Here is a 72,089-nt window from a genome sequence, read left to right as displayed (position 1 = left end):
TTGAGACATGTACCTCAGTCACAATTTCATTCTCACTTTCTAGTTTCAATATCAGCACAATACCACCATGTGTGCGACATGGAGTCCGTTCACGGCCCGATCGGCTAGGCCGTCTTACCAAAACGTTTTTCCTTTTCCATCAATCATCTCATTTCAATCTTTATTTCACATATATCAGTTCATCGGTACTTGGGGGCACAATTATCACATCATACTTGGCACTAGGCCACATTTCATAACTCAAACTCTTTTCCCCCACATTTCACATCATTTCCACTTTCAACATTAATCTTGCAATGTAAGATAATAGGCGCATACAAAAGCAATTCAAGTTGTAAGCATAGAGAGGATTTCACATAGTTTGGCATAACAATCTCAATTTAAACTTAAGTTGAAATCTAGGCATTATAGCACATGGTTCATATTCTTCACACATCTTTAATCTGCCAAAAATAGCATATTGAAAATATTGAGACACACATTTCACATATATTCTTGCAACACCAATTCATTTGAAATAGCAAGCACTACGCCAATCAAATTTCGAAACTTACAACATTTGCATGGACACTAAGGGAGCTCAATTTCTAAGAAGAGGGGTTTTTAGCCATACATACCTGAAATTCGCCCCTTAATAAAACTACGACATCCACCGTACTAAAAAACTTCAATCTACATTAATGCAATACATTTGTAACTATATTAGTAAGATTTCTATACTTTAAGTCATTTAGATGTTTTATCAAACATCTAATGTGCATATCTTTCCACAACCTCCTTCAATAGTGTTTCTTCACCTAACAACCACCTTCCATACCAATGATTCACCTCACCATTATTTCTAGGCCATCCATAACTTCCATTAGTATATGCATGCCCAACAATTCACACACAAACCATCAATCTCCTTAATTAACCCATTTGACAATCTCTACAACACCAGCACATCCTAGGTTAGGCACTTATGGCTTTCAATCACCATCCCATAAGTCCTAACATATATTTCATACATAAATAATCACCATAGAGTAGTTAGAGATAATAGACATACCTCTTGTAGTAAAAATCTTGAGAATACCCACTTGTAGTGTTCTTAACCAATTTAGGGATTTGAATGGAAATCTATGGATTTTCAAGATTGATACTTGTTAATATAAGTGTTTAGGAGTAGTAATCAACTCAAAATACTCCAAAAATATTACCTTGGTTCATGGGAGGGATGTATGGAACGGATTCCCCTTGATAGAGTAAGCCCTAGCTCAAAAAATGACTTAGAGACTCTCCATACCCGGTCTTGGGGGTATTTATAGGTCTTCTATATGTGCGGACGCGCTCAAGCAGTGCTCGAGAGGCAGAAACTTTCAAATATGCGCGGTCGCACACCGGTCACGCATATGACACAGGTCCAATAAAATGGCCATAACTTTCTGTATACATATCCAAATGAGGAACAGTTTGATACGTTGGAAACTAGACTCAAAGGGCTTTAATTTGATAGGTTGTGCACCACAAAAATCTTTATATATATATATGTATATATTCTTGTTCAAATTTTGGTCTTGTGCGTACTCATTTGGAATTTTAGTCTATCATGTAATTTTCCAACTTGGCTTAGACTTAGGCCTCTTATTAGACCCCAAATCACTTATAATATGACTTATACACTTATTACCATATCTAATTGATATCCATTATATCATTAATCCTTATTTGCACAAAATATAAAATAATTAGCATACCTTGGCACCACGAAATCTTAATTTACTTAGCAAAATTTTTCGGGGCTTTACACTGGCTATATAATATGCATGCATGAAAAACTGTGTGATTTACAAGCAAGAATTAATTGCATTTGTATAAGTAGGTTTTCCTTTGAACTTTTCATAGTGAACTTATGTCGGATATACTCGGTCAATCGGTCAATCGGTAGATTTGATATCTTTGAACCGTCAAACTTTGGTGTATATCTAGACATCCATAAGTCACACAATCAACCCTTTAACCACCTTTGGTTCTCATTGTTGTGTTCGTTTCAGCCATGAACACCACCTGGTTCATAAGTACGTACAAAACTGGCCTTACAGAATTCTCCTTGAAGTGGCTTAGATTTCACACTTATATAGGTGATTCCTAAACGTGTTATCCCATATATACACCATTTGATATACTCCATATCAAATTTAGAAACCATTAAAAAGACTTAACGATTTATCCTTAGTACTGAATGTTGTCTCATCACAAGAATAGACCAAGATTTTATTTGACAATGTTGAATCGTCACTAATGACTTTGTTTGATCTCCTTGAACCTAGATCTTGGGATCTCCAGTCTTTTAGGTAGAGTTACCGCCATAGTGACTTGTCCTCGGCCATAGTCTTATTCCCTTCGATGATTTATCAATCGCCTCTCTATTTAGGCCTTTTGTAAGTGGATCCGATTCATTATCTTTTGACCTTACGTAGTTAATTATGATAATTTCATTAGAGAGTAGTTGTCTAATGGTATTATGTCTTCGTCGTATGTGACAAGATTTTCCGTTATGTTCCAGCCCTTCTTATTGCCGCTTGACTATCGCAATGTATGCATATAGGAGCCACTGCTTTGGGCCAAAATGGAATATCTTCCAAGAAATGCTGAAGCTATTCAACTTCTTCTCCATCCTTATCTAAAGCTATAAACTCAGACTCTATTGTAGAGCGAGTGATGCATGTCTGTTTGGTTTATTTCCAAGACACTGCTCCTCCACCAATAGTAAACACATATCCACTTGTCGACTTTGTTTCTGATGACCCTGTGATCCAATTTGCATCACTATATCCTTCAATTACCGCATGATAGTTATTGTAGTGCAAAGCATAATCTTGGGTATGTTTTAGATACTCCAAAATTCGTTTCATTGCCATTCAATGAGTTTGGTCGGGATTACCTATGTAACGACTCAGTTTACTTATTGCACAAGCTATATCAGGTCGTGTACAATTCATGATATACATTAAACTTCCTAACACTCAAGCATAATCCAGTTGAGATTTGCTTTGACCTAGATTCTTTATAAGAGCAACATTTACATCCACCGGGGTCTTTACGACTTTGAAATCTTAATACTTTAATTTTTCAAGTACCATTTTAATGTAATGAGATTGAGACAATGCCAGTATTTGAGTAGTCCTATGGATTTTAATTCTTAGAATTAAATCAGAAACTCCTAAGTCTTTCAAGTCAAACTTGCTAGCTAGCATACACTTAGTAGCATTTATATCCACAATGTCTTTGCTCATTATTAACATATCATCAACACATAAACATGCAATGACTATATGATTTGGAGTGTTTTTAATGTAAAAATATTTATCACATTCATTAATCTTAAAACCATTTGCCAATATTGTTAGGTCAAACTTCACATATCATTGTTTGGGTGCTTGTTTCAATCTGTAAAGTGATTTAACAAGTCGGCGCACCTTCTGTTCTTTTTCGGGAACCACGAACCCTTCAGGTTGTTCCATATAAATTTCTTCCTCCAAATCTCCACTTAAGAAGGCTGCCTTCATATCCATTTGATGGATTTCAAAACCATACATGGCGACTAACGCTATTAACACCCGAATAGATGTAATCCTCGTTACCGGTGAGTATGTATCAAAATAATCAAGACCTTATCGTTGTCTAAACTCTTTGATAACTAATCTTGCCTTATATTTGTCAATTGTACCATTCGCTTTCATTTTCTCTTGAAAATCCACTTGGAATCCAAAAGGTTTATTTCTTGGAGGAAGATCAACCAATTCCCAAGTATGATTACTTAATATGGATTCTATCTCACTATTGACTGTCTCTTTCCAATATTGTGCTTCTGAGAAAGACATTGCTTCCTTAAATATTTGAGGCTCATTTTCCAACAAAAATGTAAAAAAATTTGGTCCAAAGGAAGTAGTTGTTCTTTGACGTTTACTATGTTTTGGAATTCCTTATTAAACGTACTTTAATTTGCTTCTTCTCGAGGTCGCTTAGATTTTTCGCGAGACGACTCACATTTATTTTTATACGGATAAATATTCTCAAAGAATTCAGCATTATCGGATTCGATTATCATATTAATATTAATGTCGGGATTTTCTGATTTATGAACCAGAAAATAATATGCCTTACTATTTCTTGCATATCCTATGAAAATGCAATCAACCGTTTTCGGTCCAGTCTTCACTCTTTTGGGTTTAAGAACTTATACTTTAGCTAAACATCCCCACACTTTAAAATATTTTAAGTTGGGTTTTCTACCTTTCCATTTTTCATATGGAATGGATTGCATTTTGTTATGGGGAACTCGATTGAGTATTTGATTAGCTGTAAGAATAGCTTCTCCCCATAAGTCCTAGGGTAAACCCGAACTTATCAACAAGGCATTCATCATCTCCTTTAATGTTCTATTTTGTCTTTCCGCAATTCCATTAGATTGCATTGAGTCATGGGCAGTTGTTTGGTGAGTAATGCCATCTTCCAAACATATTTCTTCAAAAGGAGATTTATATTCGTCACCCCTATCATTTCTTATTATTTTGATCTTTTTGTTTAGTTGCGTTTCAATTTCATTTTTGTATTTCTTGAATGCCTCAATTGCTTCATCTTTACTATTAAGTAAGTAAATATAGCAATATCTAGTACAATTTTCAATAAAAGTTATGAAATACTTTTTCCCACCGCGTGTCGCAAATATCTGTGTGAATTAAGTCTAAAGGATTTGAATTCATTTCAATTGACTTATAAGGATGTTTAACATACTTAGATTCCATACATATTTGACATTTGAATTATCGCATTCAAATTTAGGCAATACTTTCAAGTTAACCATTTTTCGTATAATTTTGAAGTTGACGTGATCTAGATGTGCATGCCATAAATTATTTGACTCAAGTAATTAAGAAGAAGCTTGAACTTTATTGATATCAATAGCTATTACATTCAACTTGAAAAGACCCTCAGTTAGGTAACATTTTCTTACTTATACATCATTCTTACTTATTACAACTTTTTCAGAAACGAACACACACTTAAATCAATTCTTGAGAAGTCCAGCATAGACCAAATTCTTGCGAATTTCAGGAACATGGAGAATATTGTTTAGAGTCACAACTTTGCCTGAAGTCATCTTCAAAGATATCTTTCCAACTCCTTCAATTTTCGTTGTTGTAGAGTTTTCTATAAAGATAATCTTGTCGGACCATGGGGGAACATAAGAGGCAAATAACTCTTTGCTAGCACAATCATGGCAAGTGGCTCCAGAATCAATCCACACTCTTTGGGATTTTCTACCAAGCTGCATTTAGATAGCATGGCACATAAGTCCTCTATTTTATTATTCTTTTCAACCATGTTTGCTGGACTCTTCTTCTTGTCCTTCTTCGGTGCACGACAGTCCACATCCTTATGTCCAACCTTTACACAGTTGTCCTCTTCAATCCGTAGACGAACAATAAGGTCTTCAAGCATAATCTCCTTGTGCATATGTTTCAAGTAATTCTTAAAGTCCTTCCACAACGGAGGCATCTTTTCAATAAAATGCTGCAAACTTGAAACACTTCATTTATGACCATAACTTCAATCATAAACTTATAATTTAGTAAAATAATTAATATATTGAACAAAAATATTGACTCGATTTATACCTTCAACAAGGAGGTCAGAACAATCATTTGCAGTTCTTGGACTTGCGTTATGACAGATTTGCCGTCACTATTTTGAAATCCAGAAATTTGGCGGTCACAAACTTCTTAAGTCCAGCATCTTCAGTCTAGTACTTCTTTTCAAGAGCATTCCACAACTCTCGTGATGTTTCCATGACGCTATAAATATTGTACAAGTCGTCTTCCAAGCAACTTAAAATATAACTTTTGCATAAGAAGTCAGAATGCTTCCATGCCTCCGTGACTACAAATCGCTCATTATCAGGAGTTTCTTCTCCTAGAACTGGAATGTCCTCGCTGATGAAGCACTGTAAAATGAGTGTGGTCAGGTAGAAGAACATTTTCTGCTGCCAACGCTTAAAATCCACATCGGAAAACTTTTCGGGCTTTTCTGCCGGTGCCATCGCCAGTGCAGGAGTTGTGCGACTTGAAGATGCAGTAGCCATTGCAGCGGTAGTAGTCCTAACATAACCATTCTGTTGTTTCGTACTTATTGTTATTTTTCTGTAAAAGAAATTGACACAACCAGAATTAGTAAGTCGGTGAAATTTTTATATCTTCAAACCAAATACAAACAACCGAGTATAAAATTACAAGGATTTTAATCTCGTATTGAGTAGAAAGTCAGAAAGACTTTAATCTCAAACTGGAGTAGAAAATTCGAAGATTTTAATTTCCAAAACGGGAGTAGAAAATCACTAGAATTTTAATCTCCCAAAGGAGAAAGTAAGATGAACACAAAATCTAAAAAATTAAATTCCTTAAGCTTGTTATTATCTGTATTCGAAAATATAATTTTTGCAAAAATAAAATGCAACCAAAAACAGAAGACAAAAACAGAATCAAATGAATAACGTTCCGAGCCTAACAGAAAACTCTGTTTCCTTAAGGAATTTAATCCAATAACTGTTGCCCAAGGTTGTCGGACTAATTCTTCCCAAGATAGAATGGAACAACTATTCTATAATACCGGAAATGAAAATAACAGAACTTTGTTGAACTCAACAAACGGCAATAAATCACACTGATGCTTACGTTTTTGCTTTTGGAAAACAATGCAGAAATGCAGAAAAGAGAGGGGAGAGTAAGTAGATTTTGGGTCCTAAAAAATAATGCAAAACCTTTGAATTTATAGCCAAACAGTATGGGTTGAATATGTGTGAAGGTACCTGTTCATATGAAGTACCATTTCGGCAGAAGTCTAGTCGCGAATTTTAAACTCAAAATGACCATTGGAAACCGCAAATTTTAAATTAAAATTCCATGAAAAAATATTAGAAAAGAAATTATACAACGGAAAATGGGAAATAAATTTGGTCCAAAAAATTATCAATCAATCATATCAATTGACCAACTGAAGCCTTAGTCGAAGCCGAAGCCAAGCGACGATGATGGTGCGAGGCAATACTTCTTCTTAACTCTTTAAGAGCTAGAAGATGTACTTCTCTATATAATCACAAAGATTTTCTCTCCATTTCCAGATGAGAAACAAAGTGTATTAGTAAAGGAAATAACTTCAAACTTTTCGTTTCCCTCCAAATCTTTTCTCTCAGTTTCTCATTTACACCTCTTATCTAATTAGATAAAAAACCCAACAATTGTTTGGTTTAAAATAATACAAAATAGATTACAAATGTCAAGAGGATCTTGGCCTTTAAATACTTGAAAACACATGTGGCATCTTCCTACAAGCTAGTGTATTGAGAAAAACTGGACCAAAGAATATTGGTATGAATCCCAATTCGAAGATCACAAATATATAAACTATTTTTTTTTGGTAAATAATTTTTTTTTACCAATCGAAAATATGTACACGAGAAAAAAAGAAACAAACTGGTTGTTGGACATGATGCCCCAACATCAGGATCTACAAAGCCAACCATATCATCTCACAACTACACCATGGCTAACTACTACAACCACAAAGTTAAGGATAGAAATTTAATTGATCAAGTTTACTAGCTAATCTTGCATGCATTGTTCCTCTACAACATATCTCTTGGATAATCTGTTTCATAATATGCTTCGGATCTGACTGCATACCTTGGAATACCCGTTGGTTTCTTTCTTTCCAAATGTAGTACACACTCGCTGCAAGTGCCATTCTGTATATCTCTGCCTCGACTCTTCTTCCTCTTGCATAAACTACCCAGGATGCTTGTTTTGGTGCAACCTCCCATACTTGCCTTTCCTTTATATAATAGTTATGTACCCACTTGACCCATAAGCTATCCTTCTTGCTACATAAATTCCATAATAGTTTGCATATGACAACTTTGTTCCAGCTGCAAATATCAAGGATATTCATACCTCCTGCTACCTGTGGATAGCAAACTCTATCCCATGCAAGCAAAGTCCTCTTTGATAGTTCAACTCCTCCGGTCCATAAGAATTTTCTACATGTTGCCTCAATTAGCTTAACTACCTTTGCAGGTAATACAAATATCTGTGACCAAAATACTTGGACCGGAAAGAGAACATTCTTTATCAGCTGGACTCTTCCTGCATAAGAGAGGAATTTCGCTGTCCAACTTTGGATTCTTCCCATTATCTTTTCCAGCAAAGGTTGGCATTGAAGCACTGAGAGCCTCTTGGTGCTCAGGGGAATACCAAGATATCTTATTGGTAACTCTCCTTTAGTGAACCCAGTTAACTCCATGATTTGCTGTTAAACTGTTACATCTACACCTCCAAAATAAATGGAGCTTTTGTCTCTATTAACACTTAGTCCAGAAGTTGTTGAGAACTCCTAGAAACAATTAAATAGCATTTGAATAGACTTCACATCGCCCCTGCAAAATAGTAGTAAGTCATCAACAAATTCCAGTTGTATAACGTTCATCTTCTCACACTTTGGATGATAGTTAAAGTCAGGTTCATTCTCCAGACTCTTTAGCACTCTACTGAAATATTCCATCACTAGAACAAATAGAAACGAGGACATTGGGTCCTCCTACCTTAACCCTTTCTTTGCGTTAAAAGACTCTGTTGGTTACCCATTGATAAGAATAGAGTAGGATACAGTTTTCAAGCATTCCATGATCCACTAAATAAATTTAGTAGGAAAGTTCAGTCCAACCAAAACTTGTTCTATGAATATCCACTCTACAGAGTCATATGCCTTTTGCATGTCCACTTTCAGCATACATCTTGCAGATATACCCTTCCTACCATATCCTTTCACCAGTTCATGGCTAAGGATTATGTTATCATTGATTAGTCTCCCAGGAGCAAAAACTGACCGACTTCTGTCCACCAAAATATCCATCACCACTTGCATTCTCTTTGTAAGAATTTTCGACACAATCTTATATATCACCGAACAACAGGAGATTGGCCTGTATTGCTTTACTGAAGAAGGGTTCTTGACTTTTGGTATTAAAGTAACAGAAGTACAATTAACTGGTTTGTATATAACTCCAGTCTCAAAAAAATTAAATATAATATCTACTACCTCATTACCAATCACAGGCCAAGCTTTTTTGAAAAAATATGCATTGAAACCATCCACTCCTGGTGCTTTCATATCATTAATGTCCTTAACAGTCATGTAAACTTCATCTCTTGTAATAGGATTAATCAGTTGGAGTTGTTGGCTTCTATTCAGTTTAGGACCATTTGAAAAAACTGAGAGTTTTACTGCAGGCAATTGGGGTGCTGCTGTGCCAAGAAGCTGTTTGTAAAATTTCAGGACCTCCTCCTTGATATCATCTTCTGCTTGTAACATTACTTCCTCTACTGTTACTAATGTTTTGATCTGATTAATAGCACTTCTGTTTTTCATACAAGCAAAAAAATAGGCACTATTAGAGTCTCCAAGCTTTAATCATTTCACCCTTGACTTCTGCCGAGCTATCATCTCGTCAATTTTCACCCATTTCTCTAAATCCATCTTTAGTGATTTTTCCTTATCAAACAAAGCAGGGTCATGCCCAGGAACTCTCATTTGTTCTTGAGCCTCTTGTAAGTTGCTTCTGATGGTATTGATCCTCATATCTGCTGCACTATACTCTTCTTTACTAAGAAGTTTCATTTCAGTCTTCACATTCTTTATCTTTTGCCATGTGCTTTTTAGAAAATCCCTGCTCACTGGTTCCCTCTAACCTTTTGCTACCTTATCCAGAAATTCTTGATGTTCAGTTAAATGGTTCAAAAATTTAAAAGGTCTAGCTCTTATTCCTGGATGATTATCAAAGGTAATACTTAAGGGAGAGTGGTCTGAGAACCCAGGATCAAGTACTGTCACTTCTAGATGAGGTAGCCTTATCACCTAATCCCCATTTACCACTGCTCTATCAATTTTGCTGTATATGTGGTTGTTGGTCCATGTGTATTTTCTTCCCACCGTCTTCAGTTCAGTCAATCCTGTTTCAAATAAAAAATCAGTAAAATCTCTAGTTTCCTGTTCTTGAATCTCTGCACCGTTTAGTCTGTCATCCACATGAATTACTGCATTATAATCACCCATTAAAAGCCACGGTCCTTCCTGTGAATTTTCTAGTTCTTTCAGATCTATCCACAAATTCCTTCTGTCACCCACACTATGCAGTCCATAGATTGCAGTTAAGTAGAAGTCAATAGTCTGATATTTAACTTGTCCATGGATATATTGATTTGCCACTTTGATATGGGTATAATCTATAGCATTATGATCCTATAGAATCCAGATCCTCCCTCTATCTGAATTATAATTGGCATGCCAACTCCAACTAGGAACTATCTTCTTTATTATTTTCTCCGCATTCTGCTCTATCACTCTATGCTCCACTATAGCTATTATTTTTACTCTATTACTATGTATAAACACTTTAATCTCCTTTTGTTTGTACAACTTATTCAAGCCCCTGACATTTCAAGTAATCAAACTCATTTAGAAATAGGAGGTGGTGTAGGACTCTTCACTCCTCCACTCTGGCTACTTTGTCCTCTATCCTTTGTGTTTCCAAGATCATTTTGCATATGACACTCTTTTTCCGTTAATGTACTAAATCCATGAGTAACCTTAAGCAGCTCTTTCCCAATATTTGGACTTTGACCATGCTTTGTTGTATTCTTGCCCACTGCCATCTGCCAATTATTTTCTTGCTCTATTGTCTTCACTGTAAGTAATGCTTCTTTATCTTTTTGTGTCACCTTTGTTGGATTGTCAACAACCCTTTGAGGTACAATCTAATTGTTAGCTTTAGCATGCCACACTTGTATCTGTTTCTTAGGTTTTCTCCCTCTCCTGCTGTGTGTGCATTTTCTGAATGGTTTCATTGGGACATACATGTCCAATTTATAAACATTTATTGCAGTAATCAGGTTGCCAATCGTACCAAATTTCCTGATGAAATACTTCCCCACTTGGATCCTTCACTTTGATGGAGAGGCTTGGTCACATCCATCTCAATCAAAACTCTAGCAAAAGAAATTCTCTCTATCTTAGAAGTACACTCGTCAGCATATATAGGATTTCCCAATACACTACTGATTCGACTAAGCGACTCCATGCACCAACAGTTTAGAGGTAAGTTTGGTAACTTGACCCACAATGGTATTGTACTCAAAAGTTCATCATTAAAATCAAAATTAGCCTCCCAAGCCTTGATTATTATTGGTATGTTGTTTAAAGTGTGTGGTCCAGAAAAAATTACCTCATTCCTATCTTCCATTGTGTTGAATTTGATAACAAAGTAGCCCTCGTTGTGGTAGTAGATCTTAGGTTTTGCCACAAAATTCCATTGAGCTTTGATGAATCTTTCTAAAGCTCCTATAGTAGGAGAGTCTCCCACCACATAAAGGATCACTGATGTCTTCCACTTCTCCGTCTCCTTATCCACATCTTCCTTCCTCAATTGTACAATCTTTTCACCATCCTCAATAAGAGGAGCTATATATTTTAAATTCATACCCATAGCAGCCAACCTATTGCTGGCGAATAGATTTGCCCACTTCTACTCCTTTTCCTCTGTAGTTTGCATAACCAATTTTCGATTAGCACCTGTATTCTCATTCAATTGATGGGCCTCCTGTTCCTTCTCATTGCTCTTCCTTAGATTCATAGAACTAGTAGTTGTAGAATTAGGGACTGAAATTTGCTTATCCAAACTCTGCATATCGCCCTCCATCCGGTCCACCCCCTGACTCTTCACATTTGTCTTCCCAACATTCATTGATGTATTGTTCTTAGTATTTGTCACTGAAACCTACTTCTCCAAACAAAGATTGGTGCTAATTGGTGGCGTCCTCATCGTATCTGGGCTCGAAATTTTCATATTAGGAACCCTAGTTTCCTCGGGCTCAACTTCGTCAATTTCCTCTGATGTAGGCCTTCGATTGATCTTCTTCGTTTTCCAATTTGATAGTTGAATTTTGTTTACTGCCTTCCGCTGCTTTCCCCTAGCCATTTCCGGCAGGAAGCGCACGTTAGAAGCACTCTATCGTGCGCCTAGGAGAGAGAGAGAGAGAGAGAAGTATATGTTAAATTGGTTCTTTTCAAACAGAAAACAACAACTATTGTTGGCGATTATAAACTGTTGGTGCATATATAAACTATTATATATGCATCAATTTTGTTATGTCATTAATAGTACAGTCCATGTTTTGACTATTTTTAAAAAATTATTTACTCATTAATACGAGAATACACACAAAGTGCATATTCTAAGACTAGTATCTTAAAATACATTTACCTTTAATATAAGAGATTATTTACTACAATGGTGGGATATCCTATGGGACTAGTTATCCTACCTTCTATATGAGATAATTAATCTCACCATTTTAGTGTAAAATATATTCCCGAATTAGCTAATATCCCAAACCAAACATAGGATAATTTCAAATCTTATCCCGAAATTATTATCTTTATCTCATGTACCGAATGATCCTAACTAAAAAAACAACTTATCATAATCAAAAGTCAAACATCTCTTTCAGTAAGTTGTGGTTCCATACAAATAATAATAATAATAAAAAAAAAAACTAAAAATAAGAAGGAGAAGACCAAAGAAATTTTGGGCAAAGAGAAAAGGCGACAAATAAAATATCTAAAACACCCTTATTGACGTGTCAACCAATTACTCTTCTGTTTAACGCAGAATATAGAAACTTCAGCCCACCAACTTACAGATATTTTAGTTGCCCTTTTTCAATTTGTGTGTCAAAAGAGAAAATTTTGTAGCCAAAGTATAATTTCTATTTTGTCTAGCCAAACTAGAGCACAATTATTAGTGCATGGAGTACAACAAAATTTAATGCGTACAACAAATTTAATGCGTACAACAGTATGTCAGGAACAAATTTTGTCTGGCAATATCACCAATCAACATGCATTTGATAACAATAGTAACTTCGATCTTAACAAAAGAAGGAAAAAAAAATTAACAAAAAAAAGAAAGTAAAAAAGGTTCAAATTTTATTTGGAAAAAATTATGTGTACTAATTATGTAATAAATTTTAAAATTTTAATAGATATACACAAATTTAAGAATGCAGAAATACAAATTTATTTCTTGAAAACAATGGAACTGCAATTGAATTTATCCAATTATTTGCATAATTTCTCTTAACTATGAGAATTATCAAAAAAAAACCAAATAATTCTTTTCATCTCCTTACTTCTTGTTATAGATTATAGAGTAATCTAATATACCGAAGTAGTTGGAGATGTGAAAAATATGTCTAAGCTGTCGGAACATCAAATAGTAATAAGAATTATAAATTAAAATAAAACAAACATAAGATTAATTATTATTAACAGATAATAACACTTAATTGATAAAACTGATATGATACATTAATTTTATTTTGCAAATTCACAATATTTTCTTTTTTCGTGTTATTTTTTTTTTCTTCTCATAATAGGATTTTGGTCCGGTCGGAGGAGCTCTTTCTCCCTTTCCATACCATAAAAACCGTTTGCGGACACCGCTAAGCGATTCCTTTTACTTTCTCTCTCTACACGAACCAACCCAGGAAAAACAAAAAATAGTTGGATATTAAATTCTCTAAATTACCTTGAAATTGCTATTTCATACCATTTTCAACCTCTTTCTCTATTGGTTTTTTCCCCTCCGGGTTAGTCGCCTTTGTCTTCTTTTCCCTACATGATCTCTGGTTTTAAGTTGGACTTTCTTAAAATTTTTATTGTGTGAATGGTGCGTGCTATTTTTGTACTTGTTATGTATCGGCATTGGCGTTGCAGCTTTGGAATTAGGGTTTTGATGGGTTGGGTAATGTTAGCTGCTCAGGTTTTCATTTTTTGGTGCAAAAGAGACGAATTTTATGTCTCTCTGCGTTCACACACACACACACACGCGAAATATAGAGCTGAATGTAGTTAGAGATAATCTTTTCTTTATTAGGTTCGCATTTTGTCTATATCTTATGCAATTTAAATTGGCTATTTGGTGTTTTTCTTTTTTGTTTTTATCCTAATTATGTACTATTGAATTGGTTAAGCTTCTTTAAGTATATAGATGCTCGTGTTTCCTTTTTTTGGTTTACCCTTTTTTTTTTTTACTAAGGTTGATTATAATGGCTTGTAGAAAGAGGGATTTGTGCTCTTTTAGTTAATTTGTTAGTAAAGAAGATTATTTTTCGGGTTGTGCTGTTGAACTGCTAAATATTCTGTAAGTGTGTTTAGGCAATGGTTTAGAAGTGGGTTGAAAGAGCTGCTTTGTCCTGTTTTATCTTAATTAGAGAAGAGAATTTTGGATCATGCTTTTTTGAATTGCGTAACGTGTAGATTGGTAATTTGAGTATTCATCTCTATGCGATTGACTATCTTTGATCGGGTGGGCGTTAGTGCCTTTTTGCATGTCTGGTTTCTGAAAAACTTGTTGTTGCCTATATTGATTTCTTAACTGCTATTTGCACTCACAGATTACTGCAGTGAATTTTTGTGTGTGGGTATAAGGACAAATGATTGTTGAGATCTCTACTTTCTCTGAGTGTTGCTAGGTAAAACTGTTGATATGCTCGCTCAGTCATCAAAGTTCACCTGTCATGTATCCCAATTGCACCACTAACTCATCTTTCTCTTTGCAATCACCCTGATCCTTGTAGGATCAAAGATGATGATGTTTCTCAGAGAATGGTTGCATGTGATATTTCAGGAACTGATGTCGCCACTGCTACTTTTGGCTCAATCAGCATAGCCGAGGTGTCTTTACAAAAGAAGAATGATAAAAGTAAAAAAGACTATAAAAGTTGTTGATGCTTTAGAAAGTAAATATCCAACAACAAGTGTATCGCCTGTCGGAGGAGGAGTGGATGCTAAGCTAAGTTAAGCCAGAATCAGGCTACAACAAGAAGTGGCAGGAGAAGAACAGTTAAGAAAGCATCTCCAGATTTCAATTTCTTGCAAATTACAAGAAAATTAAGCTATTGCAGTAAGCACGCCCGTTCATCAATTTGAATTTTGGGGTTTGCTGGGAAATATGGTGCAAGCTGTTGAGCACAACAGCGCACTCGAGATAGCTCAAAGTGAGCACATAAAATCAAAAACAACAAAGAATGGTCAGGAAAAGGAGAAGCAGGGTAAGAATCACACTGGTCAAAACTCGCGGAAATCAAAGGGAAAAATCTCCATTCCTACAGGCCCCATCACCTTGAAAGTTAAATTTGGTTCACGTTGCCTGATGGATATTGTTCCTCTTATTGATGATCACACTGACAAACAGTGCACTATGGGAAAAGAGCTCAATGGATCGTCAAATGTTGCCAGGAATTTTGATGATCAGCTGAAGGGAGAGTTGCCCAGTCGGCAGTTCGGCAGGTGCAATGGGAATTTGGATAATGTGTATGTTTCTGTATCAGACATATGCCAATCAGGAAAGAAGATCAATCAAAATCCAGCGGACAAACTCTTGGACTTTCACAATGACTCATTTTCTGAGGAGGGGACATCAATTGATAACAGGTGCTCAGATGCTGGAACTTCACCTGACTCAGAAGTTATCAACCTGGTTCCGGATGCTCAAATAAATGAGAGAGGCCGAGAAGAGTTGAATGATTTAATTATGCCTAAGCCATCTGTTGCTCCTGGTGATGTTCTGAGTTTGCGTGTGTATGGCAGGAGCAAGAAAGGAAGGAAAAAAGATAGTCTCCCAAAGTTAGCCAGTTCTGGTGTGAAGGATCTGCTTAGTCCAGATAGTATGAGCAGTTCTCAAATATTTGGGCAACTCATCCAAGGAGAAAAAGTACAAGGGGGATCTTGTTGTTCTGATACTTCTGCTCTGACACCAGGGCGGATTGGCTTAGGCAACATATCGAGCACTGAGATTGTTTCAGGAGAACTGTTACCTTGTTCAGGAGTGTCAGACTTAACTATCTCCTGTGCTACTTCAAAGTCTGAAAGTGGCATAGATGGTAATATTTGCTCTAGCCTTGGTACCGTGTCACCAGAGACTGAGTTGTCTGAGAAAAAAGTATCCTCTCATGATGGACAAAATGTTCCCAAAGGTGAAAGATCAGATGTATCTGGCAAAGGCCTGTCACAAGTCCCGAACCCGAAGTCATCCAAAAGTAGAGGAAGTGCTTCTAAAAAGAAGGGAAACAAAGAAAAACAAGATAATAAGCTTGAAGTGAAACATGAGAGTGACCATGTCACGAGTTTATGTGAGGTGAAACACCACCAAGAAACAGGTATGGTTAAGATAATGGAAATATGATATTAATTTTATGAGTTCAATATCGTAGGGCTGACCTTCATGCAAAAGTAGTATTAAATGACCACATTAAATTAATGTCTTAGAAAACGAAGCACCATACGGGTTTGGAGAAGTTGGATCGAGATATAAAACCTTAAATGGAGGCATTTCAGACTTGGACATTACACGGGGTGTGGTGAGTCAGCCTCGTTTACAACCAAGAAATGCCTGGGTGCAGTGTGATGATTGCCTGAAGTGGAGACGTATAGCTTCCGAACTTGCTGATCAAATTGATGAAACAAACTGCAAATGGTATGTGGTTACTCGTCCTCCTCGTTATGAATGTGCTGATATTCCGCTTTTCCTATTAGTTTTCTGCTATGTCTCTTTGAAGTTTGGTGCTGTAAGAAGACTTTTTTCCTGTTACTTTGAGAACTAACTAAGCAATTTTTTTATTGGTAAATTGCACTAGCTCACACTTGCATCCCTGAATATGGTGTTGCTTGGGTTAGAAAGCTAATAAAACATGATCCTTGACCCTTAAGTTATCGAGAAAGAAAAGAAGAAGACGAGAAAGTGATTTTATAAGTTTTTCCCTTCTTGGAGTCCATAATTTAATCATCAGCTTCTGTTTATCATGACCAGCATGCAGACCTTTGATGCTTATTGCTATGGGTGATTCTATATTGAATTATTGAGTGAAATTTAATTACATGCTTCCTTTCCTACCCGATCCAATTGAAAATAAGCCCTTTTTCTGTAGGTATTTGTGTCTAATCACTGATCTATTTAGTTAAACTTTGCAAAAGAAGAGTCACATTATGACTTGGGGATCCTAAGTTAGATCCCAGCGTCAAAAGTTGGTTTGAGCCCATTTCCTCTAGCCTTAGTTGGCAGGATTACCTTGGCAACTTGTGCTTTGGCCGGAATGCTGATTGGTTAAGGTGCATGTAAGCTAGCTGGACACCATTAATGTGAAAAAAAGCAAAAAAAAGAGGAATAAGAAGGGGTTGCATTCATTTACCAACTATATTTACTACCTTATCAAAAAAATCATCTACCAACTTTATTGACAAACATATTACTCCCTTTTTCTCAATTTATGTGCCATTCTTTCCTTCTATTTTGTCCCGAAACAATGTCATACTTCCTTATTTGGAAACAATTTTTACTTTAAACTCCCCATTTTACCCTTAATGAAATAATTTATAGCCACACAAATGTCTATGACTTGATGCAGACCACCAGTTTCAAAAGTCTATCTTTCTTAAACTTTGTGCCTAGTCAAACACCGCCACATAAATTGGGACAGAGGGAGTAATACTTCTCTTTCAAGATTTTTAGCTACTACCCGATATAGTATTATCATATTATAGCAGAAAAATTATATATTGTTTTTGCGTATAGATCGTCTCGTGCAAACTGAAGTTCACCTATTGAAAGAATACATACTAGATAGCTATCAGGTCTACAATTGTCGTTTTATGGAATATAATGGTCTTCTGCGACTAATCTGTTCTTACTGCAAGTTTCTTAATAGTATTTGAATGTTGAAATATTTGAGGTTTGCTAATGGATCCACAAACTATTGTGGTTATGCAAATGTGATGTTTGTTTTTTCCCAAGAGTTTGTTGCTTATATGTATCCCCTGTAACATTAAAGGACTTGTAAGGATAACTTGGATAGAAACTTTGCTGATTGCTCGATTGCACAAGAAAAATCAAATTCAGAAATTAATGCTGAGCTGGAAATATCGGATGCCTCTGGTGAGGAAGATGCCCTCAGTAGACGCTTGAATTCAAATCAATCAGGACAGAAGAAGGCACTTGGTATTTAATGATTGTAGTATTGCAATGGCGCTGGTGTTGACTATGAGTAAATTTTCATTGAAGACATTTGTGCTAATTTTCTTATCTTCCTTGCATGTCTGCGTTGCAGTTGCCCATCAATCATCTTGGACTCTGATCAGGAGAAACTTATTCCTGCATCGTAGCCGCAAAAGTCAAACTATTGATGAGGTGAATGTTTGATCCACTCTGCATTATTACCTCATACACTCTGGGCCTGCATCTTGAATAAAAAACAACAGGAAAATAAAGGCCCATGTTGCAGTGGTCTTGGAGCAGACTAGTCTCTAAATATAAAAATTCATCAGGAAAGAGTAAATGTAAAGCTGGCTTTACCCTAACATGCACCAAATAATTAACCTACCATTTTTTCTCCGAGGGAGGCTTGTCTTAAAAACAAAAGCTATTTTCAGCAGAGTTGCTTCACTCTTAGTAGAGTTGCTTCACTCTTAGTAGAGTTGCTTCATTGTCACTGTTGTTGTCCATTTAACAAATTAGAAACATTTCCCTCTTCTCCAGGCGTGGCAAGATGGTTAGATGTTGAAATAAGAATAATAATTCGGGGAGTCATGTTTTTGAAAACATATAGTTATGTGTATTAGGAAGGGAGGCCTTGGCTTAACTAGTAAAGTTGCTGCCATGTGACCAGGAGGTCACAGGTTTAAGCCGTGGAAACAGCCTCTTGCAGAAATGCAGGGTAAGGCTGCGTATAATAGACCCTTGTGGTCCGGCCCTTCCCCTTATTGTTAACTTGCTTGATTTATAACTTTCTGCTTGCTTTGGAATTCTCCGGCCTTTGGAGTTGGCTATTCCTTGAGATTTGCTGTGGAATGTTGCTTCCTACATTACATAACTCTTATCAATCTTCTCCTTTAGCATTGTCGAAGTTTTCTTGAAAAATATTTGGTCAAATGTAACTCTAAATTACCAAAATCGTTTCTATTTTGTTTCTTATATGCTCCTTTACGCATTCTCTATCTGTCTTTCCTTGATGTTGTCTTAGCTTTAAGCATACTTTTGGCTTGAAAAGCTGTTTTAGGTACTTAATTTGAAAGAATATTGTTTGTGCCTACTCTATGGTTCCCTAAAATAATGACCTGATTAGTGGGGTGCCACAATGTTTATGAAATCTTTCAAGCCGGCAAATTTAACCCTGGATGTAGACATTACTTGTATGAACTAGTTCACTTTAAGAATATTGCATGTTGACAAGGGGACTGGTGCTTCTGGGTGTCCCTTCAATGATGTCATCCAAAGGCAGTCTTCGATATTATCAGTATCCTTAAGTTGAATGCTAAAATGCATTAAAAATAATAGAGCAGTAATTTACTTCTAAACGAAAGCAAATTCGATTCACACTCAGGATGTAAGAGTTATATAGTAGGTGCCCAAAAGAAAAGGACCGCAATCCCTGAGTTAATTTCTCCTTAGCAACACTCTTTTCTGGGTTGAGCTTTCCAACAAAAGGTGTTTTGTATTCTTTCAGTATTAACTGTGGTTTCCTTGCATTTTCAAACTTATTATCTAGTAGGAGGGAAGCAGGACTTCTGAGCATTGTGTTAGCAAGTTCGAGTTTGTAAAGATAGAAGTTTTAAGGGTTTGTAAAGATTCTTTAGTGATTTCTGCAGCACCAAATCATTTGTTTATACTATTGTAGCTGAAAAATAAGAATTTTTAGTTGTCAATACAGAGGCGAAATATTTGACCGACATTTTATAGGCCTTTCGTGACCATTTTTAATCTGAATCAAAAGTATATGATGCACGACATTGTCATAGTTTGTCCTGCTCCTGAGGTAACGTATTTGTACACGTCATAAGGAATCTTTAGCTTCTAACATCCCTACCTATCTGTATTTCTTTGCATACAGACAAATTTATGAATATGTTCGGAGTTGCTTCCTTCTCTATCTTCTATATCTTCCCCTGTTATCCTTTTCTATTAGATCATGGTCTGCCATTGCAACCCTCCTTCACATGGCCGAATGGGCTGCGGAGATGGATGCCTGAATCGGATGCTCAACGTTGAGTGTGTTCGAGGGTCTTGTCCATGTGGAGAGCGCTGTTCGAATCAGCAGGTTCTTAAATTTGCATGGCATTCAAGTTTACTGTATATTGCTTATATTATGCAGGTTGTGTAACCTCCATTTATGTCTGCTTACAGTTTCAGAAGCGTAAGTATGCTAAATTGAAGTGCTTCAAATGTGGAAAGAAGGGTTATGGCCTGCAGCTGCTTGAGGATGTCTCCGAAGGGCAGTTTCTTATAGAATATGTTGGGGAGGTGAGTCTGCATTCACAATATTTGACCATCTGTGCGGGTTAAAGATGGAAAAGGAGATATAAGACATTTGTTTTTACCCACACTAGTCTTAATGAGGTTATCCTGTAATCACTTCTTTTATCTCTATAATTTTGTCCTTAAGTCTTGGTTTTGCGACGGTTCTCTTCCTGTCATGTTTTATTATCCTACAATATAATTATTTTGTCAATTTCTCTAACCTTTTCGTCTGTTCAGTTAGTCTCTTCTAGATACACGATATTATCTCTTCCACTTTAGAGTATCTACTAATGTTCACTTTCCTGTGAACGAGCATATATATTCCAACTACCTATCTGAGTTCCAACTCTATCGGACTAGCTTCTTTACCCTCTTACCCTCATCCATCCATGATGCGGAAGCCTTTTATGTCTTATAGCAATTTGCAAATCCGAGTGTCAATGTGGTCGGATTGACTTCTCACTCTCACTGTCTCCGTGATCGTGATGTGGAGACCATCAACTCATACTCCCGCACACCCAGATGTTGTAATGGAACCCTATGCCCATTTTGCAGCACACCATGGTATTGCTGTAGTGTGCACTCCTAGGACAGGGCATCCTGACACATTCATTATTATGGCAATTCCTCATAACTTGCTTTTTTAAAGTTGGCAATCGACCAACCGCACCTTTATATGGTGTTGCCTCTTGGTGCTAGAGATGCAAAGCTAATAGGTTGTGAATTTTACATAGCAAAATTTATTCGTAATATAGTAATAAAAAGTAGGATTGGAAGAGGATACCAACCTGTTGGCTACCATCCATCTATGTTTTGGCAGGATAGCAATTTGATAATTCTTTTGACTTCTATATGTTGCCTGTTCATCTGTTTGTGTGAGATAGCGCAGTTTCCCATTGCATATTTTATATATAACAGGTGTAATTATAACTTTTCTAGGTCCTGGATCTGCATGCGCACGAGGCAAGACAAAAGGAGTATGCCCTGAAGAGTCATAAGCATTTTTACTTTATGACACTTAATGGCAGTGAGGTATTACTGTTTGCCTTGGTTCTTTTTTGTGTGTGTGTGTGGGGGTGGGTGGGGGTGGGGGGTGGTCAGATGAAGTTATGAATAGTCTTAATTGGGTACATATCCTGTTATCCAGTCGTCTATACTTTGTGACATTCTCTGTATGTACTAACTTAATCTTGCTATCACTTTCCAGTGACTAGTGTAGATTTGTGAAGACTGATAATTGTGGCATTATAATTGTTCAATTTTCTCTCACCTAAATCACCTTATTGTGTAATGTTCTTTTCACGCCTCATATTTCAGGTTATAGATGCGTGTGCTAAAGGGAATTTGGGTCGTTTCATTAACCATAGCTGTGATCCTAATTGCCGTACAGAAAAGGTGATTGCTTTACACTTTGTCCAAAATCTTGCTTTCATGTTCTATTCAGTTTTCGTAAAGTACGGCAATCTCTTCTAAAAAGGTTTTGTGCGAAAACCAGAAATTCCTTCCCCTCTATTGGCCCTTCTGCTGCCTCATTTTGTGTATAGTTGCCTTGATTGGACATGTATTGTTTATGTAGGAGATTAATATTGTTTGTAAAGCTGAATGGTGCTTTTCTTTTATTTTTCATTGGGAAAAAAGTGTTGAAATATGCAAAAAAGGAAAAAAAGTTTTGTGCTAATGCATTTGGATTACATGATTTCAACTGGGTCTATCTCGTGACGTGTGCACTTTCAAGGCACATATTTTTACTTATATGAGATGCATTTTAGAATGAAATTGTCATTTATATGGTAGCAAATGTTCCCATGTATCATTTGGTTTGATTCAGTTTTAAATTACACCACCCGTAGAGTTCTGTCATTGGGATACAATTCTCTTTGACTTCTTCTGTGGGTAATGCAATATTTGGCATTTTGCCTGAAGTTACTACAGTCACGAGCCAGACCTTTTCTAATACCTGTTGCTGCTGAATTATATCCTCATTGTGGAATCATCCTTTGCTACTTACTGTCAGAGACCTGTAATGCCACTTTCTTATAGCTTTAGTGAAACCTTGTACAGATGCTAACCTGTCTTGCTTTGGAGTGAGCCTATGGTTGTGGATTTCTGTGGTTGTCACTTTAAGATCTGTATTATTAATTTTAACCATTCATTATATTTTTTTCAAGCTTCCAGTGATGTACGGGAACCTAGTGTTCTTTTTCCTTTAGAACTATGTTTAATAGGTTAAACATGTGGGTGTATTCTTAAAGTGTATCACCAGAGAATACAACCACCTCTATGCAAGTCACAAGCTCAAATAGTGAAATACAGAAAAATATGCAGAGAACTGTAAAAAATGCCTTGAATGTTCTTTCAGAATTGCGCTAGTCCTGATAGGAATTCTGCTTCTCCATGAAGCGAGCAGAATGCATAAGAAGTCAAACATCACGTAGGATTTAATAAGAGCAAAGATTTACTTGCCATGAAATGCCTCCATCTTTTTCCATCCGTATGTACCAAAATAGTCTTCCTGTAACATCACATCGCCACACTGTAAGCGGGTCCTAAGAGAAAATTGGATATTTTTCACCTGTGAAAAATTATCCATCCTCTTTTCTTTATTTTGACTTATAAGTTCTGCTTATTACTGTGCGACGCCAAAACCATCATCATACACTTCTATAGTTCTACTTTAATGCTCGAGCAAATTAGCAACATGATACTATTTTTTTCTAAAATATTCTGAAGTTTGCAGAGTTATTCATTGAAAGTAAAATTCTAGAGAAGTTTAAGTGCAGAACTGACAGGTTTAAATACCAAAATATTGGATATAATATTACCATATATTTATTCTGATAAGGTACTATTGTAGTATCTGATGTACCTCTAATGAATTATGCTTCTAAATCAGTGCAGCTTAATTGATATTAATCATCAGTGATCTAATTCAAGAGTATTGCTTTGTTTACTCAGTCTACACATAAGTATAGCAGGCCACTTCTTATTGGCTATTGAATTATTGAAACTAGGACTATCATTGGCTGCTAACTGTAAAACAACGATAGGAATAGAGCTTTCTTATTAACATTTTCTATCTATTAGACTTGTATTGCAAAATACTAAGATTATTATTTTACCTTGTTGGTTGGTCTCTCAACTATCTGTGATTGACTACAGCCAATTTTGTGTTTGCAATTTCATCCTATTTTCTATCACTGGCGATAAGTAAATAAGTGCGTCTAAAGAGTGCACCTTAATGTGAATTAGATCTTTCGCTAATTGCATGAAGATCAGTCCAGCTCCGTCCCCCTCCACTCTCCCCCTGCTCTTAACGTCGTCAGCAGAAATGCTTGATATGTTTTTAAAGCTTGTTCTCTGTACACATTAACATAGATCGAGTACTGTTGTGACTCACTTTCTTTCGCTTGCTGAGACAGTGGATGGTCAATGGAGAGGTTTGCATTGGACTCTTTGCTCTAAGGGATATCAAGAAGGTAAAGTGTCTCGTTCTGATTGTGATTTTGCTTCAAATGTTATACAATTTACAGGATGGTTGTCGCTTTTTCCTAGTTAGTGAAGTAGAAAAATGGATTCCTCTCATGTCTTACTGGACATTCCAGTTATATGTAAGGGAACAAATACATAAGGAGTAGTTCTGAGATCTTTAACACCTACGCTGGGGAATTTGCATTATGGTCCACGTGGTTGTTATTGGCGTGTTGTTACAATCACCATAACATTCCATTATCACATTTAGCAAGTGCTTTGGAGATTGTTTATATACTTCTTATTTTTGTAGGTTGTCAGTGAATACATGCATACTGCTTGCAGAGAGAAGTTACTCTTCCAAAAAAGTACAATCAGCCAAAAGAGACATTGTTATGAATTAAGATTTGCCACTAAAAGGGCAATTCATGGTAGAATTGTTGGTAGAATCTGGGTCTAATTTTAGATGGGTCATTTAGTTGTTCTGGCCTTTGGGCCTTGATTATAGAGATGTGTTTGGGTTGTATTCCCTATTACTTTGTTCTTGTAAAAAAGGAATTTCATGTGGAAATATTTAAGATTATGTTCACATATAATGAGTTTCAAACTTCTGAAACATTACTTATCTGCACGTGGACTGGACCCCTATTGCAGATTTGAACAGGGGATTGTGAAAACTCTATGTAGGCACTCTTGAAGAGGGTGTATTAGCTATTCTTAGTTGTGCTAAATGCACGGTTTTCGAGAGTTAGCACTCCCTTCTAAGCTGCAGATTAACTGTTAAAACTTTTTAACCCAAGACTCGCCCTTCAGTTGTGTTGCACTATTTATAGGATTTATATATTCCTATGAAATGAGTTCAAGTCTGTGTAGGTGCAATGAAGAGAGTTTTTTAACTATTGCCTGTTGCTAGGTAAGTACTTGTTGGTGTTTCGAAGTTCACTAAAAATGCTTTAATTTTCTATCTTAACTGTAGCAAGTGGCATCCATGTGTCAAAGAAACTGTAGCAAGTGGCATCTACGTATCAAAGAAACTGTAGCAAGTGGCATCTACTTATAAATTTTGTAGTAGCAAGTGGCATATGAGCAAGCAATGTTCATTTGAACCCGGATCTTAGCACAATGAGAATAGTGATGCTTGAGCTTTCCTTACATAATCTAGTTAAGTTAATTTTACAGATAATTTCCCATAAGAAAATTGTAGTCTAGGTCTAATTTGTTGAATTTCTTTCTTCAAGCTACTTAATGGATGAACAGAAAGTTAAGTGTTTCCATTGGACACCGATAATTTTGTGATAGATCATCTGCCTATGATGATTTTAATAGTGCTCCAGTTTTCACTTGTTATCAAGGAAAAGGTCTTATTTTTTGTCCTTCTGGAAAAAATAAATAACAATGTAGTTTTAGTAGTACACTTGTATTAGGCTATTAGCTGCTGAATTCTTGAAGGAAGTTTAAGTAGTTTTGACTCAGAAATATAGTTTAGGGTTTTTCCTTTTCTTCTCCCCTCCTCCCTCTGTGGAAAAGGATTTACATTATATATACACGTTTCACTTTGTTTTTTTTAGATGGGCGTTTCGCTTTGTTTTATCATCTTTTTTTTAACCAACATCGTTGTATTGCAGCAAATTAAGTGCTTGGATATGGGCTATCACCTGCTACCCTTAAGTTTGTTAAATGCAATAAACCAAATGAAACCTCTTGGCCTCTTTCTACTGTTGGAATGTTTTCCATCCTTCTATTCTGCTCTCTTTTTTCTTTTTTGCCTTTTCTTTAGCAGAAGCCTGTTTCTTTCTCTGCTCTTCATGTTTCTGGTGAGAGGCGGGTGGGAGTGGTGGGAAGAAGTAAATAGGCATGCTTATCCAACTGGTTCCTGGAATCTATTTGCTTCACAAGTTGCTAGCTGTTTCCTGACTAGGCATTTTGATTGTGTCACCTGTATGGATCACATCTTGAGTGGTCAAAAATTAGCAATCTATATAAATGTCTTTTAATTTGTTTCTGTTATGTTCCCAACTAATACATGCTTTGGTTTGCTTATTCAGGGGGAGGAGGTTACATTTGACTACAATTATGTGCGTGTTTTCGGGGCTGCAGCGAAAAAATGTGTCTGTGGCTCGCCTCACTGTCGGGGCTATATAGGCGGCGACCTACTGAATGCAGAAGTGATAGTGCAGGATGATTCAGATGATGACTATCCTGAACCCGTTGTTTTCTGCGAGGATGGTGACATGGGTGATGAACTAAACAACATTATATCTGCAAGGAGTTCATTTAATGTCGCAGAAATTAGAACTAAAGAAACACCTAAAAACAAATATAAACTGGATGAACCTGATACTGGAAACCTGGAGAATTCCACCCAAACACACATAGGGGATATAATGGAACATGAAAATACCAAAATGGCTAACTCTGCTGCTGTTCTTAGCTTTAAAATCAAGGAGGAAATCAACAAGTTCCATAATGAATCCCCTTCATCATCTCTGAAGAAGCTGGAATCATCTGAGGCAATAGAGGGACTAGAAATCCTATTGCATTCTTCAGTACAACATGCAGGAAATTCCTTGCCTTTGGAAGATATGATCATTGAAACTATATCTGAAGTAAAGAAAGAGTGCTTAGATGCTGAAAAAGTTTCTTCTACACTGGACATGGCATTTCCATCTCCAAATGCAATGCTTAGCAAGTCTTTGAGAAAGAAATCAGGCAATGGAGGAGCCAGTAATGAATCGTCAAAATCTTCTCGTCGATCATCTTCAGTTAAAAAGGGAAAATCTAAGAATAGTGCTGTGAATTTAACATCACTCTCTGATATGGACAACAAATTGCAAATTCCACAACCTAAATTCAGGAAACCACCTTATGATTCCTTAAATGCTCGTGCTGAAGCAGGTATATCATTTTTATCAAGATTGTGGTATCTGTAGATTTGGAAGTATCATTGAATAAACACTTGCACCTGAATTTGCAGTCGAAGAGAAACTTAATGAGTTGCTGGATCATGATGGCGGAATAAGCAAACGCAGGGTAAGTAGTTCCAAGCTACAGGATGTACTCTATATTGCCTGCTTTTCTTCTTCTCAGTGATCGGAAGTAATGACTGCTTGTTTATTCGCCAGGTTCTGTTTCACGAATTTTGGAAAAAACTAATCATTCTGGAAGTCTTTTTTTTTTTTCCTTCTGGAGTGCACATTTCCCCAGCTTTCTGTCCATCCTTCCACTGCACTTTGGTGTGGCCTCTTTGTTGTGTATTAATGAAAAACCAGACAAAATTGTGAAAGGAGGCCTGGAGGGTGCTCATAGAAGATGGTGAAAGTAGGCTTATGATTTGGCACCTTTTTTTTTTTTCCTAACAATGGTTTGGCACTTGAGATAGGTTTAGTAACGTGTCCATTTTAGGTCTTTGTCCTCTTTGCAGTGTTGCTTATGCTATGGTTAATGTACGCGATTAATGATAGGTCACTCTACATTTGAATATGTCCTTTAAACTTAACTCTCTTTTTTCCCAACCAGGATGCATCTAGGTGCTACTTGAAGCTCCTCCTTTTAACTGCTGCTTCAGGAGATAGCTGCAACGGTGAAGCTATTCAGAGGTAATAAATGGATTTCCTATTGGAAACTCTTTCAGGTGCTAGATGTTGCTTAGTGGTGATACCTTTTGTTCATTAATCTATTTCTCTTCCTCCTCCTCCTCCTTCTTCTTCTTCTTCTTCTTCTTTAATATATCTTTTTGTGCAGTAACCGGGATCTCTCTATGATCCTTGATGCGCTTTTGAAGACCAAGTCGCGCACTGTTTTGGTGGATATTATTAATAAGAATGGTAGTGATGTGGTGCATGCATGCTTCAACCCCCCCCCCCCCCCAAAAAAAAATAAAAAAAATAATTACTGATTGTTTCTTTGCTTGTTAGGTTTGCAGATGTTACACAACATAATGAAACGATACCGGAGGGAATTCAATAAGATCCCAATTCTCAGAAAGTTGCTTAAGGTAACTTCTTTAGAATGCTGCGGTCCTAGTAATTAAATTTACTGAATTGATGAACATGCTGTTTTAGCAGTACCAAATTTTGAGAGGCTGTGGAGAAAACTTTTTAACTGTTAGTGAATCTTGATGGAATTGGTGCGAGCAGAAGCTTGTCTCTTGAAAATGTATTCATTCACCGTGCAGCCTCTTTAGATGTCAGTCTTATGTGCATATAAGTTCATATATGATGAAGCATCAAAGAGCCGCCATAACAATTTAGGATATGCAATTGAGCGCTGTATCTGTAGCTTCATTAGGTCACACTCTTCCAAAAGGGGAGGACAGAATTGTTTCTAGCATTTTATTTGGACTAAATTACTTTTGCTCAGAGTGTTCTTTGTAGAAATACTCAGTAGACTCGATGTGGCTTGAAGATGTATTCATTCACCATGCAGCCTCTTTGGATGTCAGTCTTATGTGCATATAAGTTCATATGCGATGATGCATTGAATAGCCAACATAACAATTGAGGATATGTAATTGAGCATTGTACTCATAGCTTCATTAGATCACATTCTTCCAGAAGGGGAGGACAGAATTGATTCTAGCATTTTATATGGACGTGTCTGTTAAGATTTATCAAGCTTTTTTGCCACATAATATGTCAACTGTTGTCCTTTTGACAGGTTTTAGAGTATCTGGCTGTGAGAGAGATTCTTTCGCATGAGCACATTAACGGAGGTCCCTCTAGACACGGAGTTGAGAGGTCGGTATATACTGTTGGATTTCACTTACATGGACTTTTTCACCTTTTGTCTTGATCTTTTGATTGGATGTTTTGCTTGTAGACTGCTGTTTTTTTCAACTTACTCTATATTTATTACTGCACTGTTAGGGATTAAAGTAACTCCAGTTTAAACCTTACATGAATAACAGTATGAACAAAAAGCACAAAAATTTAACTAGACACTGCATAAATTGTTCTCTTATATAGTTTTAAAAAATGGAAAGAGATAAAAGCAGGATGACTACAGAACTCACTAGATCGGAGATTCTAAATATTCAAGGAGTTACCACTTGGATTGTTTATTAATTTTAAATTGGAGATGAACTGCTAAAATTGCATGTCTCACCCTTTGCTATGTTATGCTCCTATTTGCAATAAACCTTAAGATGTCCATTCCCTCTCACCTGATTTCCCCATAAAATTGGAAAAGAAAAGAAAAAACAAAGAAGTGTTTCATAGTTGCAGCGTTGTTAAATGCCATTGCATGATGAACCCTTGCAGTGCGAGGGCTTATCACTTCATAGGTGAAGCCATGTGCTTCAACGAAGTGCAATTCAAACAATGACGTGCAAAGTGATCCAAAAACGATTGCTACTTGAATCTCAACATTGAGCAATTGTAATAACATTGGCATTATTATATGTTGGAATTTGGATGCCAAAATGGTTATTTCAGTTATAGTTTGATTTTTATAGTGCTAAATTTAGATGTTTAATATTTTTAAATGCTCCGTGAGTTGTGCGCTTCACTTCTAGCTTTCCGCTTCAAGTCCCATGAACCTTGTCGCTTTTCTGCATTGTTCGCTTTTTAAAACACTGTAATAGTTGAAGTATTTAATCTGAAGATGCTCACCAACCCCCAAGGAATAAAAATAGCAATTTTCGAGTTAAACATGTAGATAAATGATTTTGTATCTGGACTGCTTATATTGGTCACGTCTCATGGAAACAACTCGTTCTTCCTCTGAATGAATTCGTATTTATATCTACTTTATTTTTTTTTGGTGGTGGTGGTGGTGGTGGTGGGGGGGGGGGGATTTACTTTTATCCTCCCACGTGCATGTTAATTTTGTCCGGTGAAACGAGAGGAAAGTAGTGGGAAGACTTGTTGAATAGGTAATTGGTGTCATAGGCTATGTATAATAATGTAAACAATTATTCTCCGACAGCTTTTGCCCAAAAAAATCTCCTACCGTACATAAAGTTATAGAATTACCTATGTGGATATTCTACCAAATATTTTCTGCTCATGATCGATAAATCTAGATATGTTGTAAATCTACTGGAATTTTAAAATATAACTCCATTAAACCTCTTGAGTTCCGGCATGCCCCTCAAACTCAAGGTGGTGAAGCATGTGGCACTGATAATTGGAGGATGATGTGGTAGTGGACTAGAGAATGGCATGGCAGTGTTGGATGGACATTAATATCCATTGAACGATAATCTGGCAACGGCTGAAATAATGTGGACTGTGGATTTGACAGGTTGTCTTAGATTGTTATTCTAGACAAGTTAGCTGTGGGCTGGTTGGTAACTCAGCTTTTTATAGTGACATGTCACTGGATTGTGACACTGACGTGTTTTTACCAGCAAATTGGAGAATGTTGGTTTGACTGACTGATCAACATGCATACACTACTAACTTGGCAGGTCAGCTATCCAGTGCTACTTTGAAAGGTCTGCTAACATTAACTGTGAATAAGTCGCAAAAAAAATATGAATATTGAAAGGTGAACATGCTGAGCTAGATAGGTCTGCTAACATTGAAACGTGGAAAAAAACGTGAATGTGCTGCATGTGTCTCATGAATAATGACCAGAAGAGGATTAACCTGAAGAAATTGGAATAGTTGTCGGGCATCGGAATTGTGGATGACATTCACTGAAAAAAGCGTAGTTTGAGCAAGAATACTAACACTAGGAAGTGAGAAAACTAGGTCAGCAAGTGACGTAAAGTGCTCTGCGATAGGCAAAGTTATCAAGTCTCTGATAGAAGCTCTTATACCATGTGAGACAAGAGAAAAGAAGGGAAAAACTCTTCGCTGAGTTACTTGTTTGGCAATTAACAGGACTGATATGGTCATACATACGTACAATAAATTACATGATTTTCTCAAGTTACAAATAAAGTAATCTCCTATGTTAAGTACAAAATATTCTAGAGTACCTACAGAATCTGGTAGTAGCATTCTTGGTGGTATATTGCAATAGTATCTTCAGCTATAGTTTCAATGAAGTATAACTTATTATTTCTCTTGATGTACAATAGTGCTTTGACCTTGGATAACATATTATGAATCTTCTTAATTGAAGTTATTCATGCAATGCATTTTTCAGAGTCGCAGAGCATAAAATCTCTTCAAATGCTGACTGCTACGATAATATTGCTTCTTTCTTCTTGGACACTTCTTATTGTTAACCTCCTTTTGCATTTGATGTATATTCTATTCCATTTTTGTGCTTATTTTATGAGGTGAAAACTTGAGATTTTGAAATTGACGTTTTTGTTACTCTTGCAGCTTTAGGGACTCAATTTTGCGATTGACAGATCACACTGACAAACAGGTAATCGATTCTTGCCTTATGCACCATATCATTTCATCAAGTGGTTAAATGGTAATATCAATTATTCTAACAAAATATATTCAGTTTATTGACTCTTTTGTATTGCGCTAACCCCCCCCCCCCCCCTATTTTTCTTGCTTTTCCATGTGAGTTGAAATGCTTCCCATTTTATGCTCGCGTGATGATTGGAGAGACCTATGGATGTATGATGTATGTGAAGAACAAAGACTGATTTCTTCTTGCCTAATTAACATTATAGTCTATACAAAAGTTAATATCGAAATGAGGTGAATATAATAATAACCAAGGGTGTGGTCTACTGGTCAATGAAGTGGGTTAAGAACCATGAGGTTTCAGGTTCAAATCCGCTAGGCAAAAAGCACTAGGCGATTCTTCTCATCTATCCAAGCCTAAGCGGACAAAATTTTCCCGTAAATTTGTTGGTGGGAGGTAGCAGATAAGCCGTGGAATTAGTTGAGGCCCGGACACCATGCTTATCCCAAAAAAAAAGGGTGAATACAAAGGGGAGGGCACATATGACCAATGTCACCACTTCTTATCCGTCTGCGAAAATCTTTAGAAACTGTAGACCAACACCTAGACAGTACTCGGGGAAGCATGCATAAGCCTATATTCTTTGTTCATCACCTTGTTTCAAGGGAGGTGACAGATATGAGATGCCTTACACCCTAGACAAGATTGTACCCATATTGTGTGTTGAGCTTGCTTTGTTTTTAAGTTGTCACCAATAACTGAGGCTACCGATGACCTATTCTCTAGTACAAGTTATGATTAAAATATCTTGTTTATGTTTAAAAAAAAGGTGCATTTGGTGATGAGTAATTTGTTTACTGAAGAAAGTGTGATAATACTTCGCAAGTACTTTAATGAGAATTAGGGGGAGGGGAAGAGGCAACTCTGGCTTTTCCAGATTGAGCATTCTCCCAGAGCTGCCCCAAAAATTAATGGAGTGGTTGACCGAGAAAGAGAAGTAGTTTAGAGAAAAGGATAGCCCCGGATCTTTCATGTCAATATTGATGAACAATATTTCCACTGTTGATCTTAGTTAGAGAAAAATTTCGTTATTAGAACTTGATTAAGGAGATCAAGCTAACTTGGAATGGAGTCTTGGCTTTTCCAAAAATAGAAGGAAATTTCTAGAAAACGTGGAGACTATTTGCTTTCTTGTTGAGCTCCTTGGATTGGGCTACAGGGTCTTATTGGCTTTTCTCTGGCAGGCTAGACCTATATTTTTATGTGAAGCGCGCTAGGTACTCCTATAGAGATTACATGCATATCACAATTGATTGTACTTTTTCCTTGGATCTTCCGTTGTTCTGCTAGTCTGATTACTACCATGAAAATGATTTTTCACGTGCTTGCGATGTTTCTGTTTTTCTTTTTGTTTTATTTTTTGGGGGCTAATTCTAGTCTTTGGATCATCAGTAGCCTGAGATGGTGGTTTGGTTTCATGTATATCACCATTGTGCCATCATTTTTTTGACAATAGTCTAATTGATTTACTGTGTTTACGGTGTCTCAGGTTCATCAAATTGCAAGGAACTTCAGAGATAGGTGGATACCTAGACCTCCCAGAAAAAGTAGCTGCATTGACAGAGATGACAGCCAGATTGAGCATCCTTCTCCACGGTACAATAGGTGTACACCATTACAAGACCATTGTGGTGATTGGAGTATGAAACCTTCAGAAACAGAAGAATGTACCTGCCATATAATGGTAGAATCTACTACAGCAGATGCTGGTATCCTTGATGGCTCATCTACTTCATGTGTTGTTGGGGCACCCAATGGGGCAAGGAAACGTAAGCGTAAGAGTCGATGGGATCAGGAGGCAGAATCAAGTTTTGATCAAAGAACTGAAACCAATATGGCTGATGATCGAACACAGGACATAAATGATGTCCCCCCTGGATTTTCACTCCCCATGAAGGCCACTAGAGTCTCATGTGGTGCTTCCTCAGGTGCAGCTTGTAGTCTACAAGAACATAGTTGCAAGAAGCATCCACATCCAACGGTCACAGGGTATTTGCAGCATAGGTTTATTTCACGATTGCCAGTCTCTTATGGAATTCCATTTTCCAAAGTGCAGCAGTTTGGGTCATTTCAAAAGGAAAGACGTGATGTTTGGGATGTTGCCCCAGGAGTACCTTTCCATCCTTTTCCTCCTTTGCCTACATATCCCCGTGATAGAAGAGATTCCATGTCTTCTGCTGCTAGTGCTGGAATTTTTAGCGAGCCACCTCAAAATGCTGGACAAGATTGCCATTCTTGTTCTCCGGGCCACTCTGCTCATAATCCTCCATGCCTATCCGGGGCAAACCTCTCGCAAGACGTTGCAAATACCCAATTTGGTTTAGAACGAACTGGGGGCTATCATAATTTGGGAAGGAAATATTTTCGGCAGCAAAAGTGTATTAACTCAAAAAGGCCTCCTTGGGGAAGAAGTGGCTGGGGGTGCACTGGAAACAACTTAAAAGATAGTATGTGCAGTGTAGGTGTAGCAAGCAAAGAGAATGAATCTAGGAGTTCCCATAACCCTAAAATGGAGAATTTGGGGCATACTTCTCAACAGAATCATTCACAACAGACATAGCTTTAACTTCCATAGGCAAAAGACCTCAGGAGCCTCCAAGTTTTTCTCCAGTGCTCCTTTGTACTTGTATTCTTTGCCACCAACAGAATTGTAAAGAACTTATTCCCTTTTATTTGTTAAGGTTAAGGATAAAAAGATACTCTGATACGACGATGTGCTGCACTGGCAATATCATTATTCATGCCTTACAGAGGTACCCTTCCTAATTCTTTTTATTATTACTTGATGGGAAGTACTGTCAGAGAAAATTGATTTATTTATGTTACTGCATTGTAATTGTTACTGTAGTTTTGTGGAAATGTATGTTCTTTACACTGAAAACTGATCCTGCTACAGGCATTTTAGTAGTATAATCTCAGTTGCAGTGCTTTCTTTTTCTTCTTTTATTTTACTCATTCTAATGCTACAAATGTGGGTTACACTAGTAAAGGGGAAAGATCTTTTAGATTGTTCCTTCAACCTGTACTTGCAGCTGGGCTAACTTGATTAGATATTGTTCTTTCATGCATCCTTGAAGAAGAGCATCAGGTAGATAAAACCTTCGATGAAGTGCACTAGTCAGCATATCAAGATGTTTCTATATTGCTAGAACTTGATCAGACCAGAATATTTTAGTCCCATAGTTGCTACGTACGTAGCTCCATAAACTTACACAAAAATTGCTCTTGGCTCCACCAATTTTCAGGCATTCTTCACGATGTTCGAAAGACGTCAGACTGTCTACATGTTATATAGCAAAGAAGAATATTATAATCTCAACAATGAGCAAACTTTTGACATTTCATATCTATTAACAATTGCAAAGAACTTTCTTTTCTCCGCTACAACAAAGTGCAAATAGAAACAACGCAAAATATTAGATCATCTTAACAATTATTGCCGTTACACTATCCCTCCCCCCCCCCCCCCCCAAAAAAAAAAAAAAAAAAGAAAAGAAAAAGGAGATAGTAAACTGGACAACAAGAAAAGAGTTTAGCTGCACTATTCAAGTGATTTTCCCCCTCTGACCTGCACATTGAGCTCTCAATATTTTCGCAGCATACTTCTGATACGGATGAAACACCATGTTTTCAGCAATGTTTTCCGTCTTCTCCATCCATCAAAGTACCTGCCAATCACCTTCTTATAACTAGGTCTCTGCTTAACCAACATCCAGTAATCTGCTGTGTTTGGACGACTGTTTATGTACTCGTCTTCCAAGTTCAAGAGTTCTAATCTAGCCAGAACAGGAATGAGCACTACATCAGCTAGACTGAACTCTTCCCCTGCTAGATATGATGTTTCACCAAGTTTAACTTCTACCTCATCAAGAAGCCTTACTAGATGATCCTCGCTTCGTCTCAAAACGTCAGCATTCTTCAACTTGTCGTCAGTATCATATGCCTCTCTTAACTTGCAGTGGTATGCACTTGCTAAGTCAGGAGACTCAGCCATTCGGGCAATTATTACACGCCTCAGGAATTTCGAAACATATAACCGATACTTTTCAGGGACATGGAAAAGGGTAAAGTACATTGAGTCCCATTCTTGTATTTTATGCATCCATTCAACTACTTCTCTGCTGCTGAGGTTCAGATTGTTTCCACCAGAAGACACTTTTTCTGCAATTCTTTCGATATACCTGTGCGTGGTGAAACAGTTTAATACTCTTCCACTACAAATCTCAGAAAAAGAATCGGAAAATAAGAAAATACAAACTAAATACAAGTCTTTTTTAACTGTTCATGCTTACACTTGTATTGCTAGGAGAAAAGTGTAGCAAGGTGAAGAGAAGACTTACTGAATGATCTCAACTGTATCATATATGATGTGAGAACCATTCTGGAACACAGGAATTTTTGCACTTGGATTCATACTGAAGAAAAACGCGTCCATGTTCTTGCCCGTTAAAGGGTTCACATGATGCGACGTGTAATCAATGCCTTTCTCTTCCAAAGTAAGTCTCACCTTCTGGCTGTCCAAGGACAAAGGATGATGATATAGCTGCATGGTCTCGTAAACATAGAACGCCAATAGTGTTACACCTGCACCTGATTACAACAAAATCATCTGTTAAACAACCTCAATGTCTTAACTTTCTGTAAAACTGAAGGACAATGATAACAATCTCCTACAATAAGTTAGTAATTCTGGCTTCAAGGTGCTCATCTACTATAAAATAAGCCAAGTTAATTCAATAGGCAGATTCAACCAGAGTTACACAGATAACATATTATTGAGATAACACTGTATTTAAAACTTCATTTTGTACATACTTCCGAGTAGTTTAGTTAGTTGATTTACAGTAGCTTAGCTGTCAAGTAGTTAGCCGTCAGTTGGAAGTGGTCTTGTATCCACGTGTATATATACATCCCATTGGGATATCAGAAATACAACAATTCATTCTCTCATCTTTGAGATCCATCAATGGAGTCTCTAATCGAGAGGTGAAATTGGTTGTCCAAATGCATAAATTGACACATATCTTCTTACTCATGTTGCCTAATTCTAAAATTTCCTACGAATACGCTTACTTGTTTATTTGATCTGACAAGGCATTCTGCAATTAAATCACAGCAAAATAGGATCACTTATGCAATTGTCTAAACTTCATAAGTTATTGTCACATTCTCAGTCTACAACTTTAAGATCGCTCACTGATGCCACAAAGATGGATACACTAAGCTATTATAATTAAAAATCACTATTTTAATTTCTTTTCTCCTTATGAAAAGAGGAAGGGAAGGAGGAAAGGGACAGTGAGAATGAACCCACAACTATTGTGCAATAAAAAAGTTCAAATCAGTATCACTAAACAATAAGCTTGAATAAAAATCAGAATTCAATTATCAGAACCCACAATTTCCAGAAACTAATAGAGGAATCACAAAATAAACCCAGAAATTAGTAAATTTAACCAATTAAAAAGAAATTTTAAAGTAGCAAAAAGAGGACATACCAAAGAAACCTTATGGAATCCAGTCAGTCGAATTGGGGTCACAAAGAAAAAGAGGACAAACTCTATGAAGAACGCTTAAAAGGGGTTTATGCCTTTCTGTGGAGAGAGAGTGTGGAAGAATTTGACAACTAAGAAAAGCAGTTTTTGGAGTTACTTTTTTTCTTCGTTTTTTATGTTCTTGTTTATTCAATTAGTACTTAATCTATTCCTTATTAAATTTGAAAATAATTTAGAAAAAATTTAATTTTATCTCTCACAAGAAGCTTTTATAACCACACAAATATTCTGGATCCTTTTTGACTTATTTAGAATCACAAATTCATTTTTTTTTTATTTTTTCTTAAACTTAGTGCAATCAACGAGTTCACGTAAAATTAAAATGGAGAAAGTAATTTTTTCAAGTATGGTGCTATTAGTTTCAGTGAAAAAGGTGTGAAGAGAGAGATTAAAATAGATACTATCAAAAGTTCTAGCTTTAAATATGATATCCTTTACCCAAAATTAAAAAAATATATATACTTCATCTGTTCCAATTTAGATAAGGTAATTTGGCTCGGCAAAGAATTTAAGAAAAAATAAAAAGACTTTTGAAATTTGTGGAGTTAAAAGTTTAATGGGTAAAACCTTGGTGAGGCCATGAAATTTGTGTGATTATAAAAGCTTCTCATTAAAGATAAAATAAGTAAAAGGAAGAGTTTAAAATTAAATTATTTTTAATTATAAAAAAATATCATTCTTTTTAGAACGGACTAATAAAAAAAATGTATCAGGTACCGTCAATAAGTCTTGTGCCAGCCGACCTCTCTCACTTTTTAAATATTTGTTGTATAAAAATAGAGACTTGTATGGGGTGTGATATGTGAGGAAACTACTACTTGTCGGATTTGGCAAATTTTGTTTTGATGAAACTTAACCCAAAGAGTTCAGATCTACGAAAGTATAACTAATTTCTATGGAGTCAAACAAGAAATTTGCTAGACTTTAGCAAGCCGCTTTGAGCGCTCCTATTTGAAATATATTTAGTAAATTATTTAAAGTCACTGTCATTTTTAATTCTTTTTACTCTTCACCGAGAGATCACCGCTTTGCTTATTAGGTGATTCGAAACTGCAACCTCAGCATCTTTCTCTTTTTAATTTAAATTTACAGTCTAAATTAGAATTACATTTAAAAATTCTCTCTCGTTTTGACAGCAGTGAGAAAGTGTGCCCCTTTTTATTTAATGAATCAAGTGTGGACAAAAATACTATTCAAATTAAATCACCAGCTCTTAATTATTCGCTCAACAACACCTTACACTTATAGAGGTCGATTCGGAATTTCAACTTGATGGGTTAAATTGTTATGATTTTATCATTGAATTCATTGCACTTTTAAAATTATGATTTTAAAATATAAAAAAGAATAACAAAAAAAATTAGTGTATCCCACAAATAGAGGGTCTGGGAGGGTATTATGTATGCAACCTTACCCTACCTTATGCAGGTAGAAAGGATGTTTCTTGTAAACCCTTAGCTCTAAGCAAGCATGCAAATCACAACAATATATAGAGAGAAAAAATACAGTAGTGTAAAAGTCAGAAAAACATTAACAACAGTTGGAAAGTAGAGCAGCCAAAATACAGTTGACACTAGGTAGTAATAAAATTTTAAGCGTATGGAAAATACTAAAATACGCAACGACTAGTGAAAGCAAAAGGGGAATGTGCACTGCCTACTAGCCTTCTACCCTAATTCTCACCCTCCACGTACGCCTATCACGTGTCATGTCCTAGGTGAGCTGAAGATGTGCCATGTCAAGTCTAATCACCTCACCTCAACACTTTTTCGGCCTACCGCTGCCTTTTCTCAGACTTGCCATCGTCAATCTCTCACACCTCCTCATTGGAGCGTCCGGACACCTCCTCATCACATGCCCGAACCATTTCAACCTCGCTTCCCGCATCTTGTCATCGACGGATGCTACGCCTACCTTTTCTCGAATATCTCCATTCTTAATCATGTCTCTCATATTATGCCCACACATTCATCTCAGCATCCTCATCTCTGAAACCTTCATCTTTTGGACATGAAATTTCTTGACTGGCCAACACTCCGCTCCATAAGATATAGTTGGTCTAACCACCACCTTGTAAAACTTACCTTTAAGTCTTGCTGGCACGTTCTTATCACACATAACACCGAATAAAAGCCTTAATTTTATCCACACCGCTCCAATACGATGCGTAGCATCATCGTCAATCTCCCTATTGCCTTGGATTACTGACCCAAGGTGCTTGAAGTTGCATCTCTTAGGGATGACTTATGAATCTAGCCTCACTTCTATGTACGTTTCCTAGGTGGTATTGCTAAACTTGCACTCCAAATACTTTGTCTTAGTCCTGCTCAACTTGAAACCTTTAGACTCCAGGGTCTGTCTCCAAACCTCCAGCCTAGTATTGACCCCGACTCGTGTCTCGTCAATCAGTACTATATCATCTGCAAATAGCATACACCACGATACCTCCCCTTGGATGTGGCGCATCAATACAAGGCAAATAAAAATAGCTAAGAGATGAACCCTGGTGTAACCCCATTATGATAGAAAAGTGTTCCGAGTCACCTCTTACTGTCCTAACCCGGGTTTTGGTTCTATCATACATATCCTTAATCGCCCTAATGTAACCTATAGATACACGTTTTGCTTCCAAATATTTCTAAAAAACCTCTTTAGGGACTTTGTCGTATGCGTTTTCTAGGTCAATAAACACCATACAAATTCTTCTTCCTCTCCCTATACCGCTCCACCAATCTCTTCACCAGATGAATAGTTTCCGTCATCGATCCTCCCCCGGCATGAATCCGAATTTGTTCTCGAAAATGAACACACTCCTCCTCACCCGGGTCTCCACCATCCTCTCCCAAACCTTCATAATATGATTTAGCAACTTGATGCCTCTATAGTTGTTATAACTTTGAATATCACCATTGTTCTTGTATAACGGGACCATTGTACTCCACCTTCATTATTCGGGTATCATCGCCGTGCTAAAATGACATTAAACAACCTGGTCAACCACTCCAAACCTGCCCTACCCGCACTTTTTTAAAATTTCACCAGAATCTCGCCTAGCCTGGTCGCTTTTCCCTTGCCCATCTTGCGCATAGCCTCCTACACCTCCTTGACCTTATCACGTCGACTCTCAGAGTGCTCCAAATCACCTAGCACAATAGTCCTATCTCCCTCTTCATTCAAGAGTTTATGGAAGTATGTCTGCCATCTTCTTCTAATATGTGCCTCCTCCAATAGCATTTTATCTTCCTCGTCTTTGATGCACTTCACTTGGTCAAAGTCACAAGCCTTCTTCTCTCTCGCCTTAGCTAGACTGTGCAGCTTCTTATCCCTGTCCTTGTCCCCGAATTCTATATACAAGCATTCGAACGCTGCTGTCTTAGCCGTTGTAACCGCTAACTTTGCCTCCTTCTTCGCGGTCTTGTACCTCTCCTGATTCGCGCTCCTCTTTTACTCATCTTTACTCTCCCTTACCTTCAAATATGCCGCTTTCTTCGTCTCCACTTTCCTCTGCACGTCCTCCTTCCACCACTAGTCCTCTTTATACCCGTCACGATAATCCTTCGATACCTCTATCACCTCTCTAGATACTTCCTTAATGCAGTCTGCAGTCCTAGACCATATACTACTCGCAGTCCGATGATTTAAAACATAATACTTATTAAAATTTTAGCAATTTTACAAACATATCAAAACATCGTAAAAATTATTGGGTTCAATTAAACCCTTAACTTGGTAGCTATATTTGCCCCTGCGCACATAGCCAACGAAGGAATGTATGAAGCTGATAAAGGTTAAATGAAGACTCCATAGACATGTATAGCAAAAATAGAAAGAATTTTAGCCTATAAAATTCTAATCTACAATCAACTCTCTTCTATTTTGAATCTCACTTTCCTTGTTGATTGACAAATTGCAAAAAATCATCTATTTCAGTAGCCATAGCATTTGCAGTGCCACTGTTCCTTGTCGCAAATTCACCCTCTTTTTTTGTTTTTGATTCCACACGAGTCACATTATCTTTTTAATTCTTGTTTATAAAATTCGATCGGATTAGTATGACTTTGTGCTAGACTTATTTTACTTATATTATTTAATTATTTATAAATTTTATAGGATTGCCATGACTTTGTGCTAGACTCATTTTGCCTATATTATTCAATTGTTCATATATTCTACCGAATTTGCATGACTTTGTGCTTGTTAAATTATTCACAAAATCCTTATGAATTGATATGACTTTTGTGCTATATCCATTGTATATATATAGTTTAATTGTTTGTAAATTTTATCGGATTAGTATGGCTTTGTGCTTGTTCAATCATTCACAAAATTTACCAAATTAGCATAATTTTGTGTTATATTCATTCTATCTATATTATTTAATTGTTCAAAAATCTTAGTAGATTAGTTTGAATTTGTACTTATTTAATGGTTCACACCAGATTGACATGATTTGTGCTATATTTATTCTGTTTATCTTGTTAAATTAATCACAAATCTTATCGGATTGGCAAAATTTTGTGTTTGTTCAATTGTTCTTAATATACTGCCGAATTGACATAATTTTGCGCTTTATTCATTCTACCAGCGGAGAAGGATTATAACTACCCTTTATTATCTAAAATAAGATATATTTATCTTCCGTTTTAATTTTTTTATTAAAAGTACTCCAACCCTTGTACTTCGGGGTATAAATTTCCCCTAAGGTGTTAAATCCTCATTCAAAACTTTAAAAAGCTATATGGCACGACCTAATTACACGTAAAAGACCATCCCACTTTCTATTTAAGCAACCCGACCCAACATATTTACCCGCCCCACCCGACCCCCCTCATATGTTCCTGTCCCACCTGAATCCCCACTCGAAGGAATCACAACAACAACAACAACAACGACTCAGTATAATCCCACAAGTGGGGTCTGGGGAGGGTAATATGTACGCAGACCTTACCCCTACCCCGAAGGGTAGAGAGGCTGTTTCCAGGAGACCTTCGACTCAAAAAGCAATAGGAGATGATATATTAGTACCATAAAAATGCGTATTAAAAATAACAACAATATATAAGAGATATGAAATATGAAATACAGAATACGAAATACGAAATAGATGGCTGGTATAATACAACTAGAAGGTAAAGCCCTGCGTCAATAGACGACCAATGACATTCCTAGTCTAACTCCTAACTGGATAGTCTCACTCTATTGTGCTGTAGAAATATTCACACTCTCCCCTAACCTACAACCTTAATGTTCGACACTCGAAGGAATCACCTGACCTTCAATTTATCAACAATGTTGGTCTCAAAATCTAACCACCAATTTTCTTTTTCAAGTTCAATAAGTGATTCTCACTCAATTTTCTATCTTCAAAACACCAGAGATCTTAAATCTCAAAACTCAATTGTCATACCAAATTTCAAAGGTTGCAATGATGGTGGTTTCAGTTTCTAATTTTTCTCTCCTTTAAATACAAACTCGCAGCAACAATTACTTCGCAAAAGAGAGTTGTGAGTTTCAACCCAAAAATTGAAGGCTGTACTCTTTTTCCTCAATAAGTTCTTCGTCTTTGCTTCAAAATTTTCGGTCCAAACTCAACCAAAATCGTAACCACAACTTCTCAATATTAATCCCAACAAACCCCAGCCACCAGTTTTGCTCAAACTTTATCAAATCACAATATTCATTTTATGTTTGCAAGCTTTCTTATAAATCATTTAATAGTGATTTTTTATTTTTTCAAATCTTTGAATACCAGTGTTGTTCTTCTCGGTTTAAGCTCCAATACTTAGTTTTTTCACTCGTTTCGGTAGGAAATAAGCAACAAGTTCATGCTCTTGTGTCCTGTTTTGTCAACGATTCCAACTTCGACTCGTATGAAGTTTATATGTATTGTTCAACAAGGTATTTTTTAAATTTACAATTTCTTTTTCGATCAAACCATCATAAATTTATGCTAAATAATCTTAAATTTAAAATAAAGCCCACCCACCAACATAGATGATCCCCAATCACCAATTGAGTTAAACAACACCAAACCAAAAAGATCCATTGAAAAATGCTATGGTTAGAGAGGGAATTAAAGATATTTTATTATTCTAATAAAGCTTCAGTAATAAAGCTCTTCTGATAGCTTTATTTCTATTCTGATAACAAAATATGGAAGAAGTACAGATAATCTTTTTATACATTGGTCTTTGTTATTCACGAGAACTTGTACCGATCTTCTTCTTTTGGACAAGCAATAGGTGATTAAAACATCAACCTTGGAAGATCATCTGCAAATAGCATACATTACGATACCTCTCCTTGGATGTGGCCAGTGGCGAAGCCAAAATTTCATTTAGGGTGTTCAAACTTGAAATAAGTAAAAAAAATTCAGATAAATGGTGTTCAATATATGTTATATACCATTAAAATCTAATATTTTACATATATATACAGTGTAATTTTTCGACGAAGGGTGATCAGTTGACCACCCTTAGCTCTATGTACCTTCGCCACTGGATGTGGCGCATCAATACATCCATCACCAAGGCAAATAAAAACAGACTAAGAGCTGAACCCTGGAGTAACCCCATCATGACAGAAAAGTGTCCCGAGTCACCTCTTACTATCCTAACCCGAGTTTTGGTTCCATCAGACGTATCCTTAATCGCCCTAATGTAAGCTATAGATACACTTTTTGCCTCCAAATATTTCCATAAAACCTCTCAAGGGACTTTGTCGTTTGCTTTTTCTAGGTTAATAAACACCATACAAATTCTTCTTCCTCTCCCTATACTGCTCCACCAATCTCCTTACAAGATGAATGGTTTTCGTCGTTGATCCCCCTGGCATGAATCCGAATTGGTTCTCGAAAATGGGCACACTCCTCCTTATCCGGGCCTCCACCATCCTCTCCCAAACCTTCATAATATGGTTTAACAACTTGATGCCCCTATAGTTGTTACAATTTTGAATATCACCCTTGTTCTTGTATAACGGGACCATTGTACTCCACCTCCATTATTTGGGTATCATCACCGTGCTGAAAATAACATCAAACAACCTGGTCAACCACTCCAAACCTGTCCTACCTGCACTTTTTTAAAATTCCACCGGAATCTCGCCTGGCCTGGTCGCTTTTCCCTTGCCCATCTTATGCATAGCCTCCTCCACCTCCTTGACCTTAATAAGACTACAATACCCAAAGTCATGTCGACTCCCGGAGTGCTCCAAATCACGTAGCACAATAGTCCTATCTCTCTCTTCATTCAAGAGTTTATGGAAGTATGCCTGCCATCTTCTTCTAATATGTGCCTTCTCCAATAACATTTTACCTTCTTCGTCTTTGATGCACTTCACTTGGTCCAAGTCACGAGCCTTCCTCTCTCTCGCCCTAGCTAGTCTATTGTACAACTTCTTATCCCTGTCTTTGTCCCGGAGTTCTTTATACAAGCATTCAAACGTTGTTGTCTTAGCCGCTGTAACTGCTAACTTTGCCTCCTTCTTCGCGGTCTTGTACCTCTCCTGATTCGCGCTCCTCTTTTACTCATCTTTACTCTCTCTTACCTTCAAATATGCCACCTTCTTCGCCTCCACTTTCCTCTGCACCTCCTTATTCCACCACTTGTCCTCTTTATACCCGTCACAGTAATCCTTCGAGACCTCTAACAACTCTCTAGCTACTTTCCTAATGCAGTTCGCGGTTCTAGCCCATATACTACTCGCAGTCCGATGATTTAAAACATAATACTTATTAAAATTTTAGCAATTTTACAAACATATCAAAACATCGTAAAAATTATTGGATTCAATTAAACCCGTAGCTTGGTAGCTATATTTGCCCATGCGCGCTTAGCCAACGAAGGAATGGATGAAGCTGATAAAGGTTAAATAAGGACTCCATAGACATGTATAGCAAAAATAGAAAGAATTTTAGCCAATAAAATTCTAGACTACAATCAAGTCTCTTCTATTTTGAATCTCACTTTCCTTGTTGATTGACAAATTGCGAAAAATCATCTATTCCAGTGGCCATTGCATTTGCAGTGCCACTGTTCCTTGTCGCAAATTTACCTTTTTTTTTGTTTTTGATTCCACACGAGTCACATTATCCTTTCAATTCTTGTTTATAAAATTCTATCGGATTAGTATGACTTTGTGCTAGACTTATTTTACTTATATTATTTAATTATTTATAAATTTTATAGGATTGCCGTGACTTTGTGCTAGACTCATTTTGCCTATATTATTAAATTGTTCATAAATTCTACCGAATTTGCATGACTTTGTGCTTGTTATTTTATTCACAAAATCCTTATGAATTGATATGAATTTTGTGCTATATCCATTCTATATATGTAGTTTAATTGTTTGTAAATTTTATCAGATTAATATGGCTTTGTGCTTGTTCAATCATTCACAAAATTTACCAGATTACCACAATATTGTGTTATATTCATTCTATTGTTCACAAATCTTAGCGGATTAGTTTGTCTTTGTACTTATTAATTGTTCCCACCAGATTGGCATAATTTGTGCTATATTTATTCTGTTTATATTGTTAAATTGATCATAAATCCTATCGGATTGGAAAAACTTTGTGTTTGCTCAATTGTTATTAATATACAGCCGGATTGACATAATTTTGTGCTTTATTCATTCTACTAACAGAGAAGGATCATAACTACCCCTTTATTATCTAAAATAAGATATATTTACCCTCAGTTTTAGTTTTTTTTATTAAAAGTACTCCGACCCTTGTACTTCTGTCATGACCCAATTTCCCCCTTTGTGAACTGTCGTGACGACACCTAGTTTCTATGACTAGGTAAGCCTAATATTGTAGAAATAAAATAAAACACAAAGATAACAACTAACATATGTAATTAATTAAGCAAAAACGGTGCCACTCGGCATATACAATAAACATCTTTTCCAAAACCCGGAATGTCGCAATGACACAAGCTTCTAAGATAGTCTTAATTGTTCTATACATCGTTCTACGGGTAGGAAGAAAAATGAACATAGGGGATAGAAAGGGATTCCGAAGTCTACGGACGTGGGCAGATATACCTTTAAGTCTCCTGAAGCAGCAACCACATAGCTAGACTCGAGGCTTATAACTAGTACCTAGATCTGCACACGGGAAAACATGTGCAGGAAAGGGCATGAGTACACCACAACGGTACTCACTAAGTTCCAAGCCTAACCTCGGTCGAGTAGTGACGAGATCAAGTCAGGACCCTACTGGTAAAAATATAACAAAATAACACAGAAAGAAATATTACAGTAAAGTAAATGCAGAAATCTAATAGGAATAGAATTTGATGAAAGCCAATAGCTCAGAACATAGTAATAGCGATAGGGGATCTCCCGAGATACCGTCCCGTAGTCCCAAAGGTAAATGTATAGGGGGATCTCCCGAAAACCGTTCTGTAGTCCTAAAGTAAATAAGCAGTGCTGGGAGATCTCCCAGAATAACGTTCCGTAGTCCCAAAGTAAATATGCAGTACAAGGGGGGATCTCCGGAATACCATTCCGTAGTCCCAAAGTAAATATGCAGTATAGGGGGATCTCCGGAAATACCGTTCCGTAGTCCCAAAGTAAATATGCAACTCAACCAATATAAATAACAGTCACAACAAGAAAATCTACCGTTAGAATGAGTTCAAATCAAGAAAAACCAGGTAATTTCATTAAACATGCTGCACAGAGTTCAAATAGGCAGTTAAAACACGTAGGCATGCTATACTAATCTAAACAGGATAGAACATATGCTAGTGTAATTCAAACAAGGAGAAAACATGTTATGACTTAGTGAAAAATGGAGTTTTACAACAAATAGCTCGTGTACATACTCGTCACCTCACGTACACGGTGCTTATATATCAAACAGTACCAAATCCAAAGGGGATTTCCCCCACACAAGGTTAGGCAAGCCACTTACCTCGAACCAAGCTCAAATCAATCCAAAACAATGCTTTTTCCACGAATATCTGGCTCCGGGTGGCCAAAATCTAGCCAACTCGATTACATAACGTAAATATAACTACAAACAACTAATCTAGTTAATGAAATCAAAGCTAAGGCAAGAAAGTAGAAAAACACCCAAAAAACCTCCCCAGGCACACGTCTCAGAATCGGGTAAAAGTCACAAATTATAAATTCCCATTCACTCACGAGTTCACTCGTACAAAATTATCCAAATTCGATGTCAAAATCCCACTCAAAACTCAGAAATTCGATAGGGGAATTTTTCTCCCATTTTCCCAATTTTCTCACTCAAATTCCTTGATTAAATGAAGAAAACAACAATAGATTAATGAAATGCACTCAAAATCGAGTAAGGAATCGTTACCCACAAGCTTCCTCTGAAAATCCCTCGAAATTTTGGCTCAATCCAAGCTCTCTAGGTCCAAAAATGGAGAATAAAATCAAACATTCGATTTTGCCCTTTTTCTGCCAGTCAAACCGCGCATGCGGACCCTTCTTCGCACCTGCGATGCCGCACTTGCGGAAATTTCATCGCAGGTGCGGAATTCAGTTAAGTGGGATGGGACCGCATCTGCGAGCATTGGGCCGCACCTGCGAGCCCGCTCATGCGGTCCCCAACCGCTTATGTGCCTCCGCTTCTGCGGACTTCTCACCGCGTCTGCGGACCCACCTGAACTAGGCCCATATTTGCTTCTGCGGTTCCTTAGCCGTTTTTGTGGCTCCGCACCTGCGACCCAAAGTTTGCAGGTGCAGTTACACCAGATACAACAACTTCAGCCTTTTTCCTAAATCTCAAACCAATTCGTTAAGCACCCGAAACTCACCCGAAGCCCCCGGGACCTTAACCAAACATAGAAACCAATCCTAAAACATCATACAAACTTAGTAAAGCCCTCAAATCACATCAAACAACGCTAAAAGCACAAATCACCCTCCAATCCAAACTTAATGAACTTGAAACTTCCAAATTCGACAACCGATGCCGAAATCAACCAAACCACGTCCGATTGACCCCAAATTTTGCACACAAGTCATATTCAACACTACGGACCTACTCCAACTTTTGAAATCATATTCCGACCCCGATATAAAAAATTTCACTACCGGCCCAATATCCTATGTGTGAAAGTTTGAAGGAAATTGTATGCCTTCTTTGAATATAGACGGTGCACTCGGAAATGGGTCATCATCCTCATCATCTAGCACAATTATTGCACGTGTACCCCTGCCCACTCTGAGCGTGAAGCTCGGAATGGTGCCTCAAGTGCCAACTCTCCATCGGCAGGACCTGTGGGGACCCCCCTCCGCAAGCACAGTGCAGTCACCAAGGAAGGGAAGTAAAACCCCTTTGACAGTAGTGGTCCCTGCAGGACCATTTCGTCACTAATTACCCGGGCTGCATCAAAGTCCTTCTTCGTCATGAAGCACCATGTCAATAATGCTCTGTTGAAGTTCACATCAGTGGTGTTGCTGGAGGGCATGAACCGGCTGCAGATAACAGTCAACCAACACTTAGCCAAATGCGTAAAAGAATTGGAATTCAGGGTGCTTTGGTCTTTGATCCAGGTGGGGTGCCCCCAGCACAAAGTACATCCGTCATAGCCTCCCACGTGACACCTGGTCTGTCATGGTAGAAATCAACGTCGCCCGTGAACTGGGGCAGCTGCAATACCTGTTGGACAGTCACAATAGAGGCATCCACCACTATTCCTCGCACAATCACCTCCCACAGCATATGTGCAGGGCAGTTCGCGTAAAACTCCCTAACAATCATCCGGTTCACCGGGCCGGGAGGATCAAAGAGGTATTCCATTTCCCTCCTCCGAATTTCTTCATACATGTCCTCTTGTTCCACGCGGAGGGCTGCCCGGTCAATTTGAATCTCATGAATGAAGTTCTTTCCAGGCTTCGCATTAAAATCGTCCTCAGCTCGTTCCGATTCAAACAGGGACTCGTCAAATGTCAGCTGGAGGGATGTGCCCGCCCCTCTCCTTTGCCTTTTACGTGCCATAGTACCTGCAGGGAGTCAGAAGAAAAAGAAAAAAAAAAGAAAAATCAACTTCATCCTAATTAGTGCCAGTCAGATGGGTACTCAGACATCGCCACCTTATGGCACCAAAATAATGCCCCCATATAATTCTTCATGACAATTAGCCACAAAAGCGGGGTGGCGAAGGTCATAACCTCCATAGGGGCCTCACAACAGAACTACTTACCATATTCTGCCAACACCACCCCACACTTACTCCTGTGCATATCTTTCCAAACATAAACAACACCCCCTATCATCGAGTACAACACTCCACAATTAGGGGTGGGTAGAACCCGCCTCGCAATATCACAACAACTCCAAAATTGTGGTCCACATGGTGCCTAACAACAACTATTCCCAACAGATTAGATTTTTAGACCAAAACATCACAAATACCATGAAGGCCCAAACACCTTAACACCAACCAAGTTCACAACATTATCATACAACAACGAAAATCAAGAACAAAGCGAAAATTGACAAATTATACGAAGCCTACCTAGGTTTAAACTAAGTAAAAGTATTCTAGATTACACAAAAATAGAAGATTAAATAGAGAGAGAAAAATAAAAACTTACTAGTGTGGTTGAGTAGAAGTGGGTGATGAAGGTGGATGGCAAGGGAGTGTAATAATGGGGTTTTGGGAGGAGAAGAGTGGAAGAGAGAAGATAGAGAGAAGATGGAGAAGAAGAGAATGAGAAAAGACAGGGGGGTTGTGTTTTATTGTGCTGGACAGATGGGGGAATTAGTGGTAGGTGGGGTGGGGTATTTTGGGTAAAAGGGAAAGAAAATTTTTTTTTTTTTAAAAAAATCAGACCTGGACCCGATCTGTGGCTGCCGCGGTTCTACCGCGGTCGCGGTAGAAACGCGGTAGACCAAGTTCAGAGGGTCGTACTTACCGCGGTTCTACCGCGATCGCAGTAGAAACGCGATGACCTAGGTTCAGAGAGGGGTCAGTACCGCGGTTTGACCGCGGTCTGATCGCGTCTCTGATTCTGACGTCTTTTTTTTTATGTTATACTTACAACAATTTCGTGAGTTGCCTCCCACGGAGCGCCTGATTTAACGTCGCGGCACGACGCATGATGATCACATTTAAGGCTCGCTCGACCTCTGTGGTTCAGTCAGGTGTAGTTCAGACCCTTCCTTAAGCTCGCTCATACCCACATACAACTTCAATCTCTGACCATTGACTCTAAATGTACGAGAGTCATTCTCAGTGGCAACTTCAACCGCTCCTGACGGGAAAACTTCAACTACTCGAAATGGTCCCGACCATCGTGACTTCAGCTTGCCCGGGAACAACCTTAGTCTTGAGTTGTATAGTAATACCATGTCCCCAGGTTTGAAATTTTGCTCAACAATGTTTTGATCGTGTAGTTTCTTCATTCTCTCTTTGTACAGCCTTGTGCTCTCAAAAGCAAGATACCTGAATTCCTCGAGCTCATGCAATTCTGTGACTCTTGATGTGCCCGCAGCTTCCATATCTAAGTTTAGTTGCTTCAGTGCTCACCATGCTTTATGCTCAAGTTCTACAGGTAGGTGACAGGCCTTCCCAAACACTAACTTGTATGGTGACATACCAATTGGTGTCTTGAAAGCTATTCTGTAAGCCCAGAGTGCATCATCTAACTTCCTTGCCCAATCAGTTCTTGTGGCGTTTACAGTTTTCGTTAACACACTCTTGATTTCCCTGTTGGATACCTCAACATGTCCACTAGTCTGCGGGTGGTAAGGAGTAGCTACCTTGTGGCGCACATCGTATTTCATAAGCAACTTCTCGAAGGCTCTATTGCAGAAGTGAGTGCCTCCGTCGCTAATAATTGCCCGTGGTGTCCCAAAGCGGGTGAATATGTTCTTCTTTAGAAATCCCACCACCACTTTCGTATCATTTGTGGGCAATGCTACAGCTTCCACCCACTTGGACACATAGTCTACAGCAACACGGATGTATTTATTGCCATAGGAGCTGACGAAGGGACCCATGAAATCAATCCCCTAGACATCGAACACTTCTATCTCCTGAATTGGGTTCATGGGCATTTCGTGGCACCGCGAAATGTTCCCAGTGTGTTGACATTCATTACAACCCTTCACCCATGAGTGCGCATCTTTAAACACAGTCGGCCAGAAAAATCCGGCCTCTAGCACCTTCGCTGCTGTCCTGATCCCTCCAAAGTGTCCACCATAAGCCGATGCATGACAAGCCTGCAAAATAGAAGATTGTTCTATCTTGGAGACGCATCTCCGGATCATGTTATCCAGGCATATTCTAAAGAGATAGGGCTCATCCCAATAGTACAAGCGGCTTTCACGAAAAAATCATTTCCTCTGGACCGATGAAAGGTCGTGAGGGACTATACCACTAGCTAGGTAATTGGCCAAGTCCGCATACCATGGCGCTTCCTGATGAGTGGTGGCGAGCAGTTGTTCGTCTGGAAAAGTTTCCAAAATTTCCTCAACTTCAATTGCATTTTCAGATCCCTCAAGTCGTGATAGATGATTAGCGACTTGATTCTCAGTGCCCTTGCGGTCACGTATTTCAAGATCAAACTCTTGCAGAAGCAGCACCTAACGAATCAGGCGTGGCTTAGAGTCTTTCTTTTCTATTAAGTATCTGAGAGCAGCATGGTCAGTGTATACAATTACCTTTGATCCTATCAGGTAGGACCGAAACTTGTCGAATGCGAACGCTACAGCTAGCATCTCCTTTTCAGTCACCGTATAGTTCAACTGCGCTCCACTCAGCGTTCTACTAGCATAGTAGATTGGGTGCATCCATTTATCTTTTCGCTGGCCCAGCACTTCCCCCACTGCGTAGTCACTAGCGTCACACATTAGTTCGAATGGTTGCTCCCAGTTGGGGGCAACAATGATGGGTGCTGTGACCAGCTTCTGCTTCAGCTCCTCAAACGATACCCTGCAATCATCAGAAAATAAAAACGGGTGATCTTTCTCTAATAACTTATAGAGAGGATTGGCGATTTTGGAGAAGTCTTTTATGAACCGCCGGTAGAAACCGACATGTCCAAGGAAACTCCTGATTGCTTTGACCGAAGTTGGTGGAGGCAGATTTGCTATTACATCAACCTTTGCTCGATCTACCTCTATTCCCTTGCTTGACACCCGGTGCCCCAAGACTATGCCTTCTTGTACCATGAAATGGAACTTTTCCCAATTCAGCACCAGATTAGTCTCGATGCACCTTTTCAGCACACGCGTCAGATTCACCAGGCACTCATCAAATGAATTCCCCACCACTGAGAAGTCATCCATGAACACCTCCATTATATCCTCAACCATGTCAGTGAATATGGCCATCATGCACCGTTGAAATGTGGCGGGTGCATTGCATAGGCCAAAGGGCATCCTCCTAAAGGCATAGATGCCATAAGGGCATGTGAAGAAGGTCTTCTCTCGATCCTCAGGTGCAATGGAAATCTGATTGTACCCTGAGTACCCGTCCAGAAAACAAAAGTGTGACCTCCCTGCTAATCTATCCAGCATTTGATCAATGAAGGGAAGTGGGAAGTGGTCTTTCCGGGTGGCTAGGTTCAACTTTCGATAATCCATGCAAATTCTCCAGCCTGTGACGGTTCTCGTTGAGATTAGTTCATTGTTGTCATTCTTCACAACCGTCATGCCACCCTTCTTAGGCACACATTGAACTGGGCTAACCCAGCTGCTGTCAGAGATTGGGAAAATAATTCCCGCATCTAGCCACTTTATCACTTCCTTCTTCACCACCTCCTTCATATTCAGGTTCAGCCTCCTCTGATGTTCCCTGGAAGGTTTGTGCCCCTCTTCCAGTAGAATCTTATGCATGCAGTACGCGGGGCTGATCCCCTTGATGTCTGCCATGGTCCACCCAATGGCAGTTTTGCACTCCTTCAATACCTGTAGAAGCTGTTGGACCTGTACATCTAACAAACCAGATGAGATAATAACAGGTAGAGTGGAGTTAGGTCCCAGAAATTCATACCTGAGGTGGCCTGGCAATGGCTTTAATTCCAGCTTCGGTGGTTCTTCAATGGATGGCTTAGCTGGAGGAGTCTCCCTCTTTTCTAAGTGTAGGGGCTCAAACTCTAGATTTCTTTCCCAAAACCCTCTACCTTCCAATGCCAACACCCATTCTGCCAAGTCCTCACCGTTCACTTCCTCCAAATTCGTCAAACATGCAGCGATGGGATCCTCAATCGTCAACACTTCATCATCAGATTGAACAATTACATCCACGGCATCCAGAAGAGAGCAATTTGCGAACTCACTTGGGCGCCTCATAGATTTCTGCACATTGAATATAATCTCTTCGTCATTGAGCCTCATCTTAAGCTCCCCGGTCTCACAATCAATAAGAGCTCTCCCTGTGGCCAAGAATGGTCTTCCTAAGATGATAGGAATTTCTTCATCCACTTTGCAATCCAATATCACAAAATCAGCAGGGAACACGAACTTCCCCACCTGAATAAGTACATCATCAAGGATCCCAAATGGACGCTTCACAGTCCTGTCGGCCAGCTGCAACAGCATAGAGGTGGGTCTAGCTCTCCCAATGCCCAACCTCTTGTAAATGACCAGGGGCATAAGATTAATGCTGGCCCCTAAATCACAGAGTGCTTTCGCAAAAGCAAAGTTTCCAATAGTACATGGAATAGTAAAACTCCCGGGATCTGAGAGCTTTTCAACAACAGGTCTAGTTACCACTGCACTGCACGTCTGAGTAAGTGTCACCGTAGCCAAGTCTTGGAAGTCAAATTTCCGGGACATTAAGTCTTTCATCATTTTTGTGTATCCAGGCATCTCCTTTAAAGCTTCGATCAATGGAATATTTACTGGATTTGCTTGAGCATCTCAAAGAACTTTTTGTATTGCTCCTCCTTTTGGTGTTTAGCCAACCTCTGTGGAAATGGTGCAAGAGGTCTTTTCTTCCCAATCACTTGGGACTTTTCTTTCTCAGCTACTATCTCTACTACTGGCTCTTCAACTGCTTCAGCAACTTTCTCAGTATCATGCTGAGTATTCTTTTCTTACTGAGCAGGCTGGACTGTCACATCTGTCAGCCTTATGGATTCATCCAGTTCAATGGGTACCTGAATAAGTGTCTCAGCCTGTATATTGGCACGAACTCTCTCCTGCTCTTCATCGAGATCCCTGCCATTACGGAGACTCACCGCCATCAGCTGCTTCGGGCCCTGATCTTTAGGATTGATTTGGGTATCTGCAGGTAGCGTTCCTTGAGGACGATTATTCAGAGACATTGAAATTTGGCCCACCTGCACTTCAATATTTTTGATAGCTGCATCATGTGCATCTACTCTCTCATTTATCTTCGCAGTGGACCCAATAACCTGCTGCATCATTGCTTCCAGTCTAGCAAACCCATCGTCCTGTCTTCCACCATGTTGCTGCTGAGGCGGGTGGTACCCCTGCTGCTGATTGTTGTACCCCTGGGATCTAGGATACGGTGCCATGTTGTTGAGGGGTCTTATACCTCCCATGTTTCCGGCGTTATATTGTGGCGGAGGTGGTCTGTACTGTTGTTGAGTATGCTGACCCCAGTTCGGATTTCCTTGTCTCTGACCCCCATAGTTAGCTACATAGTTCATATCTTCAGGGTGCTGATGATGATGATCAAGCTCTGTATTCCAAGGATTACCAACTGGTTGACTAATGCAAGATGTGCACAAGCCCCCATTGGTAGTGTCTACTATGTGTACCTGCTGCTTCTGTCCTGATTCCTCCACCTTTTTGGTGAGGATGCTCATTTGTGTCAGGAGGGTCACCATATTTTCAGCCATAGTGTTTGAAGGATCAAGGGGCACTGAGTGTACCACTGGAGTGAGGGGTGCATTCCTGGATGTCCATCTCGAATTTTGTGCCATTTTATCAAGTAAACTCTGACCTTCTCTCCATGTCTTGCTCAAGAATGCCCCACCAGCTGAAGCATCCACAATATTCTTCAACCCATCCGACAGTCCCATATAAAATCGTTGTCCCAACATCTGTTCTGGAATACCATGATGTGGACACATAACCAACATTCCTTTGAACCTGCTCCATGTTTCATGCAGTGTCTCCATTGGTTTCTGCTTGAAGCTCACGATCTCATCAATTTGTTGGGCAGTTTTGTTGGGTGGATGAAACTTGTTATGAAACTGCTTGACTAACTCATCCCACGTTGCTATAGAATTTATGGGGTGTAAGTTTAGCCAAACCTGTGAAGCTCCTGTCACCGAGAATGGGAACAATAATAACCTGATAGCCTCTGGAGTGACATTGGGCTGCCTTTGGGTCTTACAGATCGACATGAAGTTCTTCAAGTATTGCTGAGGATCTTCAAGTTGTGTGCCAGAGAAGAGTCCCTTGTTTTGCAACAAGTGCAACATATTATTTGTGATCTGGAACGACTCAGCTTGTATTGCAGGCAAAACTATGGCAGTAGCTAAATTGTCAGTTGTGGGCTGTGCCCAGTCATACAGTGCACCCTCGGGCACCAGAGGTTCCGCGTCTCTGACATTCAAGTTGACTTGCTCATGCCTGCCGTTTCCGTTAGGGTCGATTGCGTCTCCCATGTCAGTTTCGAATTTGTCTATTTGTTGAGGTGGTTGAAGTCTTCTGTTGGCACGGTTCAATGCCCTGAATATTTTCTTAGGGTCTGCGAGTCCTTCAAGTAGTTCTCCGGTCCTTGTAGAGTTTCTAGGCATACACCTGTGCAACCAAGTCAACAACTGTCAAAAATTTCAATCAAAAATTGGGTGTAGAGGAACTGCCTACGCGAAGATTTTTTTTGTATTTCTAGCAATGGTAATTGATAATTTCGTTAACTCCCCGGCAACGGTACCAAAATTTGATCACGCCCAACTATGCCTTATACAAAAGACAATGCGGTCGTTGCAAATATAATCCGGTTTACAAGTCCGGAGTCGAATTTCACAGAGAGTTAACCTATCAATCACAATCTTTAGACTCACTAAACTCTTCAGAACCAGCTTCCCAAATGTTTGAATCACAAGTTGATGATTTCTTTAGTAACTAAGATTGCAAGTAAATTAAACAGGCTGTAAACTAAAACGCTAAGGTTGTAAACAATGAAGAGATAAATATGGGGTAAAGATTTCCCCTATTGATGGAATCCCTTCTGTTTATGCTTCATACAAATCTCCCAACACACCTGTATCAATCATGAACACTTTTCTTACCGTAAATCTCTCCTGAGTAATCACAGTAATATACTATTGCACTCTCCCGAGATACACTAGCTAGCTTTAATTAACACAGCTCACTTAAGATTGCACCCAAGGCTTCGTTATCCCTAATCTCGCCTTTAAACCCGCAGTTATAAATCCTTCTTATACGTTGGGAGTGGTGTTGTTCAACAATAACCTAAATATGCACTCTCTTCCGAGTTATGCACACTAAATAGGCACAGCTAATTGAGGATCCTGTCAATTAACTACAACATACACAAAGTTGAACAAATAAAGATTGAAACTAGCAATTTGTATTCACATAAACAAGAAGTTCATCCCCCAATAGGTTCCATCAAAACCTTAGACAAAAGATTTAGCTACTCATAACTATGGGTAAACAAACTAAGATAAGATTCATCATAAACTAGCAATAGAAATCAAAGAAAAGAAGAAAGATGTTTTGGGTGATCTCTCACAATTGTTTTCTTGCCAAGATACTCTCAAAATCAATACATGCCTCTCTTGGGCGAAGTCTAGTGTTTAAAATAGGGTTTTGGGCTAAAAATTCCGTATTTTGCACTTTAGTCCCTGAAATTCCCGCCTCCTGCCGCGGTTCTGCCGCGGTCGCGGTAGAACCGCGGCCAAACATGACCTCTGATCTTCCTTCTATCCGCGAACATCCTTCACTACGGTTCTACCGCGGTCGCGGTGGAACCGCGGTAGACTCAGTTTTCTGATTCTTTAGCCTGTTTTGCGTGGTTCACTTGGGATATTTCATGGTTGGCCTCTATTTCTTCATTTTTTTCACTCCAAACGTGCTCCCTAGCCTTCCTTAGTCATATATAACCTGCAAATCATGAAAAGCACTAATAAGAGCATTTTGTTATCACTTTTATTATCAAAACTATGCAAGAAGGCGATTAATTAGGGTCTGAATAAAGTTAAATTCACCTATTATCACTGAACCCTGGAGTAACCCCATCATGACAGAAAAGTGTCCCGAGTCACCTCTTACTATCCTAACTCGAGTTTTGGTTCCATCAGACGTATCCTTAATCGCCCTAATGTAAGCTATAGATACACCTTTTGCCTCCAAATATTTCCATAAAACCTCTCAAGGGACTTTGTTGTTTGCTTTTTCTAGGTCAATAAACACCATACAAATTCTTCTTCCTCTCCCTATACTGCTCCACCAATCTCCTTACAAGATGAATGGTTTCTGTCGTTGATCCCCCTGGCATGAATCCGAATTGGTTCTCGAAAATGGGCACAATCCTCCTTATCCGGGCCTCCACCATCCTCTCCCAAACCTTCATAATATGGTTTAGCAACTTGATGCCCCTATAGTTGTTAAAATTTTGAATATCACCCTTGTTCTGGTATAACGGGACCATTGTACTCTACCTCCATTATTCGGGTATCATCACCGTGCTAAAAATAACATCAAACAATCTGGTCAACCTCTCCAAACATGTCCTACCTGCGCTTTTTTTAAATTCCACCGGAATCTCGCCTGGCCTGGTTGCTTTTCCCTTGCCCATTTTATGCATAGCCTCCTCCACCTCCTTGACCTTAATAAGACTACAATACCCAAAGTCATGTCGACTCTCGGAGTGCTCCAAATCACGTAGCACAATAGTCCTATCTCCCCTTCTTCATTCAAGAGTTTATGGAAGTATGCCTGCCATCTTCTTCTAATATGTGCCTCCTCCAATAACATTTTACCTTCTTCGTCTTTGATGCACTTCACTTGGTCCAAGCCACGAGCCTTCCTCTATCTCGCCCTAGCTAGTCTATTGTACAACTTCTTATCCCTGTCTTTGTCCTGGGGTTCTTTATACAAGCATTCGAACGTTGTTGTCTTAGCCACTGTAACCGCTAACTTTGCCTCCTTCTTCGCGGTCTTGTACCTCTCCTGATTCGCGCTCCTCTTTTACTCATCTTTACTCTCTCTTACCTTCAAATATGTTGCTTTCTTCGCCTCCACTTTCCTCTGCACCTCCTTATTCCACCACTAGTCCTCTTTATACCCGTCACACTAATCCTTCGAGACCTCTAACAACTCTTTAGCTACTTCCCTAATGCAGTTCGCGGTCCTAGCCCATATACTACTCGTAGTTCGATGATTTAAAACATAATACTTATTAAAATTTTAGCAATTTTACAAACATATCAAAGTATCGTAAAAATTATTAGATTCAATTAGACCCGTAGCTTGGTAGCTGTATTTGCCCATGCGCGCTTAGCCAACGAAGGAATGTATGAAGCTGATAAAGGCTAAATAAAGACTCCATAGACATGTATAGCAAAAATAGAAAGAATTTTAGCCTATAAAATTCTAGACTACAATCAAGTCTCTTCTATTTTGAATCTCACTTTCCTTGTTGGTTGACAAATTGCGAAAAATCATCTATTCCAGTAGCCATTGCATTTGCAGTGCCACTGTTCCTTATCGCAAATTCACCTTTTTTTTGTTTTTGATTCCACACGAGTCGCATTATCCTTTCAATTCTTGTTTATAAAATTCTATCGGATTAGTATGACTTTGTGCTAGACTTATTTTACTTATATTGTTTAATTATTTATAAATTTTATAGGATTGCCATGACTTTGTGCTAGACTCATTTTGCCTATATTATTAAATTGTTCGTAAATTCTACCGAATTTGCATGACTTTGTGCTTGTTAAATTATTCACAAAATCCTTATGAATTGATATGAATTTTGTGCTATATCCATTCTATATATATAGTTTAATTGTTTGTAAATTTTATCAGATTAGTATGGCTTTGTGCTTGTTCAATCATTTACAAAATTTACCAGATTACCATAATATTGTGTTATATTCATTCTACCTATATTATTCAATTGTTCACAAATCTTAGCGGATTAGTTTGACTTTGTACTTATTAATTGTTCACACCAGATTGGCATAATTTGTGCTATATTTATTCTGTTTATCTTGTTAAATTGATCACAAATCCTATCGGATTGGAAAAACTTTGTGTTTGTTCAATTGTTATTAATATACTGCCGGATTGACATAATTTTGTGCTTTATTCATTCTACCAACAGAGAAGGATCATAACTACCCCTTTATTATCTAAAATAAGATATATTTACCCTCCGTTTTGTTTTTTTTTATTAAAAGTACTCCGACCCTTGTATTTCTGTCACGACCCAATTTTCCCCTTCGTGAACTGTCGTGACGACACCTAGTTTCTATGACTAGGTAAGCCTAATATTGCAGAAATAAAATAAAAATACAAAGATAACAACTAACATATGTAATTAATTAAGCATAAACGGTGCCACTCGGCATATACAATAAACATCTTTTCCAAAACCCGGAATGTCGCAATGTCACAAGCTTCTAAGATAGTCTTAATTGTTCTATACATCATTCTACGGAGAGGAAGAAAAATGAACATATGGGATAGAAAGGGATTCCGAAGTCTACGGACGTGGGCAGATGTACCTTTAAGTCTCCTGAAGCAGTAACCACATAGCTAGACTCGAAGCTTATAGTTAGTACCTAGATCTGCACACGGAAAAACATGTGCAGGAAAGGACATGAGTACACCACAACGGTACCCACTAAGTTCCAAGCCTAACCTCGATCGAGTAGTGACGAGATCAAGTCAGGGCCCTACTGGTATAAATATAATAAAATAACAAAGAAAGAAATATTACAGTAAAGTAAATGCAGAAATCTAATAGGAATAGAATTCGATGAAAGCCAACAGCTCAGAACATAGTAATAGCGACAGGGGATCTCTCGAGATACCATCCCATAGTCCCAAAGGTAAATGTGTAGGGGGATCTCCCGAAATACTGTTCCGTAGTCCTAAAGTAAATATGCAGTGCTGGGAGATCTCCCGGAATAATGTTCCATAGTCCCAAAGTAAATATGCAGTACAAGGGGAGATCTCCGGAATACCATTCCGTAGTCCCAAAGTAAATATGCAGTACAGGGGGATCTCCTGGAATACCGTTCCGTAGTCCCAAAGTAAATATGCAGCTCAACCAATATAAATAACAGTCACAACAAGAAAATCTACCGTTAGAATGAGTTCAAATCAAGAAAAAACAGGTAATTTCATTAAACATGCTGCACAGAGTTCAAATAGGCAGTTAAAACACGTAGGCATGCTTTTCTAATCTAAACAAGATAGAACATATGCTAGTGTAATTCAAACAAGGAGAAAACATGTTATGACTTAGTGAAAAATGGAGTTTTACAACAAATAGCTCATGTACGTACTCGTCACCTCACGTACACGGTGCTTATATATCAAACAGTACCAAATCCTAAGGAGATTTCCCCCACACAAGGTTAGGCAAGCCACTTACCTCGAACCAAGCTCAAATCAATCCGAAACAATGCTCTTTCCACGAATATCCGGTTCCGGATGGCCTAAATCTAGCCAACTCGATTACATAACGTAAATATAGCTACAAACAACTAATCTAGTTAATGAAATCAAAGCTAAGGCAAGAAAGTAGAAAAACGCCCAAAAAACATCCCCAGTCCCACGTCTCAGAATCAGGTAAAAGTCACAAATTATAAATACTCATTCACTCACGAGACTCGTACAAAATTATCCAAATTAGATGTCAAAATCCCACTCAAAACTCAGAAATTCGATTGGGGAATTTTTCTCCCATTTTCCCAATTTTCTCACTCAAATTCCTTGATTAAATGAAGAAAACAACAATAGATTAATGAAATGCAATCAAAGTCGAGTAAGAAATCGTTACCCACAAGCTTCCTCTGAAAATCCCTCGAAATTTCGGCTCAATCCGAGCTCTCTAGGTCCAAAAAGGAAGAATGAAATCAAACATTCGATTTTGCCCTTTTCTGCCAGTCAAACCACACATGCGGACCCTTCTTTGCACCTACGGTGTCGCACTTGCGGAAATTTCATTGCAGGTGCGGAATATCACTTAAGTGGGATGGGACCGCATCTGCGAGCATTGGGCCGCACCTGCGAGCCCGCTCCTGCGGTCCCCAACCACTTATGTGCCTCCGCTTCTGCGGACTTCTCACCGCGTCTGTGGACCCAGCTGAACTAGGCCCATATCTGCTTTGGCGGTTTCTTAGCCGTTTTTGCGGCTCCGCACCTACGACCGAAAGTTTGCAGGTGCGGTTACACCAGATACAACAGCTTCAGCCTTTTTCCTAAATCTCAAACCAATCCGTTAAGCACCCGAAACTCAGCCGAGCCCCCGGGACCTTAACCAAACATACAAACCAATCCTAAAACATTATACAAACTTAGTCAAGCCCTCAAATCACATCAAACAATGCTAAAAGCACAAATCACCCTCCAATCCAAACTTAATGAACTTGAAACTTCCAAATTCGACTATCGATGCCGAAATCAACCAAACCACGTTCGATTGACCCCAAATTTTTCACACAAGTCATATTCAACACTACGGACCTACTCCAACTTTCAAAATCATATTCCGACCCCGATATAAAATATTCCACTACCGACCCAATATCCTTTGTGTGAAAGTTTGAAGGAAATTGTATGCCTTCTTTGAATATAGAAGAACAAAATATAAACTTTTCTTCTATTTATACTAAAGTTCATACAAGGTATGATATCATGGATGACATTATGTGGGTCATTTCTTGTTATAAATAGCAAGGTTTTATTTTATTTGAGAACACACCAAACATATATAGTAAGAGAGAGTTCACAGATTAAGAAGAAAAATACTCTGTAAGAAAAAAAATATAGAGAGTTGAGCGGTATTGTTGTGAGGTGGAAAAATCAAAAGAAAGTTATTTCTTTTGAGTGTGTAGTGATCGTAAAGTATTTTATTCGGTACCACAAATTATAAAATCCTTGCTATAGTAAAATTTATTACTCCTCTTGGGCCATGATTTTTCCCTTATTCAGAAGGGTTTTCCACGTAATAAAGTTGGTGTCCTTATTTCTCTTATTATTCGTTGGTTACGGTATTTTAGTAATCCACATTTATTATAATTGTATAACATGAATATTATTTCTGTGAGGATTATTTTTCCAACAATTGGTATCAGAACATAGGTTCTGCTCGTACACAGAAATACTTTTCACGGTCGGTAGTACTATACGAGGTGGAAAAATAAAATGTCCAAGTAAAGTATGAAGTAGTAAAATTTAATGGAGATAGCGGTTGCTCAATATGGTAAAGAAGGATGAGGGATATGCTCATCCAACAAGAATTACACAAGGTATTAAATAGTGATACTAAGAAGCTTGATACCATGAAAGTTGAGGATTTGACTGACTTGGATGAAAAGGCTGCTAGTGCAATCAGGTTGCACTTATCAGATGATGTGGTAAATAACATAATTGATGAAGATACTTCATGTAGCATTTCAACAATGTTAGAAAGCATATACATATCCAAAACACTGACAAATAAATTGTACCTGAAGAAGCAATTATATGCCCTGCATATGGGTAAAGGAACAAATTTTTGTCACATTTAAATTTGTTTAATGGACTAATCACGCAGCTTGCCAAACTCAAAGTAAAGATTGAGGAAGCAGATAAAACCATCTTGTTGAACTCATTTCCATCTTCATACTATAATTTGTCAACAACCATCATGTACAGTAAAATCACTATTGAGTTGAAGGTAGAGGTAGAAGTTACCAAAGGAGTTCGAGCAACTATTGTAAATTTGAAGGTCGTAGGAAGTCCAAGAACTGATTCAAATCAAAAGCTAAAAATTGCTACAAGTGTGATCAACCGGGTCACTTCAAAAGAGATTGTCCAAATCTAAGAAAGGGCAAAGGTGAAAGCAGTGGCCAGAAGAATGACGACTACACAACTGCCATGGTGAAAGAAAATGATAATGTTATAATCTCTTTATAAATGAGGAAAAGAAATGCATGCACTTGACATGCCCAGAGTCGAAATGGTGGTTGACACAAAGACATCTTACTATGCCATACCAGTAAGAGAATTTTTTTTTATAGATATGTAGCAGGTAATTTCAACACTATGAAAATAGGTAACATGAGTTACTCAAAGATTATGGGGATTAGTAAAATTTGTATTAAAACAAATATCGGGTGCACATTGGTTCTAAAATATGTGCGGTATGTACCTGATTTGTGAATAAACTTAATCTCGAAAATAACTTTAGACCGAGATGGATACGGAAATTATTTTTCAAATCAAAAGTGAAGACTCACCAAGGGATCTTTGGTGATTACAAAGGGAATTGCTCGTGACACTTTGTACAGGACAAATGCAGAAATATGCCGAGGTGAATTGAACGTGGCACAATATAAGATTTCTGCAGATTTGTGGCACAAAATAGTGGGTTATATGAGCGAAAAGGAATTGCAGATTCTTTCTAGGAAATCACTGATCTTTTTTGCCAAAGGTACAAAGATAAACCTTGTGACTAATGTTTATTTGGTAAGCAACATAGAATCTCATTTCAGACATCGTCTAAAAGAAAATTAAATATACTTGATTTGGTATATTTGATATTTGTCTTCCAATAAAAATTAAATTGATGGGAGGTGTGAGCACGTGATTTTTGCTCTATGAGAACTACTCCCAAAAAATTCAAAATAAAATGGTTTTGTGTTGTTTGTAATTTATTGGTATTTTTGTCTGCGCGTGTTTATTTCTACTTTAGTTAAGAAAAATACAAAAATATGTGTTGCCTGTGCATTTAGGATATAATGTTACAATTAGGAATTAATTAAAACAATTTTGGCTTTGCGAGGACGAAAATCACAAAATGATGTATTGTGCATTCTTAGCATTTGATGTCCGATTGTGCGATTTTGTTTTCCCATGTGTTAGTCAATTATGTATGATAATTAATTAGCATTTTTATAAGTTAATTTGATTTATAAATCAATGTAGGATTTTGGTTTTTAATTTGGAAAATTAGTTTAAAAAGAAACAAGTAAAACAAGAAAAAGAAAAAAAGTCGGATTGGGCTTAGGCCCATCCCGTTTTGCCCGTTCCAACAGCCCCAAATGACCCCGGTCCAGTCCATCTCAGAAACACCCAAACGGCATCGTTTTGGGGAAGCCCTGATCAGGGCCGTTGATCTCACTTGATCAACGATCCAGATCACTCCGCCTTCACCCGTAACCCCATACCCGACCCGTGGCCCCGAACCGACCCCATCCCCTACTTAAACCAAACGACGTAGCTCCCATTAAGGGAATTGATCCAGGCCGTCAATCCTCATTGATCCAACGGACTACATTAATCTCACCATCTCAATATACCAAACCCCTTACCCCCCTCATTTCCCGACCCCTCTTCTTTATCTCCCAAACCATAGACCAAACGACCTCTTGAAACCCTAGAGCCGCCACCCCACGCCTTCGCCTGAAACCCGGCGGCAACGCCGCCGCCGGCCACCCAAATAACACCCCTGAACCTTGTAACCACCCCCAATCCAAATCCAGTACCCGTTTGCTTCGAATCATCCTCAAACTTCTCGAATCTTCATTTGAAGATTCGAGCAAAACCTGGACCTACTCCAATCCGCCCTGAACTCACACCCTGGCACCCCTTGACCTCCCTCATGACCAAACCACCGTTGGTTTGGTTCGAATCTGGCTAGAAACACTTGAACCCCAAATCGAAACGTAAGAGCCCTAGAAAACCAAAACTGGTTTCTGTCCAAAGTTTAAGGGGATTTGGGTGTTTAACTGACCTTAGTCGAAGTGTTCTCAGTTGAGAACACTCGATTAAGGTCCGTTTGACCTTAAAAAGTTCAAGTCCGAGTCTATTCAAGTCCGTCTGTTCTCTGTTCCATTTAAGGTATTTTTCCTTCTTTCCTTTTATTCTATTTTGATGGTTTAAACGTCTGATTATTTGTCTAGTATTGTTATATTAATTTTTTAATTTTTGTCGATTGTTCTGTTCTTCTCCCTCAGACCTTTCTATTTGGTTGAATGTGTGTTTCTGCTCGTTGTTGTGTATAATTATAGGCTGTTTAATCGAATCGAATAAGTTTCGTCTATTAGTTAAGACTTATTGTAAATCCCTGGTCTTGTCAATACCGCTTGAATTGCCTGATTATCTATTTCTGATTAATTGCTGTCAATTATTGTAGGCAATCGGTTAATTAGTTATCGTCGATTAATTCAGTTTTATTAGTAGTTTCGTCAAATGGTTTGAGGTCGAATATTGTATGTGCTGATCTGTAGACACTTAGCTTCAGGGCATTGTCAATATGCTGACAATGATCCTGAATTCTTGTATAGGTTTGACTTAGAATCCCTGCATTCATGATTGATTTTGATTCAGTTTCAGTTTCAGTTTTAATGATTCTGTTGAGTTCTGTGTTGTGATTTAAATTCAGTTCATTGGTTTCAATTGGAACTCAACCTTAGTCATTTAGTTGTCATGAGGATTGGTTATAGCTGTTAATCAGATTTCGTTTCAGATCATTGTTAGCTTGAACAGATTTTAGAGTTAAAAGGTTTTAATACGGATGAATAAATTATATTGGGGCAGTAATATTAAAGGGGTTTCAGGGGTGATTTGGGAATGAAACAGTTAGTATAATATTGTAATGTTAGTGTCTTGTTAGTGAGATATTAAATGTGTTTAAATTAATAAGGTAATGAGGAACAAGAGGGAATGAGAGCTGAAAATAAGGAAAAGCTTTCCTTAGTGGGTTTTAAGTGGAAAGAGGCAGACTTTTGGTTGCTGGGGGGGGGGGGTCAGGTAGTTAAGTTTAAAAGAGAGAGAGCAACAGAGAGGAAAGGGGGAGCAATCTAAAGCCGAAAGACACATTTTTGATAACGAGAGTATGAGAAATCAGTTTTCTGAAATATAAAGGGCAAAAAAGAAAAACAATTATTGTTATTCCGATCGCATTTTTCTTGGCTTCTTCATTCTGAACCATCCTGGGAACTTGAAATGTGTTTATCTTGGGTTAGAGAAGGTTTTTAATCTGAGCTTTTAAAAGGTTTACTGCTCCATTGATTTGGAATCGAATTCCTTGGTTTTAATCACTGAATCTGGGCTGTTTGTTGCTGTGTGCTGCTATTTTTATTGCTGATCTTCCTCTCCTTTTTCTTTTTCAATTCCAGGTATTCCTCTATCTACGAGCAACAATGTGAATGTGATTGTGTAATTCAAGTAGAAATCTTATGGAATGCAAGCTGTATTGGCCTTAGCTTTTCTTTGTCCGATTTCGTGAAAGGCCAAGATAGGGTCCTTTCATTACTTTATTATCGATTAATATATAAGTTTGAATTCTTTATAAGAGGTATCTGTATAAATGTTTGGCTCATACGTACTGATTGGTTGAACATTTTTATTTTTTTGTTCATTTTTGGCATAAACTAGTGTGTCATTTTTGTTGGTTTAAAGTTTCAACAAGAAAATGTTTGTTCCCTTTTAATCCATGAATGATAGTAATTTTCTGATCTTGCCTAGTTTTCTCAAAAATAATTTTGTTATATTGTAGTTAACTTTATAGAAAGGTCGATTTTTTGAATAGTTAAGGTTTGAATTTTTTTTTATTTTTTTTATCTTCTAATCTCTTTTTTTTTGTCAATTTGATTTAATATGTATACTACATTTTTCGTAGCAGTTTGGGCTACTGTTTTGTTGCTAAACGTAAATTAGCTTGCCTTATCTGTCTCTCTATATAGAAATTAATTGCCAATTATGTTAATTAGATTTTAATTTGGGTACACAAGGCACTGACTTATGAACTTGGGTACCATGTATATACACATTGATTTCTTTTAAAAGGGGAACATGTATATATGTTTAGTCGCATTTGTGGTCTTTAAACTTGGGACACTTTGAGCTTGGCTGGGAGGCAAGTTATAAGTAAAGAAGTTAGGTAATTTGGCTTTAAAGTTTTAATCATTCCAAGATGTAGTATTGATGTTTACGATAGTTGATCCTTGGGTTAATTTGGGCTGCGTTAATGTGTATGATATTCTATACTAATCTTGTTATGAGAATGAAAAAAAAAATGTTTGATAATATCTGTGATCACTTACTACAAAGGTTTGACATTGTCTTTTCCAGCAAAGTTATGCTATTAAAACATGACAGGATACTTCGTGTTGGCATATAAATTACATATTGATTTGAGTTACATTTGTGTCTGTCACTTGATATACTGCCAAAGCTATGAGGGTTTTATTTATATCTTTAGAAAAACAAGTATTCCGGTAATGGATACGGTTCATAAATATCGTAGTTTGCTTTAGGCACGTAATTAATTTACTATAACTATGGGTATTCCGATAATTATTTGTATTTGTCCGTGCATGTTCATTTGTTAAATTAATAAAAAATACAAAAATATGTCGCATTTGCATTTAGGATTTGATTCTACAATTAGGAGCAATTAAGTTTGTTTTACAAGAACAAAAAAATCATAAAAATAATGTACGTTGCATTTTTAGCATTTAATGTCCAAATTGTGTGATTTTATCGTAATTGATATTTAATTGTGTGTAAATTATTTTTAAGAGTTAATTAGCGTTCTTATAAATTAATTTAGTTTTATAGGCTAATTTAGGATTTTTAGAATTTTAGTTTTATTTAAAGAAAAATAAAATAAGAAAAAGAAGCAATAGAAATAAGAAGAAAATCGGACTGGGCCACCTTTTAAATTAAATCAACCAGGCCCAAACCAAATAATCCCTTATCCAACCCAAAAAACTCCACCAGGTCGACCCGACCCAGTCCGCCCCATTACCCCAAACAAACAACCCCCCCTTCTTCCATTTTCATTTTTCATTTTTTGAAAAAAACCTAACCTAAAAAAACTAAAACCACCCGCCCCCCTCTCCTCTTCATCTTCCCCAAACCACCCCCCTTTTCCCCTCACCTCCATGGCAGCTACTGCTTCACTCATCTTCGTCTAAACGATCACCCTCCCATGGCTGCCTTCTTCTTCTTCTCCGTCCCCATCGTCCCTACGTCAAGCAGCGCTGCTGCTGCTGCTGCTTCACTCATCGTCGTTCATCTTCTCCAACCAACCTCTCGTGCTTCTCCAGCTCCAAACGACCTCACATCCATGGCTGCCCTTCTGCATCTTCTTCACCCATCGTCGTCCAAAATTCCACCCTCCATGACTGCCCTCCCGTCTTCATCTTCCCCAAATGACCCCATCTATTCTTTTTGATATTTTCCTTTAGGGTTTATCCTCTTCTCTCGTCTCTCAGTGTAGTAAAATGGCTGCAGAAGTAGAATACAATTGCTTCGTCGGTGGGCTCGCATGGGCTACCACCGGTAGAACCTTAGCTGATGCTTTCGGTACATACGGCAAAGTTCTCGACTCGAAGATCATTAACGATAGAGAAACTGGCAGATCTAGAGGATTTGGCTTTGTTACCTTTAAGGATGAGAAATGCATGAGGGATGCAATCGAAAGAATGAACGGTCAGGAACTTGACGACCGTAACAATACCGTTAACGAAGCTCAGGCTCGTGGAAATGGAGGCAGCGGTGGTGGTTACGGTGGTGGCCGACGTGGAGGAGGATGCTGCAAGTTCTGAAGCAATTGAAGGTAACGAGCTGCGTGTTTTCATGATCGAACGTAGTGAGCAGCAATACAAGTTCATGAATCTGTAGTTCTTCTTGCTTGTTTTAATTATCTTGCCTCGTTCTAGTTTCTGTTTTTGTCTTGGTTATGTTATGTTGTTTCTTTTCTTGTCGTTGTTCATCATTTATTGCATATAAAATCAGTTTGTTTTCATCCAGTATGTTGACAGTGTTCATTTGTTTCTTGTTTAGGTTTAATCTAGAAGTGTGTTAGTTTAATCACTGAATCTTTATTTTGAGGATATTTGGTCTGAATTGAGTTTCAAGCTTAAATTGTGATTTGAGTTTGATGAATCTTAATGTCATTGATTGGGAGTTAGTTTCATGTGTTTAAATCAGTCAATTGTTAGGATTTCTCAATTAAAATTGGTTATAACTGCTAAAGTTTGGTTAATTGATTTAGGAGCATTGGATATAACTGATGGGGTAGAATGGTAATTTTAGTAGTTTCAGGGGCATTTTCGGGATTTTAAGTTTTAAAAAATGATTAATTTGAGTGCTTTGTCCACTAAGTACTAATAATATTAAATTAATACATTGTTTAATACATAATGGGGGACAAGACATGTGGTAGTGGGAATTAATACATTGTTTAATATAGTGGGGGACAAAGCAAGCAGTAATGGGGAATAAGAGAATTAAATAAAGAAAAGACATGTGGTGGTGGGAATTAATGTATTTGTTTAATATAGTGGGAGACAAAGCATGCAGTAGTGGGGAACAAGGCATGCAGGTGTGGGGAGAATATTTCGGATTAGTTTAAGTCTTTCAAGGCAAGAGTTTTGTTATAAATAAAGTCACTTAGGACAGATTTAGGGGGGATTTTGGAGAGAGTTTGGGCGGATTTTTATAGAGAGTTTAGGCGGATTTTTTAGGGGGATTTTTTGAGAGAGGAGAGGGGGGATTTTTGGAGAGAGTCTAGGCCGGATTTTTAACATTTAAAAGTTCAGTAATCTGAGAGTAAAAGGGAGGCTGATTATTTCTGAGATTTCACTGAGGTTTTAAGTGGATTTTTTGAGTTTGTTATTCCTGGTCTGCATTGGTTTGTGTTGATACTGTTTCGTTGAGTGTGCTGGAATCGTGTTGGTTTTCAAATCTGTCACTGGGTGTTCCGTTCGCTGTTTGTTGTTGGTTATTGTTGTTGTTGCTGTGTTACATACTACTTTGCTGACCTTCCTCTTCTTGTATTGGCAATACCGGGTACACAACTGTAACTTTGGCATTTGTAAGCTGAAAACATGAAGTTTGAATATACGTGAAGAGTTGATTTTCTGTTTTGGTTTCAACATGACTTGTGTATTTAAATTCTTCAGTCGCTGATGATAGGTAGATCCCTGTTAATATGTAGTAAGTGGACTGAAACGGAGTTGTATGAAAGATTTTTTTTATTAAAACATGTTAGCATCTGGTAACTGAGTCCTATAGTTAAAAATGAGCTTGTTGGACTGTTAAATTAATTTGGACCGAGACTGTTTGGATCTTGGAATATGATTATGTAATAGTCGTATTAGTTTAGTTTTGTTTCGTAGTATAATTTGTGAGATTAGAGGTCAGCTGCAAGCTGAAACAGGAAAGTGTTTTGGAATTCCTGAATTTCACTCGTATTAAATAAATTGAGCTAAAATTAGTAAGGTGGGTCTAAATTGGTAAAGAGTAATTAGTTTCGTTTTTGATATTATTGTTCGTCAATTCTGTATTTCTATTTATAATTTCAATTTTTTTGGTAATATTCACTTATAGAATAAGATACGAAATAATCTCCCTTTGTACAAGCTTGATTACAATTTCCCATTTGCATTTATCTTAGACTAATAACTAATAAGTCACGTCCTTTTTTTAAGCATGTAATTAATTTGGAGATCTGCTTTTAGAGATAAACTTAATAAAAATGTAGTCACTTTAGGATTGTCCTTTTAAAATAAATGAGATGAGCCTCGCTGGATAAACACATAAATGGCGGGGCCCTCGTTAAGTGTATGTATTAATTACTTAGATTCCGGGACAGGCCGTTTAGTAAATTTCACGGCCCTACCCAAAATAATGATACGCTAGTCGCTTTAGGCGCGTATTTAATAATGTTATCTTCTTAAACTCGGGTGCACATTTATGTGACCCAAATCCAAATCTCAACGGAGTCGAAATGTGTCGCTAATCACGGGTGCATTGATTGTGACGTGGTTCGAGATGCATGTCCATGACGTTGCAAATTCCTTTAAAAAATAATGAATGAGACGAGCCTTGACAAACAAGAATACACAAATTGCGGGGCCCTCAACGGATAGTTATTTCGAATGCTTAGATTTCGAGACAGGCCGCATAGCGAACTTTACGGCTTTTCTCAAAATAACAACGCGTTAGTCTTTAGGCGCGTATTTAATAATGTTATTTTCCTAAACTCGGGTGCACATTTATGTGACCCAAATCCAAATCTCAACGAAGTTGGAACGTATCAAAAATTGCGGGTACATTTATGTGGCGCAATTCGAGATGCATTCTCACGACGTTGCAATTCTTTGAATAAATAATAACAAAGCGGTAAACAGTTAAAATTTGCACGTAGGTTCATAATTGTATAAAATCAGATAATCAGGCCGAATATGACAGTTGAGCGACCGTGCTAGAACCACGGAACTCGGGAATACCTAACACCTTCTCCCGGGTTAACAGAATTTCTTATCCCGATTTTTGGTGCGCAGACTGTTAAATAGAGTCATTCTTTTCTTCGATTCGGGATTCAACCGGTGACTTGGGACACCATAAATCTCCCAAGTGGCGACTCTGAAATAAATAAATCCCGTTTCGATTGTCCTTTAATTGGAAAAACTCCCTTCTGCGCCCCTTAGCGGGGGCGCAGGTAAAAAGGAGGTATGACAGCTCTGGCGACTCCGCTGGGGACCGAACCCAGAATCTCTGGTTCAGGGTTCAAGAATTCGAGCTTAGAATAATTGTTATTATTTGGCTTTATTTATTATCTGATTTTATTACATGTTTTAGCCTAAATGTGCAAAATGTTGCTCTTAACGCTTTGATATTATCTGAACTGTATATATAAATTGCTACGAAATCCCTCTCTTCTCTCTCTTGAGGAGTGCACGCTGGTCGTGACTTCTTTCTGTTAGTGTAATATCCCAAAATAGAACGGGTATTCAGAGGAGTTGCAAAACCGGATGATCTTTTGGTTACCGGTACGCAGTTCCCATCCTCGGCTCGAGTTGTCTGCTCGGGTAAGCCAGGTCTAGAACAAAACACCCAGGATAAACCTAGTATAACAAAACCTCATGTCGTATCCCTAGTAGGAACGCTTATTTGCATCATGTGCACTTGACTTAGGGGACTCAACACAGGGATTGGGTCCGTCTAGGACAAGCGACCTGAAATGAAAAATACCATCCTGCTGCATCCTGTTTATTTTACACATTTATTTGCTGCAGACTTGCATGCTGACCGGCTTCTGAAAATACTGGAATATTGAAAAAAAAAT

At 38.0% G+C, this 72,089-nt stretch overlaps 3 protein-coding genes across 6 annotated transcripts; 2 read left to right on the top strand and 1 right to left on the bottom strand.

Moving 5' to 3' along the window:
- Positions 1–13,560: 13,560 nt before the first annotated feature.
- Positions 13,561–34,234, top strand: LOC104231237 (histone-lysine N-methyltransferase ASHH2). 4 transcript variants are annotated; one of them, XM_009784191.2, is made up of 19 exons: positions 13,561–13,742; positions 14,550–14,627; positions 14,783–16,313; positions 16,423–16,630; positions 17,982–18,148; positions 18,258–18,337; positions 20,112–20,243; positions 20,330–20,446; positions 21,383–21,475; positions 21,761–21,838; positions 23,863–23,919; positions 25,957–26,806; positions 26,886–26,941; positions 27,428–27,507; positions 27,653–27,735; positions 27,826–27,905; positions 28,568–28,647; positions 31,189–31,234; positions 32,778–34,234. In XM_009784191.2, exons 3-19 carry the CDS (start codon positions 15,107–15,109, stop codon positions 33,846–33,848), a joined length of 4,485 nt encoding a protein of 1,494 aa, XP_009782493.1. In that variant the 5' UTR covers positions 13,561–13,742; positions 14,550–14,627; positions 14,783–15,106; the 3' UTR covers positions 33,849–34,234. The 4 variants fall into 4 exon arrangements, with proteins under 4 accessions (XP_009782493.1, XP_009782490.1, XP_009782491.1 ...); XM_009784188.2 differs by having other exon boundaries at positions 14,733–16,313; XM_009784189.2 differs by lacking the exon at positions 14,550–14,627.
- A 529-nt stretch (positions 34,235–34,763) lies between these two features.
- On the bottom strand, positions 34,764–36,941 carry LOC104231238 (glutathione S-transferase TCHQD). Its single transcript, XM_009784193.2, has 3 exons — positions 36,787–36,941; positions 35,629–35,878; positions 34,764–35,469 (listed from the first exon to the last, which is right to left on the bottom strand). The coding sequence occupies exons 2-3, from the start codon at positions 35,835–35,837 to the stop codon at positions 34,872–34,874; spliced, it is 807 nt and encodes a 268-aa protein (XP_009782495.1). The 5' UTR covers positions 35,838–35,878; positions 36,787–36,941; the 3' UTR covers positions 34,764–34,871.
- A 31,297-nt stretch (positions 36,942–68,238) lies between these two features.
- Positions 68,239–68,562, top strand: LOC104231239 (glycine-rich RNA-binding, abscisic acid-inducible protein-like). Its single transcript, XM_009784194.1, has one exon. The coding sequence runs from the start codon at positions 68,239–68,241 to the stop codon at positions 68,560–68,562; it is 324 nt and encodes a 107-aa protein (XP_009782496.1).
- Positions 68,563–72,089: the final 3,527 nt, after the last annotated feature.

Source organism: Nicotiana sylvestris, chromosome 4 (assembly GCF_000393655.2).
Source record: "Nicotiana sylvestris chromosome 4, ASM39365v2, whole genome shotgun sequence".
Taxonomy (NCBI): domain Eukaryota; kingdom Viridiplantae; phylum Streptophyta; class Magnoliopsida; order Solanales; family Solanaceae; genus Nicotiana; species Nicotiana sylvestris.
Note: the sequence above shows the minus strand (reverse complement) of the source record. Positions and strands in the feature narration are given on the sequence as shown.

Coding starts and splice junctions, on each gene's coding strand:
- LOC104231237 (XM_009784189.2), top strand. CDS start 15,107: ATGGTGCAAGCTGTTGAGCACAACAGCGCACTCGAGATAGCTCAAAGT. Junction 18,338..20,111: donor AAAGTCAAACTATTGATGAG/GTGAATGTTTGA, acceptor CTTTTCTATTAG/ATCATGGTCTGCCATTGCAA. Junction 21,476..21,760: donor TGACACTTAATGGCAGTGAG/GTATTACTGTTT, acceptor CTCATATTTCAG/GTTATAGATGCGTGTGCTAA.
- LOC104231238 (XM_009784193.2), bottom strand. CDS start 35,837: ATGCAGCTATATCATCATCCTTTGTCCTTGGACAGCCAGAAGGTGAGA. Junction 35,470..35,628: donor GATACAGTTGAGATCATTCA/GTAAGTCTTCTC, acceptor CACCACGCACAG/GTATATCGAAAGAATTGCAG.
- LOC104231239 (XM_009784194.1), top strand. CDS start 68,239: ATGGCTGCAGAAGTAGAATACAATTGCTTCGTCGGTGGGCTCGCATGG.